Source organism: Papio anubis, chromosome 20, assembly GCF_008728515.1.
Source record: "Papio anubis isolate 15944 chromosome 20, Panubis1.0, whole genome shotgun sequence".
NCBI lineage: Eukaryota > Metazoa > Chordata > Mammalia > Primates > Cercopithecidae > Papio > Papio anubis.
In genome coordinates, this window is record NC_044995.1 from 20,525,664 (window position 1) to 20,592,026 (window position 66,363).

At 52.8% G+C, this 66,363-nt stretch overlaps 5 protein-coding genes across 12 annotated transcripts; 2 read left to right on the plus strand and 3 right to left on the minus strand.

Annotated features, from left to right (window-relative positions):
- The first annotated feature begins 11,924 nt into the window (after positions 1-11,924).
- Positions 11,925-15,842, plus strand: TYROBP (transmembrane immune signaling adaptor TYROBP). 2 transcript variants are annotated; one of them, XM_009194206.4, is made up of 5 exons: positions 11,925-12,079; positions 12,476-12,508; positions 12,657-12,791; positions 12,977-13,020; positions 15,611-15,842. In XM_009194206.4, exons 1-5 carry the CDS (start codon positions 12,019-12,021, stop codon positions 15,674-15,676), a joined length of 339 nt encoding a protein of 112 aa, XP_009192470.1. In that variant the 5' UTR covers positions 11,925-12,018; the 3' UTR covers positions 15,677-15,842. The 2 variants fall into 2 exon arrangements, with proteins under 2 accessions (XP_009192470.1, XP_003915422.1); XM_003915373.5 differs by having other exon boundaries at positions 11,930-12,079; positions 12,974-13,020.
- Positions 15,843-15,974: 132 nt separating this feature from the next.
- HCST (hematopoietic cell signal transducer) lies at positions 15,975-18,548 on the minus strand. 2 transcript variants are annotated; one of them, XM_009194205.3, is made up of 5 exons: positions 18,514-18,548; positions 17,606-17,709; positions 16,867-16,890; positions 16,343-16,474; positions 15,975-16,124 (listed from the first exon to the last, which is right to left on the minus strand). In XM_009194205.3, exons 1-5 carry the CDS (start codon positions 18,519-18,521, stop codon positions 16,087-16,089), a joined length of 306 nt encoding a protein of 101 aa, XP_009192469.2. In that variant the 5' UTR covers positions 18,522-18,548; the 3' UTR covers positions 15,975-16,086. The 2 variants fall into 2 exon arrangements, with proteins under 2 accessions (XP_009192469.2, XP_009192468.2); XM_009194204.3 differs by having other exon boundaries at positions 15,975-16,127; positions 18,514-18,534.
- On the plus strand, positions 17,708-32,244 carry NFKBID (NFKB inhibitor delta). Of its 5 annotated transcripts, none has more exons than XM_017952397.3 (12): positions 17,708-18,047; positions 21,308-21,411; positions 21,596-21,656; positions 22,278-22,495; positions 23,096-23,241; positions 23,323-23,428; positions 23,616-23,762; positions 23,885-23,936; positions 24,029-24,177; positions 29,708-29,824; positions 30,143-30,307; positions 31,589-32,244. In XM_017952397.3, exons 1-12 carry the CDS (start codon positions 17,948-17,950, stop codon positions 31,640-31,642), a joined length of 1,419 nt encoding a protein of 472 aa, XP_017807886.1. In that variant the 5' UTR covers positions 17,708-17,947; the 3' UTR covers positions 31,643-32,244. The 5 variants fall into 5 exon arrangements, with proteins under 5 accessions (XP_017807886.1, XP_009192465.1, XP_003915420.1 ...); XM_009194201.4 differs by lacking the exon at positions 17,708-18,047 and adding an exon at positions 19,471-19,686 and having other exon boundaries at positions 23,051-23,241; XM_003915371.5 differs by lacking the exon at positions 17,708-18,047 and adding an exon at positions 19,471-19,686.
- Positions 32,245-40,813: 8,569 nt separating this feature from the next.
- Positions 40,814-52,478, minus strand: APLP1 (amyloid beta precursor like protein 1). Of its 2 annotated transcripts, none has more exons than XM_009194199.2 (17): positions 52,140-52,478; positions 51,111-51,254; positions 49,961-50,093; positions 49,641-49,753; positions 49,248-49,381; positions 48,951-49,135; positions 48,369-48,499; positions 47,263-47,337; positions 46,316-46,474; positions 46,102-46,230; positions 43,982-44,081; positions 42,770-42,877; positions 42,486-42,509; positions 41,941-42,011; positions 41,643-41,705; positions 41,378-41,521; positions 40,814-41,255 (listed from the first exon to the last, which is right to left on the minus strand). In XM_009194199.2, the coding sequence occupies exons 1-17, from the start codon at positions 52,284-52,286 to the stop codon at positions 41,157-41,159; spliced, it is 1,959 nt and encodes a 652-aa protein (XP_009192463.1). In that variant the 5' UTR covers positions 52,287-52,478; the 3' UTR covers positions 40,814-41,156. The 2 variants fall into 2 exon arrangements, with proteins under 2 accessions (XP_009192463.1, XP_003915417.1); XM_003915368.3 differs by having other exon boundaries at positions 42,486-42,512.
- A 1,302-nt stretch (positions 52,479-53,780) lies between these two features.
- On the minus strand, positions 53,781-65,768 carry KIRREL2 (kirre like nephrin family adhesion molecule 2). Its single transcript, XM_021931046.2, has 16 exons — positions 65,657-65,768; positions 64,661-65,092; positions 64,346-64,495; positions 63,315-63,464; positions 63,008-63,168; positions 62,244-62,394; positions 61,517-61,622; positions 61,254-61,402; positions 60,896-61,023; positions 60,678-60,810; positions 60,292-60,392; positions 59,909-60,128; positions 59,343-59,447; positions 58,904-59,013; positions 57,238-57,303; positions 53,781-54,776 (listed from the first exon to the last, which is right to left on the minus strand). Exons 1-16 carry the CDS (start codon positions 65,766-65,768, stop codon positions 54,441-54,443), a joined length of 2,610 nt encoding a protein of 869 aa, XP_021786738.2. The 3' UTR covers positions 53,781-54,440.
- Between the last annotated feature and the right edge of the window lie 595 nt (positions 65,769-66,363).

Sequence of the window (66,363 nt, forward strand, 5' to 3'; positions counted from 1 at the left end):
AGGGTATGTATTCACGGGTTGCGGTGGTCGCGTACGCCTTTGGTATGTATCGCTTTCTCCTGCGATGGGCATTTGGGTTTGTTTCGCTGAAGGCGCACCGTGGGGTGACGATCGCGCACGAACCACGGCATCTGTTGCACCCATCTCTCTCCAGATACAGATGGAAGTTCTGGGTCCCTGGGAAAGAAAAGTGCCAAACTGTTTTTCAAAGTGGTTCAGCTCTTCTGCCTCCTTCAGAGGTGTATGAGATTTTCTGTTGCTCACATTTCACCATCTGATAGTGTGGGATTTTGAAAGTTTTGACATTTCTAGGGGTAGGGGAAAGGTGTGGAGTGATTTAGCTACCAGTTTTGTTTGTTTTTGAGATGGAGTCTCACTCTTGTCACCCACGCTGGAGTGCAGTGGTGCAATCTTGGCTCACAGCACCCTTAGCCTACCAGGTTCAGGGGATTCTCTTGCCTCCCAGCCTGCGTGGCTTTGGGATTACAGGCATGTGCCACCATGCCCGGCTATTTTTGTATTTTTAGTAGAGGCGGGGTTTTGCCATGTTGGTCAGGATGGTCTTGAACTGCAGGCCTCAGGTGATCCTTCCACCTCAGCCTCCCAAAAGTGCTGGGATTACAGGTGTGGAGCCGGCCGCACTGGGCCCTGCATTGTTCTAATGTTCGTTCTCCTTCTGAGGATGAGCACCTTTCACAGCTTTTGTGCCATTTAGAGTTCTCTTTTCTAAAATGCTTGCTGGAAGTGGCTCATGCAAATCCCCAGAATTTGGGAGGCCAAGGCCAGAGGGGCATCTTGAGCCCAGGAATTTGAGACCAGCCTGGGCAGACCCACTGTTCTAGGCCGGTGCAGGGCTCCCGTCTAATCCCAGCACTGAGGAGCCAAGGCTGAGTGGACCCACGGGTCAGGAATTGAGACCATCAGGCTAACATGGTGAAACCCGTCTCTGTTGAAAAATACAAAAAATTAGCACAGGCGTGGTGGCGAAGTCCCAGCTACTCAGGGCTGAGGCAGGAGAATGGTGTGAACCCGGGAGGCAGAGGTGAGCGGTTAGCATGCACACTCCAGCCTGAGGCAGTCTGTCTCAAAAAAAAAAAAAAAAAAGACCCTGTTTCTACAAAAATTAAAAATTAGCAGGGCACAGTAGCCCATACTTAATGGTCTTAGTTACTCAGGAGGCTGAGGTGGGAGGATGGCTTAGGCCAGGGAGGTCGAGGCTGCAGTGAGCTAGCATTATGTCACTCTACTCCAGCTTAGGTGACAGAGTGAGACCCTGTTTCAAATAAATAAATTAATTGGCCAGACGCAGTGGCTCATGCTTGTAATCCTAGCACTTCAGTAGGCCAAGACAGGCCAATTGCCTTAGCTCAGGAGTTTGAGAACAGCCTGGTCAACATGGCGAAACCCTGTCTCTACTAAAAATACAAAGATTAACCAGGTGTGGTGGCGCGTGCCTGTAATCCCAGCTACTCAGGACACTGAGGCAGCAGAATCGCTTGAACCTGGGAGGCGGAGGTTGCAATGAGCCAAGATTGCGCCACTTCATTCCAGCTTGGGTGACAGAGTGAGACTGTCTCCAAAAAATAAAATTAATTAATTAATTAATTAAGTGTCTACTTGAGAGTTTGACAATTTTTCTTCTGGGGGTTGCTGTTTGTTTTTAAGGAGTTACTTATGTTTGCAGGATATGTTCAGATTCATTGTATTGTGTGTTACAAATTTCTTCTCCTACTCTGTAACCATTTTCTAATGGTTATCTTTTTTTTTTAATACAAAATCTTAAACATACACAGAAATAGAGAGAACCATATAACGAATTCCCATAGACTTATTGCCAGCTTTGATAATTGTCAATTCATGGCTAATCTTATTCCCTCTCTACCTGAACCTATTTCTTTATTGGATTGCTTTTAACACATTCCAGACGTCTTATTATTTTACCTCCCAAATTTGTAGGAAGTACATATCTCTAAGTAATAATGACCTTTTAAAGTATGGATCTAAATATACAGCCACATTATCATTCTAAGATATCTTTTGGTGAATGTTACTTCTTTTTTTTTGGGAGACAGGGTCTCGCTCCGTCACCCAGGCTGGAGTGTAGTGGTGTGATCTGGGCTCACTGTAGCCTCGACCTCCAGGGCTCAAGTGGCCTTCCCACCTCAGCCCCCTGAGTAGCTCAGACCACAGGTGTGTGCCATTACACTTGGCTAATTTTAAATTTTTTTGTAGAGAGAGTGTCTCTCTGTGTTGCCCAGGCCGGTCTACAACTCCTGACCTCAAGCAATCCTCCTGCCTCGGCCCCCCAAAGTGCTGGGATTACAGGCATAAGCCACTGTGGCAAGTTCTTTTTTTTTTTTCCTTGAGACAAGAGTCTTGCTCTGTCCTTGTTGCCCAGGCTGGAGTGCAATGGCCCAATCAAATCATGACTCACTGTAGCCTCAACCCGCTGGGCTCAAGTGATCCTCCCATCTCAGCCTCCCACGTAGCTGGAACTACCAGCATGCAGCACCACACTCGGCTAATGTGTTTGTTTGTTTGTTTGTTTGTTTCGTAGACAGGGTCTTGCTATGTTGCCCAGACTGATCTTGATCTCCTGGCCACAATTGGGGTTCCCGATTCAGCCCCGCAAAGTGCTAGGATTATAGGCATGAGCCACCACGCCTGGCCATGACTGCATTTATGTTATGGATGAACCACAATTGATGAAACCATCAAGCATTTCTTGGATTCTACTTAAAAAGCCTTTAAAATGTTAGCTGTTGTGGTGAAAGTGGGTGCCCACAGCCAGAATAAGGGCCACATTCCAGCCAACAGGAAGAGCAGAAAAGGAGAGAGCATACTCTTTGACTTTAGGGACACAATCTAGAAGTTGCCCGCATCATTTCTTCCCACGTTCCATTGGCCAGAAAACAGATACATGGCCCCACCAGGCTCCAAAGAGGATGAGAGACAGTCTTGGCTAGGGAATCTGATGCCCAATTACAAATTCTGCTTCAATAGAGGAAGGGGTGGCCAGGCAAGGGGGCTCACACCTGTAATCCCAGTGGATTGCCTGAGCTCAGGAGTTTGAGACCAGCCTGGGCAAGGTGGCAAAACACTATCTCTACAAAAAAATTTTAAAAATTAGCCGGCATGGTGGTGCCTGCCGGTAGTCTCTGCTACTTGCAGGGCTGAGGTGGGAGAATTGTTTAAGCCTGGGAAGTCGAGGCTGCAGTGAACTATGTTCCTGCTACTACACTACAGCCTCGGTGGCAGAGGGAGACCACATCTCTAAAAAAATAAAAATAAAAATTAGAATGCTGGGCACGGTGGCTCATGCCTGTAATCCCAGCACTTTGGGAGGCTGAGGCCGGCAAATCACCTGAGGTCAGGAATTAGAGACCAGCCTGACCAATATGATGAAACCCTGTCTCTACTAAAAATGCAAAAATTAGCTGGGCGTGGTGGCGCATGCCTGTAATCCCAGCTACCCAGGAAGCTGAAGAAGGAGAATCGCTTGAACCCAGGAGGCAGAGGTTACAGTGAACCAAGATTGCACCATTTCACTCCAGCCTGGGTGACGAGAGCAAAACTCCATCAAAAAAAAAAAAAAAAAAAAAAAAAATTCCAGACGTGGTGGCTCACACCTATAGAAGAAGAAAGGAAGAAAAAAATATTGGTGGGGCCAGGTGCAGTGACTCACATCTGTAATTCCAGGGCTTTGGGAGAATGAGGCAGGAGGATCGCTTGAGGCCAAGAATTCAAGACCAGCCTGGGCAACAGCGAAACATCATCGCTCCGAAAAATATAAAAATTAGCTGGGCGTGGTGGTGCGCACCTATAGTCCCAGCTACTTGGGAAGCTGAAGTGGGAGGATCACTTGAGCCCAATAAGTTGATGCTGTAGTGAGCCATGATGTACCACCGCACTCCAGCCTGGGTAACAGAGCAAGACCCTGTCTCCAATAAGAAAATAAGTAAAAATAGTTCATTCCTTTTTATTGCTGAGTAGTAGCCCACCATGTCGATTACCGCAGCTTGTTTATCCATTCATCCACTGAAGAACATTCGGTTGTTTCCAGTTTGGGGCAATTATGAACAAAGCCACTATTCATATATTGTACTAGTTCTTGTACACACTCACGTTTTCACTTCTCTTTGGTAAATGCCTAGGAGTGGGAGTGTTGGGTTGCATGGTGTGTATATGTTTAAATTTCTTAGAAACTGTCGAACTTCCCCCAGTGTGTGATGCAAATGAGGTCTTCACAGAAGGTCCCAGGTCGCTTTAGCAGTGGAGCTGAGGCGTTTGCTCCCCATGGCAGGAGTAGGATCTGATCTGTGTAGCTCTGGGACTGATTTCTTGGCCGTCCTAGAGATTCAGTGGGTTCCCTAATATCGTTGAACACATCACACATCTCCTTCTTTTTTTTTTTTTTTTTTTTGAGACAGAATCTCAGTCTGCCATCCAGGCTGGAGTGCAGTGGCGCAATCTTGGCTCACTGCAAGCTCCGCCTCCCGGGTTCACGCCATTCTCCTGCCTCAGCCTCCCAAGTAGCTGGGACTACAGGTGCCCACCACCACGCCCGGCTAATTGTTTTGTATTTTTAGTAGAGACAGGGTTTCACTGTGTTAGCCAGGATGATCTCGATCTCCTGACCTCGTGATTCACCCCCCTCAGCCTCCCAAAGTGCTGGGATTACAGGCGTGAGCCACCGTGCCGAGCCTCTTTTCTTTTCTTTTTCTGTTTTTTTTCTTTTCTTTCTTTTTGTCTCTCTTTCTTTCTTTTTTCTTTTCTTTCCTTCTGTCTTTCTCTCTCTCTCTCCCTTCTTTCCTCCTTCCCTTTTTCTTTCTCTTGAGACAGGGTCTCCTTCTGTCACCCAAGCTGGAGGACAGTGGTGCCATGATAGCTCACTGCAACCTCCAATCCCTGGGTTCAGGCAATCTTCTTGCTTCAGCCTCCTGAGGAGCTGGGACCACAAGTGCGCTCCACCATGCCTAGCTAATTTAAAACAATTTTGGGGGCCAGGCATGGTGGCTCATGCCTGTAATCTCAGAAATTTAGGAGGCCAAGGTGGGAGGATCGTTTGAGGCCAGGAGCGTGAGACCAGCCTGGCCAACATGGCGAAACCCTGTCCCTACTAAAAAAAATACAAAAATTAGCTTTTTTGTATTTGTATAAAATACAAAAATACAAAAAAATACAAAAATGATGGCTTATGCCTGTAATCCCAGCTACTCCAGAGGCTGAGGCAGGAGAATCACTTGAATCTGGGACGTGGAGGCTACAGTGAACTGAGATCGAGCCACTGCACTCCAGCCTGGGTGACAGAGCGAGACTCCATCTCAAAAAAAAAAAAAAAATTGGGCCGGGCATGGTGGCTCACGCCTATAATCTCAACATTTTGTGAGGCTGAGGTGGGTGGATCATTTGAGGTCAGGAGTTCGAAACCAGCCTGACTAACATGGTGAAAGCCCATCTGTATGAAAAATAGAAAAATTAGGACAGCGAATGGCTCACGCCTGTAATCCCAGCACTTTGGGGAGGCCGAGGGTAGTTCACCAGAGATCAGGAATTTGAGACCAGCCTGACCAACATGGTGAAAGCCTGCCTCTACTAAAAATACAAAAAAATTAGCTGGGTGTGGTGGTGGGCACCTGTAATTCCAGCTACTCAGGAGGCTGAGGCATGAAAATTGCTTGAACCCAGGAGGCGGAGGTTGCAGTGAGCTGAGATAGTGCCACTACTCTCCAGCCTGGGTGACAGAATGAGACTTTGTCTCAAAAAAAAAAAGAACAATTTTTGTAATATGGTATCTTGCTATGTTGCTCAGGCTGATCTTGAACTTCTGGCCTCAGGTGATCCTCTCACCTTAGTCCCCTGGGGCACTGGGATGACAGGTGTGAGCTACTGCAGAATGTTTAAAGGAAACAACCAACTATTTTCCAAAGCAGTTGCTCTATTTTGCATTTCCACCGGCAGTGTCTGAGATTTCCAACTGCTCCACATTTCTGCTGACACTCGATAGGGTCAGTCTTTTTAATTTTAGTCATTTGAGTGGGTGTGCAGTGACATTTCATTGAGGTTTCGTTTGTATTTCCCTAATGACTAATAGTGTTGAGCACTTTTTCACAGGCTTCCTGGCCATTCACATTTCTTCTTCTTCTTCTTCTTTTTTTTTTTCTTTTTTTGAGATGGAGTCTCACTTTTGTCATCCAAGCTGGAGTGCAATGGCGCAATCTCGGTTCACTACAACCTCTCCCTCCCGGGTTCAAGCGATTCTCCTGCCTCAGCCTCCCAGGTAGCTGGGATTACAGATGCCTGCCACCGTGCCTGGCTAATTTCTGTATTTTTAGTAGAGATGGGGTTCCACCATGTTGGCCATACTGGTCTTGAACTGATCTCAGGTGATCTGCCCGCCTTGGCCTCCCAAAGTGCTGGGATTACAGGCGTGAGCCACTGCGCTGGCCTCTTCTTCTTCTTTTTTTTTTTAAATGGAGTCTCGCTCTGTCGCCCAGGCTGGAGTGCAGCGGTGCAATCTTGGCTCACTGTAACCTCTGTCTCCTGGATTCAAGGGATTCTCCTGCTTCAGCTTCCAGAGTAGACAGAATTGCAGGAACCTGCCACCGCACCCAGATAATTTTTGTGTTTTTAATACAGATATGCTTTCACCATATTTGCCAGGCTGGTCTCGGACTCCTTACCTCAGGTGATCTGCCCACCTTGGCCTCCCAAAGTGCTGGGATTATAGGAGTGAACCATCATGCCCGGCCTTCACGTCTCGTCTTGAGTGAAGTGTCTGTTCAAATCTTTTGGCCATTTAAAAACGTTAGGCTATTTGTCTGCTTTTTAAATTTAATTAATTAATTAATTAATTTTTTTCTCTTTTGAGACAGGGTCTCACTCTGTGGCCCAGGTTGGACTGCCGTGGCGCAATCAAAGCTCACTGTAGCTTCTGCCTCCCCAGGCTCAGGTGATCCTTCCACCTCAGCCTCCCGAGTAGCTAGGACTACAGGTGGGTGCCACCATGCTGGGCTAATTTTTGTATTTTTTGAAGAGATGGGATTTTGCCCTGTTGCTCAGGCTGATCTCGAACTTCTGGGCTCAAGCAATTCACCTGCCTTGGCTTCCCAAAGTGCTGGGATTTACAGGCTTGAGCTGTCACGCCTGGCCCCCAGGCTGGTCTTGAAATCCCGAGGTCAAGTAATATGCCTGCCTTGGTGTCCCAAAGTGTTGGCATGACAGGCATGAGCCACCATGCCTGGCCTATTTTTAAAAATAGAGTTAGAGCTGTGAACGGTGGCTCACGCCTGTAATCACAGTACTTTGGGAGGCCGAGGCAGGCGGATCATCTGAGGTTGCAAGTTCGAGACCAGCCTGACCAACATGGAGAAACCCTGTCTCTACTAAAAATACAAAATTAGCCAAGCATGGAGGTGCATGCCTGTAACCCCAGCTACTTGGGAGGCTGAGGCAGGAGAATTGCTTGAACCTGGGAGGTAGAGGTTGCAGTGAGCAGAGATCACGCCACTGCACTCCAGCCTGGGCAACAAGAGTGAAACTCCGTCTCAAAAAAAAAAAAAAAAAAAAGAATTAGAGACAGGGTCTTGTTATGTTGCCAGGCTGGTTTTGAACTCCTAGCCTCAAGTGATCCTTCTGCCTTGGTCTCTATTAATCTGATGTTTTATAAAGCGTCCAGCTGCTTTGAGGAGGACAGGTTGTGGAGGGGCCAGTGTGGAAGCTGGAGAGTGGGGAGGGACTGTAGCTTCCACAGAAGTGAGCTGGTCACAGGCCGACACACTGCCTGGTTTCTGGGAGAGTCAGCGTCGGCTTCCCCAGCTCTTGGCCTGCTGCCCGGAGAGGCTGAGACACTCATCTCTTGCTCGTGTGTGGAGGCCCTCAGCTCAGCTTCCAGGAGTCTGGCACTGTCTCGGGGCAGCGCCTCGTCGCTTGGTGCCCTGAATCTCAGCTTCTTTCTTCATCCAGAGAGGGAGGGATTTTTATTTCGTTTGGTTTTATTTTGAGACGGAGTCTTGTTCTGTTGCCCAGGCTTCAGCGCAGTGATGCGATCTCAGCTCACTGCAACCTCTGCCTCCCAGGTTCAAGCGATTCTCCTGCCTCAGCCTCCTGAGTAGCTGGAATTACAGACGTGTACCACCATGGCTGGCTAATTTTTGTATTTTTTAGTAAGGACGGAGTTTCACCATGTTGGCCAGGCTGCTCTCAACCTCTTGACCTCAAGTGATCCACTCTCCTCAGTCTCCCAAAGTGCTGGGATTACAGGTGTGAACTACTATGTCCAGTCAAAGAGAGAGTTTTATCCGTCCTGTAGCCCAGAGGCCAGCCCAGACCTGCCACCTGTGGTCTGCATCAGCACAGTTGTATTGGTTGCTAAAATGTCGAAATACTGCACTTCTGGTTAGTAAAGAGCCCACATAGCCCACAGATGTCTGCTACCACCGAGTCCACTCCTTGGGGACCCCTTGGACTTTCCCACATCTCAGCAACTAAAGGTGGGGCTCTAGGACCCTGACTCCAGCCCCTATGGCCACATCTGTGTGACTGGATGGTGCTTGGGGAATATCTTCTGGGGACAGCCCAGGCCTGGCTGAAGTGGGGAAGATGAGACTAGGAAGCTGATGCTCAAGGATTGAGGGAGGATTTTTTTTTTTTTTTTTTGAGACAAAATCTCACTCTTGTCATCCAGGCTGTAGTGCAATGGCGCGATCTCGGCTCACTGCAACCTCTGCCTCCCGGATTCAAGCAATTCTCCTGCCTCAGCCTCCCGAGTAGCTGGGATTACAGGCGCCTGCCACCATGTCCAGCTAATTTTTGTATTTTTAGTAGAGACAGGGTTTCACCATTGTTGGCCAGGCTGGTCTTGAACTCCTGACCTCAGGTGATCCGCCTGCCTTGGCCTCCCAAAGTGCTAGGATTACAGGCGTGAGCCACTGCACCTGGCCGAGGGAGGATTTTTATCAAAGTGAGCCCAGGACTCGAGACTTTTAGCAGTGGAACATATCCAAGTCGCACAGTACTGAAGTATGTTCGCAGCAGTGAATCCATAGGGGTCTGTAGCAACCTCAATCTTTGCCTCCTCAAAAATGAATTTTTTTTTTTTTTGAGACGGAGTCTGACTCTGTCGTCCAGGCTGGAGTGTGCAGTGGCGTGATCTCGGTTCATGCAAGCTCTGCCTCCTGGGTTCATGCCATTTTCCTGCCTCAGCCTCCCAGGTAGCTGGGATTACAGGTGCCTACCACCACGCCCGGCTAATTTTTTGTAGTTTTAGTAGAGATGAGGTTTCACCGTATTAGCCAGGATGGTCTCCATCTCCTGACCTCGTGATCTGCCCACCTCGGCCTCCCAGAGTGCTGGAATTACAGGCGTGAGCCACTGTGCCGGCCTTCAAAAATGAATTTGACCAAGGGGCATAAGGCAGAGTGAGAAACCAAGGTAAGTTTTAGAGCAGGAGTGAAAGTTTATTATTGTTTATTTATTTATTTATTTTGAGACTGAGTTTCGCTCTTGTTGCCCAGGCTGGAGTGCAATGGCACGATCTCTGCTCACTGCAACCTCCGCCTCCCAGGTTCAAGCTATTGTTCAAGCGATTCTCCTGCCTCAGCCTCCTGAGTAGCTGGAATTACAGGCATGTGCCACCACGCCAGGCTAATTTTGTATTTTTTAGTAGAGACGGGGTTTCTCGATATTGGTCAGGCTGGTCTTGAACTGCTGACCTCAGGTGATCCGCCCACCTCGGTCTCCCAAAGTATTGGATTACAGTTGTGATCCACCGCTCCTGGCCCTTTATTATTAATGTTATTATTATCGTCATTATTATTATTTTGAGACAGCGTCTTGCTCTGTCGCTCAGGCTGGAGTGCAGTGGCGCAATCTCAGCTCACTGTAACCTCCGCCTCCCGGGTGTAAGCTATTGTTTTGACTCAGCCTCCTGAGTAGCTGGGACTACAGGCACCCGCCACCACACCCAGCTAATTTTTTGTATTTTCAGTAGAGATGGGGTTTCACCGTGTTAGCCAGGATGGTCTCGATCTCCTGACCTCGTGATCCGCCTGCCTCAGCCTCCCAAAGTGCTGTGATTACAAGCATGAGCCACCGTGACCAGCCTAATTTTTGTATTTTTAGTAGAGACAGGGTTTCACCATGTTGGCCAGGCTGGTCTTGAACTCAACCAGGCGTTATGCTAATAGACCTCACAATATCCTCACAAATATCCCAGCAGCCTGGCCTCCCTGCTCCAGTCCCTGCCTCCACAGTCTGCTCCGCACCTGCAGCCGGAGGGAACCGTGAACCCCTGAGTCAGGTCAGGGCCCTCTTGGCTCAGAGCCCTGCTCTGGTCTCCGACTGCCCCCTCGCCCACTCTGCTCCATCACCTTGGGTGGTCTGGTGTGCCCAGGAGGACGTACAGGGTCTCTTCCCTCCATGCTCGCTCTGGACACAATGGGAGAGGCTTGGGTTTTTCAGGGACGGGACTCAGACAGACCTGAACAGTGGTGACTGTGGCCTGAGCTGGGACCTGACCCTCCTCCAGGCTCCAAATATCCTCCCCTCCCCTCCCCCATGGGCCACTGGGCATCTGCCCTGTGACCAGAATCCAGTTTCCCCTTTTTTCTCCTGGGCCCAGGCCCAAGGAGCGGTGGATGTGACGTGTAGATGGGGGAGGGAGGCTTCCTGCAGCTGTCTCATCTCCCAGCACCCTAACCTCAGGTTCCTCCTGCCCCAGCCCCAGGCTCCAGCTGGGGGCTAGAAGTCCCCGTCTCCTTGGGGTGGCCTCCCTCGGGCCTTGCTCCGAGCCACTTCCTCATTCAGCAGGAGAGCCAGCCACCTGCCTCTCCCCAAGCCGCCAGCCACGCCTCTGTGTCTGTGCCACTGCCTTCCTCTCACCTTCTTTCTCAGCTTTGCCGCTGTTTTCTCCTTTCCCATCTTTCATCTTTCCCCCCTACCCCGACTCTCCCCTAGTCAAAAACCCGCTTTTGGGTCTTGGGTTCCATTTCCACCTTGATTTGCTGTGCAGCTTTAGGCAAGTGTCTCTACCTCTCTGAACAATGGGGATGATAAGAGCATGTGCCCCAGAAGGGCATTGTGGGGACTGAATGATTTAATGCTTGGGACAGAGTGCCTGCCATGTCATTAGTGCCCACATGCTGATGGCTCTTTTAATATCCTTTAAACAGCACAAGGTTCTGATGATTAAATGATAATCATCATAGCTGATGCTTTAAAAAAAACTGATGAGTGTCAGACCCTGTTCTAGGAAGTTTAATTCATTTAATCCCCACAAGTGTAAAAAGTAGGTCCCATTTTACTCCCAATTTTACAGATGAAGAAACTGAGGCTCAGGAAGGTTGGGGCTGGGTGCTGTGGCTCACACTTGCAATCCTAGCACTTTGGGATGCCGAGGTGGGTGGATCACCTGAGGTCAGGAGTTTGAGACCAGCTGGCCAACATGGTGAAACCCTGTCTCTACTAAAAAAAAAAAAATATATATATATAAATTAGCTGGGCGTGGTGGCAGACACCTATAATCACAGCTACTTGGGAGGCTGAGGCAGGAGAATCACTTGAACCCGGGAGGCAGAGCTTGCAGTGAGCCGAGACCGTGCCATTGCACTCCAGCCTAGGCAAAGAGAGGAAAACTGCATCTCAAAAAAAAAAAAAAAAAAGATGGAGTGACTTGCTCGAGGTTGCCCAGCCAGGTAGAGGCAGAGCTGGTTTCAATCAGCCAGAGGAAGGTCATGACACTGACCCTCCTGTTAAGACGATGTCTGACCCCTGATGGGGATGGAAATGAAGTTTGTACCTCGTGTACCCCTTGCCCTTCACGTCCAGTTGTTGGGGGGCTGTGGCATGGCCCCTGGGTGTCTGGGCCTGATTCTTTCTTGGGTGTTGTTTCTGTCTCTCCTCCCCTGTCCCCTCCTCCCTCTTGCCACCACCCGCCTCAGACTTCCTCCTTCACTTGCTTGGACGCTGCGCCACATCCCACCGGCCCTTACACTGTGGTGTCCAGCAGCATCCGGCTTCATGGGGGGCCTTGAACCCTGCAGCAGGCTCCTGCTCCTGCCTCTCCTGCTGGCTGTAGGTGGTGAGTTGGGGGCTTCCGCACCTGCCTCCCGGGTCCCTGGGCTCAGCTTGGGGCAGGGCAGGGAGCGGGGTGAAACGAGAGAACGAAAAGTGGGTGTTGGGATGAGAGCAGGTCCCCAGCCTTGGGGGTTTCTCCCAGAGCCGGAGCTCCCAAGTTTCGTCATCCGCTACAAGTAGTGGGGAAGAGACATCTAAGAGTGTTGCCACAGAACACATTGTGCAGAAGTAACACACATAGTCCAGTGGCCCAGACGCCAGCCCCCTGAGTCCCGCCAGACACACTCTCCCCCTTGCATACCTCCTGGCTGTCAGGATCCACCCTCCCCAGCTTCTAAACTTGCCTCCTCGACCCCCATCATAACTCTGTGCCTCAGTTTACCTTCTTTTTCCTCCTTAGGTCTCCGTCCTGTCCAGGCCCAGGCCCAGAGCGGTAGGCCTAGACCCAGCAGTCCCTCTCCCTTCCTCCCAAAGACCTCCCTGTCTCTGTCCCTCCCTCACCCTTTCCAAACCTCCCCGCCTCTGACCCCCTCCCCACAGTTCCCAGCGCACACTGACTTCCCCTGACCCCTGTGCTGCAGATTGTAGTTGCTCTACGGTGAGCCCGGGCGTGCTGGCAGGGATCGTGCTAGGGGACCTGGTGCTGACAGTGCTCATCGCCCTGGCTGTGTACTTCCTGGGCCGGCTGGTCCCTCGGGGGCGAGGGGCTGCGGAGGGTGAGTGGGGCTAGCAGGGGACAACCTGAGGACTTGCCTAGATGGGGGTGGGCAGCTGGGTAAGCTCCCAGATCTCAAACACCCAAAGGGATGGTAATGGAGGTGCTGATTTGGAAATGACAAAACACCCTCAACTCACCACTCTGCCTGTGTCTACACCTCACAACACCCCTCACCTCCAGCAGCGACCCGGAAACAGCGTATCACTGAGACGGAGTCGCCTTATCAGGTGAGAAAACCAGACTGTCCTCCTCACATTTCACTCCTGTCTGGGGATATCTGCCCAATACTCCTTCATGCCATCAGAGGGACTTCAAAGCCACTCTCCCTGAAGCACCCCCAAACCTTGAGGGCACATGGGACATCTGTCCAAAACTGACAAGCTTATGGTCAACTTAAAATGTGTGAAGAGGGGCTGGGCACAGTGACTCAAGCCTGTAATCCCAGCACTTTGGGAGGCTGAGGCGGGTGGATCACTTGAGGTCAGGAGTTCGAGACCAACATAGTGAGACCCTGTCTCTACTAAAAATACAAAATTAGCTGGGTGTGGTAACGCATGCCTGTAATCCCAGATACTTGGGAGGCTGAGGCAGGAGAATCCTTTGACCCGGGAGGCGGAGGTTGCAGTGAGCCAAGATCACGCAATTGCACTCCAGCCTGGGCAACAAGGGGGAAACGCTGTCTGGAAAAAAAAAAAAAAAAAAAAAAGGGTGTCTTTACCTTTGTACGTGCAAGCACAGACCTTGCCAGAAATCAGGCCAGGAATTTTCTGGAAGAAACCCAGCCCTAGGACGACTGATTTCTGGGAGATGCTCTCAGTAGGGCAGAGAATATCATTCAGCCCTACCTTGGTAACTCTAAAGGGAGGAGTCCTGCAATTTCTTTTTGGGGTTTGAGGACCCTGCATCCCTTTGAGAAACTAAGAAAATCTAGAATCCTCAGAAAAATCCACACAAAAAATACAGAATTGTGTATATAATCTGAGAGCAGTGTAAGTGTTTTTTATAATTAAAAAAAAGTTTTTTTGGCCAGGCATGGTGACACACACCTGTAATCCCAACACTTTGGGAGGCTGAGGCAGGTGGATCATGAGGTCAGGAGTTCAAGACCAGCCTGGCCAAGATGGTGAAACCCCATCTCTACTAAAAATACAAAAATTAGCTAGGCATGGTGTCAGGCACCTGTAATTCTAGCTTCTCGGGAGGCTGAGGCAAGAGAATCGCTTGAACCCGGGGGTTGGAGGTTGCAGTGGGCCGAGATTATGCCACTGCACTCTAGCCTGGGAGACAGTGAGACTCCATCTCAAAACGAAAAAAAAAAAGAAAAAGAAAAGACAGGGGTCTCACTATGTTGCCCAGGCTGGTCTCAAACTCCTGGTCTCAAGTGATCCTCCCACCTCAGCCTCCAAAAATCTTGGGATTACAGGCACAAGCAAGCGTGCTGGTTGAGTATTCTTGAAGCTCTTCGTTCTTTCTTTTCTTTAATTTTTTTTTTTTCTTGAGATGGAGTCTCACTCTGTAACCCAGGCTGGAGTGCAATGGCGTTGTCTCAGCTCACTGCAACCTCCACCTCCCAGGTTCAGTCGATTCTCCTGCCTCAGCCTCTCGAGTAGCTGGAACTACAGGCACATGCCACCACACCCAGCTAATTTTTGTATTTTTAGTAGAGATGGGGTTTCACTATGTTGGCCAGGCTGGTCTCAATCTCCTGACCTCGTCGCCCACCTTGGCCTCCCAAAGTGCTGGTATTACAGGCGTGAGCCCCCGCACCCAACCTTATTTTATTTTATTTTTTTTTAAAGTAGAGGTAGGTTCTCACTATGTTGCCCAGGCTGGTCTCAAACTCCTGGGCTCAAGAGATCCTGTTACCTTGGTCTCCCAAAGTGCTGGGATTATAGGCATGAGTCACCATGCCTGGCTGAAGCTCTTTTTAAAAACTATGGTGTATACAAGAGAATCTAGTCATCTATCCTCCTCTCTGTCAGTGTTCCTTTTTAACCCTTTAGGGGGTCACGAGATCCTCTAAGACCCCTCCCCTGAAAATGCATGCCCAGACTAGTCATTATATATAATTTTAGGGTTTCTGTGTGAGGCTTGCCCCTGGGGGCCACATAGATCCTCTCCCCACCCCAAGTGTGAACCCCGCTGTGTGGAGTCTGATGTATTGTGTGCAACCAGCTTTGCCTATTCACCTCACTTGTGGATAAAGTTTCTTTGTGAAGTCTAAGAATCTCAGGTTTGGCTCTGTGATATCCAGAAGACCGAGGGGCCTTTCCAGTTACTGGTGGCAGTGAAATTTTAGGGCAAAGCGTTACGCTTTGTATTCATGTATTCATTCCCTCTGTGGATGTGTCCAGCACCTATAAGTGCTCGATGCTGGGGACACAGTGACAGAGTTTATGTCATAGTTAAGACAAACTTGAAGCAAATGAACTAATACAATAATTTTGGGAGGCGCAGTAAAGGAAATAAACAGGCTTTTGTGACAGTGACTGGAGTGTGGGGGGAAGAAACTACAGAGGGGAAATTGAGAAATGCCTCTCCGAGGAGGTGACGTGAACTGAGACTTGAAGGGAGAGGAGATCTAGGGGAACAGAGTTTCAGGTGGAGGGAACAGCACATGCAGGGGCCCTGAGGCCAGGGCGCACTGATGAGGCAGAGGAGAAGGGGGGAACACTGAACGCGCTTGAATAAAACCCAGATCCCTTCCATGGCTATAAAGCTGAAGAAGCTGCCGGGGCCTTGTAGGCCACTGGGAGAAGGCTGAAGGCTGGATTTTATTTGGTGGGTCCCTTTCACTGATGGCCCCCATCCTTTTAGGAGCTCCAGGGTCAGAGGTCGGATGTCTACAGCGACCTCAACACACAGAGGCCATATTACAAATGAGCCCGAATCATGACAGTCCGCAAGCTGATACCTGGATCCAGCCATTCCTGAAGCCCACCCCGCACCTCATTCCAACTCCTACCATAATACAGACCCACAGAGTACCGTCCCTGAGAGACCAGACCTCTCCCCAATACTGCCCTCAAATAAACATGAAGCACAAAAACATTATGCCAGATCCTTGGGCTGATGGGATGGGGGACATGTGGGGGTTCCGAGGGGGCCTTGGATCCAGAAACAGTTCATGGGAGGGAGGCTTTGGGAACGCTGGGGTTCTTTGAGGAAGAATACGACTACAGGTGTTTCAATTGTTTTATTACAATCCAAAAGTTTGGGCAGGGGGTTCCTGCGGCACCACACATCATCCAGGATGAGAGGGTCGGAAGTCAAAGGTCCAAGATGCAGGAGGGTCAGCCCCTGCCCGGCATGTTGATGTAGACTTTGCCATCTTCTGGGGGTAGGGAAAGAAAGCATGAAGCCTGACCACCCACATCTCCACTTCCCTGGGGACCCCCTGCTTCAGGGGTTTCCTCAGGGGTTCCCCGGGGCACCTCCCCCAGGGTTTCCCCAGCACCTCCTCCAGGGCTTCCCCAAGGGCCCCCTCCCTGGGACCCCCTCCCTAGGGACACCATGCACCCTCCAGGCCCCGCCCATCCCTGCCCTTACCTTGGGCGGGGCTGCGGCGTGGGCGTGCGCACAGGAACACCGCCCCCACGATGAGCAGCGACGCCACCGCATCCGCTGCCACGAGGCCTGCCAGGAGCGGCAGAGAGAGGGACCCACATCCGGAACAGGAGCCTGGAGAGCGGGGGCGGAACAGGGAGACAGTCAGGCTCTGCGTCCTGGGGCTATGCTTTGGTCACAGGGAGACAGGAAGTCCCCTGTGAGGGGTGGGTCCCAGGTTCCCTAGGGTTGCGCTTGGGGAATGAAACAGGAGATAGAGATGCGGAGAGGCTGGGTGTCCCAGGACCCTCGGGGCTGTGCGGCGGGCACACGGGGGACTCCTGAACAGAGGCTGGGGGTCGCTGATTCTGGGACTTGGAGAAGGACACGGATTGTCTGATTTGGGGACGGGAGGTGGGATGGTGACCTGGAGAGCCACTGGGGTGTTCTGGGAGCCTCTGGCCAAGCTTCTGGGATGGAAGTGACACCTGAAGTGCCAGGGTAAAAAGCAAGGAGTGATCTCTCACCTGGGGTCGTCTGAGCTGCAGCCACTGTGGAAAGAGAAAGAAGGTAGATGAGGATGGAGAGAAGGTCCACAGAACAGAATGCTCAGTCCGTCGCGGTGGCTTATGCCTGTCATCCTAGCACTTTGGGAGGCGGAGGCAGAAAGATCACTTGAGCCCAGGAGTTCGAGACCAGCCTGGACAACATAGTGAGACCCCCATCTCTGCAAGAAATACAAAAATTAGCTGAAGGTGTTGGTTTGCACCTGTAATCCCAGTTACTCGGGAGGCTGAGGTGGGAGGATCACCTGAGCCCAGGAAGTCAAGACTGAAGTAAGCCATGATTGCGCCACTGCACTCCAGCTTGGACAACAGAGCAAGACCCCATCTCAAAACAAACAAACCAAAAAATATGGTGTACGGAAGGAAAGGTAGTGTCCTGAGAAGTAATCTCCATGTTGGAGAGATGGAACAGGGCCACATGGGAAGGGGACTCCCAGAGACATGGAGAGTGACAAGAAATTGGAATTGGCAGCAGAGACCCAGCCACGAGAAGGGGATGCTAACAGGCAGCCCCTCCAGAACTCCCTGCCTCACCTCCTCCCGCCCCCAAGGACCCAGGCTCTGAAGCCAAATGGATCTCCCAGAAGGGAAGGGGTGCAGGGAAAAGAACCCCACTTTCAGCACCCGTCCCTACAGACGTCACCCAAGCACCCATGTCACAAACACTCTGCCTACCATCCCCTGTAACCACTGGCTTCACCTGGGAGCAAAAGCAGGAAGAGGATGTGACCCGGATGGATCATGGTGGGCTGGGGTCTGGCAGGGGTCTGGTAGAGGACTGTGGTCCAGAGAAGTCCCGAGGAACTGTGGGGGAGCAGAGAAGTAGCAATAGCGGATGTCACCCTGCTGGTGTCAAGGCCATCTGCTTCCTGTGTCTGTTGAGGGGGTGTCTCCGTTATTGCCTTTGGTGAACTGACTCAGGGGGAGGGTCAGAGAGACCAGGGAGGCTGCTGGCCTGGCCAAGTGGGAATGACAGGTGGCCAGCGGTGCAGGCTAGGGAGATCTGGAAATATTTTGGAGGTACGGCCAACAAAATTTGCTGATGAAATGGATGTGGGTGTGTTTGAGAGGGATCCTAGACAGCCAAGCCTTCTGGCGTGAAAAGCTGAGAAGATGGGAGTGTCTGCTGGCAGAGATGAAAGGTGGGGAAGTGGGTTTGCGGGGAAAGTGACGAGGTTTGGGCACACGGAGTTGGAAATGCCTGATAATCTCCCTGTGGAGATGCTGAATGACCTCACTGCATTTAGGAGTTCAGGGGATAAGGCTGGTCTGGAGATGTAAATTTGGGGGTTGATGGCTTATGGATGCTACTTAAAGCCACAAGACTGGGTGAGATCACCAAGGAAGTGAGTGCAGACAGGATTCTGCCCCCATCCCAACACACACTGAATGGGGGAAGAGGAGGAACTCTGCCAGGGAAATGGAGAAAGAGGGAGTAAGGGAGGGGACACCGGAGAGCTTGGCATCTTGAAAGCAGGGGAGAGACCACCGTGGTGGCTCATGCCTGTAATCCCAGCACTTTGGCAGGCCAAGGCAGGAGGATCACCTGAGGTCAGGAGTTCAAGCCAACATGGTGAAACCCCATCTCTACAAAAATACAAAAATTACCCAGGCATGGTGTCAGGCTCCTGTAATCCCAGCTACTTGGGAGACTGAAGCAGGTGGAGGTTGCACTGAGCTGAGATCTCGCCACTTTGCCACTGCACTCCAGCCTAGGTGACAGAGTGAGGCCCTGTCTCCAAAAAAAGAAAGAAAAAGAAAAAGAATAAGAAAAGAAAAGCAAGCAAGCAAACAAGCAGGGGAGAAATAGGGCCAACGTGGTCAGTGCTGTGAAAGGTCACCAAGTGAAACTGACAGTGGCCTCCCACTGGAATGTCAGCTCCAGGGCTGGGAATTCCTGTCTACTTAGTTCACAGTACCCAGCAAAATGCCTCCTCTGCTGCAATGAATTATTTTAAATGATGCATGAGTAAATGAAACCAGACCTCTGAAAAGGGTGATATAGGGGAGAGGAAGAAATTGAGCCACACCCTATACCCTTACCCACAGGCCCTTTCTCTGGGAGTCTAGACCCCCAGTCCTCCCCTCCCTCTGGACCCAGTAATATTCTCCCTGCCCCCACCCCTATCTCCATTCCCACTCCTACCCCTACCTCCATGGGCAGGACCCAGGAGACAAAGCCTCCAGCACCCCCTTGGACAGACTCAGAAATCCAGGCCCCAGCCAGGCACCACGGCTCAAGCCTGTAATCCCAGCACTTTGGGAGGTCAAGGCAGGTGGGTCACCTGAGGTCAGGAGTTCGAGACCAGCCTGGCCAAATGGTGAAACCCCGTCTGTCCTAAAAATACAAAAATTAGTCAGGCGTGGTGTCCGGCGCCTGTAGTGTCAGCTACTCGGGAGGCTGAGGCGAGAGAATCACTAGAAAAGAAATCCAGGCCCCCCAGTATCCCCCTCCTCTTGGAGCCCAGTACCCTAGGCTCCTTCAGACCAAAGATCTGGACCCCAGCTCCCTCCTTCCCCAGGGACCTAGTAGTCCGCCTCCCAAGTCCACCCTGCCCATTCAGGGACTGCGTTCGCCGGAGCGCGACCCGGGGACTCCCAGGCTTGTGGGCGGGCCCTGCCCAGGACTGGGCGGTGCCAGAACCCCTAGTTTAAAAACTCGCGGGTACCGGACCTAAGATCGGGGACCCGGCGGCGGCTCCGCGGGGGAAACAGCGAGGCTGGCGCAGCGCCGAGGCCGCGGCCCTGGGGGCCCGCAATCCACGCCAAGGAATCCCCGAGGTAACGGGTGCGGGTAGGGCACGCTCGGCCCGCTAAGAGAGTGAGGGACTGAGGATCGAAAGACTCCCGAGGCCCTGAGGGACGGAGCTGGAGCGTCAGTCCTGTGTCCCAAGAGTGAGGGTCCTAGGTGTTTGGAGAAGGAGGGGATCGTGGATCGTGACGGAGGGGCGGCTGGGATCTCGGACTTCTGGGTCCTGGGGGTGCAGGGGTCTGGGGATCTAGGATCGCGGTGCCCCGAGGGTGAAAGGGCTGGGAGGTTGGACCCCTGGGTCCTTGGAGGTGCTAGGGGTTGCTGGCAGCCGAGACTCCTAACCCTAGAAGGAGGGACTGGGCTGAGCGCTGGGGGGCGTGGTTGCTTAAAATCGGCGCGGGTCTCGGTGGGGAAGGGTCCGGAGCCTGGCCTCAGGGCTCTACGCTGGGGGTGACCCTGCCTCTGCCCCGCCCTGGGATTTCCGGATCGCCACCCGTGCGGGGCTGAGCAGGAATTCCCCTTGCGCGGGGATTCCACGAGCGCCACGCTCGGCCGCGCACCCCGCCTCGGAGCAGGACACCTGGGGCACAGGCCTAGGGGGAAGGGGAGGATGGAAGATTCCCTTGCGTGAGCGCCGTGGCGTCATTGCGCCGCGTCCGGGCGGTTTCCGAGCCGCCTCCTCCCGCCCCCGCCCCCAGCAATCCCCGCTTAACCCTTCCTCCGCCGGAATTCAGGCTCAAGGGTGAGGGTTGTCTTTCTGGGTGGTGATAAGGAGTTTGGCAACCGGGGCTCCCAGGTCCTCGAGAGGAACGAACTGAGGGTACAGACTCCTGGGGCCTGAAAGCGAGACTGTATGGATGGGACTTTTTTTTTTTTTTTAATGGAGTCTCTCTCTGTCGCCCAGGCTGGAGTGCAGTGGTGTGATCTCTGCTCACTGCAACCTCAACCTCCGCCTCCTGGGTTCAAGTGATTCCCCTGCCTCAGCCTCCCAAGTAGCTGCAATTACAGGCGCCCGCCACCACGTCCGGCCAGTTTTTATATTTTTAGTAGAGACGGGGTTTCGCCATGTTGGTCAGGATGGTCTCGAACTCCTGACCTCAGGTGATCCAACCGCCTTGGCCTCCTAAAGTGTTGGGATTACAGGCGTGAGCCACCGCTCCCGGCCCAGGGCGATGCCTTTGACTTCTCGAGGAGGGGCGCTGGGGACTCCTGATTTCCGAGTCAGGTTCTAGGGCAAAAAAATGTTGGGAACCTGGATGTGCGTCTAGGGAGTGATGCCTGGGGCCCGACCCCCACCAACCCGCTGACTTCAAAACTGGGATATCTGGGGGTGGAATTTTTTTACGGAAGTTGGGTGGTTGCTGCAGAGGGGTGCCCTCCTCCCCCTTCCTCACTTTCCGCGACGCTGGTGGAAAGTTGGGTCAGAGGGAAAGTGCGGAGCAAAAGGAAGGAAACGGCGGAGGCGGATGCCCCACCCCAAATCTTCTAATGGCTTTGGAGGAGTCAGGCAGCATCTATGTGCCAGTTTTTCCGCGCGGGAGGGCGAGGAGGGTGCTCAAACCCACTCCCCCCGCGCCACCCCGGCCACATTTAGGTGACTTGAGGACCCTTGATGACTTCTCCCCCCCCTCCCCGTCCTCTCCCGCACAGTGAGCAGGGGTGAGCGCAGTCACTGCCCGACGCAAACCGTGAAGAAGCTTCTGGAAGAGCAGAGGCGCCGCCAGCAGCAGCAGCCGGACGCTGGCGGGGTGCAGGTGAGGCCAGGGGCCACAGCTCTCAGGAGGCCCCGTGCTGTCCGGTAGGGACTCAGTGGCTTGCCGGAGGCACTCGGGGCTGATGAGAGGGGTGGTCCTGACCGAAATGTCCTATAGATCCGAGACAGAACAGAGGAATCTGCCAGATAGTCACCTGGGTTCCTTTTTGCTTTTGTCTCTGCAGGGACAATTTCTCCCTCCCCCAGAGCAGCCCCTGACCCCATCTGTGAATGAGGCTGTGACTGGTAAGTTCTCTGGGCTCCCAGCCTTCCCATCCCCCTTCCCTAAGGGACTCAGACATCCCAGCTCTCAGAACTTTGGGACACCTAGGAGTCAGGCCCTCATTCTTCCCTTTTTTTTTTTTTTTTTGGAGACAGGATCTCACTCTGTTGCCCTGGCACTGGATGGAGTGCAGTGGCACTACCTGGCTCACTGCAGCCTCAACCTTCTGGGCTTGAGTGATCCTCCCGCCTCAGCCTCCCAAGTAGCTGGGACCACAGGCAATGCCACCTTGCTCGGCTAATTTTTTAAATTTTTGTAGAAACGGGGTCTGACTATGTTGCCCAGGCTGGTAGGCCCTCATTCTTGCTGGAACTCAGTAGCAGTCTGATTTCCTAGGTTCTCTGAGTCCAGTAGTCTATGCACATAGTCCTACAGAACCCCAGGGCCCAGGCTCCAGCCTTTTTAGTGCCCCAGGAGTCCAGGCCCTCAATTCCTCAGTGTCCTAGGAATCCAGATCCCAGGCACTTGGTGTCCCAGAAGTACTAATTCTCAGTACCTTGGGAGACACCAGGCCCTCTACCCCTGGATGTGAAGTCCCCAACTCTGGTAACCAGACCTGCCCCTGCCCCTCCTCTTACACGCAGGCCACCCTCCCTTCCCAGCACACTCGGAGACTGTGGGTTCTGGACTTAGCAGCCTGGGTCTCCCCATGGGCTTTCCAGACTGGGACCCCAACACGCATGCTGCCTACACAGACAGCCCCTACTCTTGCCCTGCTTCTGCTGCCGAAAGTTTCCTGCCTCCTGACTTCTACCCACCCTCGGACCCAGGGCAGCCGTGCCCATTTCCCCAGGGCATGGAGGTGAGATACAGAGTGGGTACAGGATGCTGAAGGGCCCCTAAAAATTTGCATTTGCACTCCTGCAGTATTCTGAGATGTCTGGAGCTCAGTTACGATCCACTTTTCCAGGCCGGGTGTGGTGGCTCACGCCTGTAATCCCAGCACTTTGGGAGGCTAAGGCAGACGGATCACTTGAGGTCAGGTGTTTGAGACCAGCCTGGCCAACATGGTGAAACCAAAAATACAAAAATTAGCTGGGTGTGGTGGCGCGCGCCTGTAATCCTAGCTACTCGGGAGGCTGAGGCAGGGGAATTGCTTGAACCCAGGAGGTAGAGGTTGCAGTGAGTGGAGATTGCACCGATGCACTCCAGCCTGGGTGACAAAGCAAGACTCTGTGCCGGAAAAAAAAAAAAAAAAAAATCCCCTTTTCCAGATGGGCAAAACTGAGGCCTAAAGGTCAAAAGTCACTTGGCATAGATGGGATACCCAGGGGCTCTGCAGGCAGGTGTGTGTGTGGTGGCTTGGGATGGGAAAGTTCTCAGCTGACTGGCTCTCCCCACCACCTGCACCCTTCAGGACCCCCCGGACACCCGGTTCTATGCAGAATCTTCCCTACCACAGGCAGGACCCTGGAGAGTTTCTACACTCCCTTCGGGAACCCCACAGTTCCCCGCTGTGGTCCCTGGACCATCGCTGGAGGCGGCCCGAGCTCACATACTGGCTTTGGGGCCACAGCAGCTGCTGGCCCAGGATGAGGAGGGGGACACGTGAGTATAGGGGATGGGGTTGTCTGCAGACTCTTGGCTTGGCGGGGGCTGTTCTCACGCCTGTCCCCCGTCTGTCCTCAGGCTCCTTCACCTGTTTGCGGCTCGAGGGCTGCGCTGGGCGGCGTATGCTGCGGCTGAGGTGCTCCAGGTGTACCGGCGTCTTGACATTCGTGAGCATAAGGGCAAGGTGAGGCCTGGGGCCTGAACTCTCCTGGGTTCAGGGGAGGAGGGAGCCTGGGGCCTGGACCCCTGGATCCTAGAGAAGAGGGGAATCAGGGGTTAGCTCCTGGGGCTGAGGGGAGACGGGGCTGGGAGCCTGGTTTTCCGACAGGAGGGAACCAGGAGCCCAGCCTGACCTGTCCTGTGACTTGCAGACCCCTCTCCTGGTGGCGGCTGCTGCCAACCAGCCCCTGATTGTGGAGGATCTGCTGAACCTGGGAGCAGAGCCCAACGCCACTGACCATCAGGGACGTTCGGTCTTGCACGTGGCCGCTACCTACGGGCTCCCAGGAGTTCTCTTGGTACGGCCAACTGGCAGGCAGGGGTTCGTCTGGGGGGTAGACTGGTTGCCCGGATTTTGGCTTCCAGGGTCAGGAGGCCAGGGGATAACTTTACCCAGCACTCTGTCTTCTCTTCCTCCCAGGCTGTGCTTAACTCCGGGGTCCAGGTTGACCTGGAAGCCAGAGACTTCGAGGGTAAGTTGGGTGTAGGGAGGGCTGGTGTGGTTGGTATGACTGGGCGAGCTGGGTGCAACAGATGCAAGTCCCTCACTGTCTCCATTCTGCAGGCCTCACCCCGCTCCACACGGCCATCCTGGCCCTTAACGTTGCTATGCGCCCTTCTGACCTCTGCCCCCGGGTGCTGAGCACGCAGGCCCGAGACAGACTGGATTGTGTCCACATGTTGCTGCAAATGGGTGCTAATCACACCAGCCAGGTGAGCTGGGATGTGGGCGGTCGGTCCCTGGGAGACTGTGTGGAATGGGGCCACTTTGATGTCCGGGAGCTCCAGACAAATGCTGACTTTGCCTCTTCTTTGCTGCATGCCCTTGAACATGTTACTTCACTTCTCTGTGCCTTGGGGCTTTTTGGTTGTTTGTTTGTTTTGAGAGGGAGTTTTGCTGTTGTTGCCCTGGCTGGAGTGCAATGATGTGATCTCGGCTCACTGCAACCTCCGTTTCCCGGGTTCAAGTGATTCTCCTGCCTCAGCCTCCCGAGTAGCTGGGATTACAGGCATGAGCCACCATGTCTGGCTAAGTTTTTGTGTTTTTAGTAGAGACGGGGTTTCTCCATGTTGGTCCTGCTGGTCTTGAACTCCTGACCTCAGGTGATCCACCTGCCTTGGCCTCCCAAAGTGCTGGGATTACAGGCGGGAGCCACCACGCCCTGCAGGGTTTTGTCGTTGTTGTTGTTATTGTTATTTGTTTGTTTTGTTTGTTTGTTGAGACAGGGTCTCACTCTGTCGTCCAGGCTAGAGTGCAGTGGTGCAATCTCGTCTCACAGCCACCTCTATCTCCCAGGTTCAAGCGATTCTCCTGCCTTAGCCTCCTGAGTAGCTGGGACTGTAGGCGCATGCCACCATGCCTGGCAATTTTTTTTTTTTTTTTGTATTTTAGTAGAGGTGGGCTTTCATCGTGTTGGCCAGGCTGGTCTCAAACTCCTGACCTCAAATGATCCCCCCACCTTGGCCTCCCAAAGTGCTGGGATTACAGGCATGAGCCACCATACCCGGCCCCTAGTTGTTAACTGGGAATAATATTACTGACCTTAGGGTATGTTATCAAGCACTTAGTTTTCATTCATCAAGCACTGAGTTTCAGATTAGCTTATTGAAACCTCACAAACACCCTTTGACATGTGTACTCTTTCTATTTTCTCTATTTTACTGATAAGGAAACTGAGGCACGGGAAATCAAAAATCTTTTTTTTTTCTTTTTGAGACAGAGTTTTGCTCTTGTCGCCCAGGCTGGAGTGCAATGGTGCAATCTCGGCTCACTGCAACCTCCGCCTCCTGGGTTCAAGCGATTCTCCTGTGTCAGCCTCCCGAGTAGCTGGGATTACAGGTTCCCACCACCACACCCAGCTAATTTTGTATTTTTAGTAGAGACAGGGTTTCTCCATGTTGGCCAGGCTGGTCTCGAACTCCTGACCTCAGGTGATCGTCCTGCCTTGGCCTCCCAAAGTGCTGGGATTACAAGCGTGAGCCACTGCACCTGGCCTCAAAAATCTTTTTGAGACAGGGTCTCACTCTGTCACTCAGGCTGGAGTGCAGTGGCATGATCACAGCTTATTGCAGCCTTGACCTTGTGCACTTAAGTGATCCTCCCACCTCAGCCTCCCAAGTAACTGTGATCACAAGCATGCACCACCACCCCTGGCTACTTTTTTGTAGAGGTAAGGTCTAACTATGTTGGCCAGGCAGGTCTCAAACTCCTGAGCTCAAGCAATCCTTCCACCTCTGCCTCTGAAAGTGCTGGGATTACAGTTGTGATCCACTGCACCCAGCCTAAAAAATCTTACAGCTTGTGAATGTCAGAGATGGAATTAGAACCCAGGTAGTCTGACTTTAGGACCTAGCTTTTAATTATGTTCTATTCCTTTCTTGTGACAGTAGCTCCTTCATAGGCTGGCTGAGATAATTAAACATCCACAAAAAATGTTTATTTATTTATTGAGATGGAATCTCACTCTGTCACCCAAGCTGGAGTGCAGTGGTGTGATCTCAGCTCACTGCAACCTCTGTCTCCCGGGTTCAAGCGATGCTTCTGCCTCAGCCTCCTGAGTAGGTGGGACTACAGTCATGCACCACCACGCCCGGCGATTTTTTTGTATTTTTAGTGGAGACAGGGTTTCACTATGTTGGCCAGGCTGGTCTCAAACTCCTGACCTCAGGTGATCCGCCCACCTTGGCCTCCCAAAGTGCTAGGATTACAGGCATGAGCCACCACGCCCAGCCAAAACATATTTTTTTAGTTAAAGAATATTGAACACCAATAAAATATAGAAAATTGTAGAATGAACTCCTTGTGTCCAACATCAGTAACCAGCGACTCATGGCCAGCCTTGCCCCCATCCACTCTCTCACTGTCATGTGATTTTTTTTTTTTTTTTGACGGATCTCGCTCTGTCACCCAGGCTGGAGTGCAGTGGCATGATCTCAGCTCACTGCAAGCTCCACCTCCAGGGTTCACACCATTCTCCTGCCTCAGCCCCCCGAGTAGCTGGGACTACAGGCACCCGCCACCATGCCCAGCTAATTTTTTGCATTTTTAGTACAGATGGGGTTTCACCGTGTTAGCCAGGATGGTCTCGATCTCCTGACCTCGTGATCCGCCCGACTTGGCTTCCCAAAGTGCTGGGATTACAGGCATGAGCCACCACGCCCGGCCTCTCACTTTCGTGTGATTTTTAAGCAAATTCAAACACATTTTTTTTTCAATAAATATTTGTATATCTTTAAAGAATAGCGGTGTTTAGCAGAGTTAGCTAGATGGTGGGGATGGACTGTAGGAAGAACAGGCATGGCTGAGTAGAGACAAGATAAGGCATTATTAGCGGGGTCTGGAAATGAATGATGGCAATCTAGGCTCTTAATGGTTGCAAAGTAGAGCTAAGTGATCATTTGGGCAATACAGAGAAGGTGGAATTGATACTTTGGTAATTCATTCCTTTCTTCACTCAGAATTTTGGACACGTATGATGTGGCTACCAGTGTGCTGTGATGGGGCATAAAGTTGCTTTTTGTTTGTTTGTTTTTTAGAGACAGGGTCTGGCTTTGTCACCCAGGCTAGAGTGCCATGGTGCTATCACGAATCACTGAAGCCTCGACCTCCCGGCCTCAAGCATTCCTCCCACCTCAGCCTCCCAAGTAGCTGGGACTACAGGCATGAGCCACCTCACCCGGCTAATTGTTTTCTATTTTTTGTAGAGATGGGGTCTTGCTATGTTGCCCAGGCTGGTCTCGAACTCTTGGGCCCAAGTGACCCCCCAGCCTTGGCCTCCCAAGTGCTGGGATTACAGGTGTGAGCTGCTGTGCCCAGCTACCTATCATGTTTTAATAAGAAAAGACCACTCTCTTGTACTTTTAGACATTACAATTTAATCGAAAAGAGAGGAGATGATAAGTAAACAAAGAACTGAACATAATTACAAATCGGGATGAGAGCTGCCTCGGAAATATAGGAGCTCCTAGACAATGAAAAGACTGGCTTTATGTTGGATGCGGGGCTCACGATGAAGGTCATTCTGAGGAAATTACATTTAAGTTGAGTGAGAGATGATGAAGAGGAAGAATTAACTGTGTGGTAGGGTTCTGGGAGAACTCAGAAATCAGGGAGTATTTCTCTGAAAACAGGACAAATAAATTTTTCTTTCTTTTTTTTTTTTTTTGAGATGGAGTCTCGCTGTCACCCAGGCTGGAGTGCAGTGGTGCAGTCTCGGCTCACTGTAACCTTCCGGGTTCAGGTGATTCTCCTGCCTCAGCCTCCCGAGTAGCTGGGACTACAGGCGTGTGCTATCACACCCCTCTAAGTTTTGTATTTTTAGTAATAATAACAAATAAATTTAAAAAAAAATAAAGATGGCTGGGTGCGGTGGCTCATGCCTGTAATCCAAGCACTTTGGGAGGCCCAGGTGAGTGGATTGCTCGAGCTCAGGAGTTCGAGACCAGCCTCGGCAACATAGGGAGACCGCATCTCTACAAAAAAATACAAAAATTAGCTGGGCTTGTTGGCACGTGCCTGTGGTCCCAGGTACTCAGGAGGCTGAGGTGGGAGGATCACCTGAACCTGGGGAGGTCAAGGCTGCAGTGAGCCATGGTGTTGCCACTGCACTCCAGCCTGGGCGACAGAGCAAGACCCTGTCTCTCAACAACAACAACAATAGTAATAATAATAATAAAAGATAAGAACTCTTCCCCTGTAATCCCAGTGCTTGGGGAGCCTAAGGTGGGAGGATCACTCGAGCCCAGTAAGTTGAGGCTGCAGTGAGTCATGGTCACACCACTGCACTCCAGCCTGGGCAACAGAGCGAGACCCCGTCTCAGAAAACAAACAAAAAAAATAACTTTTATATTTTGAGACGGAGTCTTGCTCTGTTGCCCAGACTGGAGTGCAATGGTGTGATATTGGCTCACTGCAACCTCTGCCTCCCACGTTCAAGCTATTCCTGTGCCTCAGCCTCCCAAGTAGGTGGGATTATAGGCACGTGCCACCACGCCTGGCTAATTTTTGTATTTTTAGTAGAGACGGTTTCACCATGTTGGCCAGGCTGGTCTCAAACTCTTGACCTCAAGTGATCCGCCTGCCTTGGCCTCCCAAAGTGCTGGGATTACAGACACGAGCCCCTGTGCCCTTCAAAAAAAAAAAAAGAACTTTTTAAACCTCAGTATCATTACTCTGTCTTTAAAAAATTAAAGATTTTCTTGCAATACCAAATACCCTGGCTGTAGTCAGATTTGCTTTTGGCTATAAAATGATAATTTTTTTCATTAAAAAATAAATCAAGATCCAAGTAAGCACACATATTATGATGTTACATCTTTTCAAATCACTCTTAATCTAGAGCTTTGGTTTTGTCTTCATTTTTTGGATGAGCAAACTAGGTGGTTTTGCCCTGTTATCAGCACATAAAATGTTTAACATTCATTATCATTTGCAAACTCCTTAAAGACACATAAAAAGGTTTCATTTTAGAAAAGGTCTTTTATTTTCCCCCAAATATGATGGGAACAGCTCAATATTGTGGTGCAGTATTGCAATATTAGCTAGTCCACTGATGAATGCTGCCAACTCCTGTGCTTGTAGATAAAGTACAGTCTGTGTGGGTCGGGATGCAGTTTAATGTGTTGAATGGAGGGCAGGTAGCCAAGGCAGTTGCTTTGAAGAACTGGAAAAAGAATCTCTTTCCCAGACACTGGTGTGAAAATTGTCATAAGAAATGTACAGTTCTGGGAGGTGTATGGTGTGAATGGTACACCCTGAGACGGGTGTTGTGCAGTGCACAAGACATACAACTGAATAAGGCACTCTTGGTGGGGCTTGCAGAGGAGGGCCAGCATCCTATTTACTTATTTATTTATTTATTTATTTATTTTGAGATAGAGTGTCACTCTGTCACCCATGCTGGAGTGTAGTGGCATGGTCATGGCCCACTGCAGCCTTGAACTCCTAGGCTCGAATGATCCTCCTGCCTCAGCCTCCCAAGCAGCTGGGGCTACAGGTGCGCACCAGCACACCTGGCTAATTTTTCTATTTTTTGTAGAGATGAGGTCTTGCTGTGTTGTCCAGGCTGGTCTCCAGTTCCTGGCCTCAAGTGGTCCTCCTTCTTCAGCCTCTCAAAGTGCTAGGATTACAGGTGTGAACCACTGCACTCCGCCAAGGATCAGGGTGTCTAAAGGCTCCTGGATTCAGTGGGAAGGTGCGTGGGTGTGAGGCTGGCCCTGACCTCTGCCATTCCCCTCCCCCTAGGAGATCAAGAGCAACAAGACAGTTCTGCACTTGGCCGTGCAGGCTGCCAACCCCACTCTGGTTCAGCTGCTGCTGGAGCTGCCCCGGGGAGACCTGCGGACCTTTGTCAACATGAAGGTGGGAGCTGGGGCTGGGAAGTGCAGTTTGTGTGGGTTACAGTAGAGGGGCAATGGGATGTTAGGGGTCCTGGGAGCTGTGGACATGGAGGGGACGATGTGTGGGATTTGCAGGGGAATGTGTAGGAAGCAGACATAGATTGCCCCGGAATGTGTAGGCCATGGACACAGGGATGCGTGCAGCGTGGCTGTGGCTGGGGGAGGTCTGGGATGTGAAAGCACAAGTACAGGACGTGGACAAGGCAGAAATTGAAGTGCAGTTTAGAGGTCTGGGCCAGCCGAGCCCAGATCCCCATCAGCCCTCCCCTTACTTTTCCAGGCCCACGGGAACACAGCCCTCCACATGGCGGCTGCCCTGCCCCCTGGGCCGGCCCAGGAGGCCATCGTGCGGCACCTGTTGGCAGCTGGGGCTGACCCCACACTGCGCAACCTGGAGAATGAGCAGCCTGTTCACCTGCTGCGGCCCGGGCCGGGCCCTGAGGGGGTGAGTAAGCACTGAGCCTGCCTGTAGAGTGGCCTCTGAGCTCTCGGGCGCGGGATGACCTCCCTGCCCACCCAGTGCTCACTTTCAGAGAATGACTTCTAATCTCGGAAGGTGACTTCAGCCCTCAGGCAACTCTGACTCTATAATGTGCCTCTGACCTCAATGTTTCATCCCTTACCCAAGAATGGTGACTTCTCTGATCTCTACCCCAACCCTGACCTCACAGTGTGACCTGTACTCCCAATCCTGAATCTTGCTTGACCTCAAGGTGTGACCTTTGATCCCCAAGTGTGACCTCCTGTCCCCTTCCCCTTAACCTTGGCTCCTGACCTCAGATGTGACTTTTGACCTCTTACCTGTTCCCTTCAATTCCCTCTCATTGCTCACCCCCAGGTGGGAACCCCCAGCCAGTAGCCCCTTTCCCTTCACTGAAGTTCTGCTTCCTGACCCTTTCTCAGTGTATGAACCCAGGTCTTGACCTTCTTCCCACATCTTTATTTTTATTTTTATTTATTTATTTATTTTGAGGCAGTGTCTTGCTCTGTTGCCTAGGCTGGAGTGCAGTGGCATGATCACAGCTCACTGCAGCCTCGAGTTCCTGGGCTCAGGGATCCTCCCACCTCAGCCTCTCTAGTTGCTGGAACTACAGGCAGGCAACACCACACCCAGCTAATTTTGTTTTTTTTTTTTTTGAGATGGGATCTCACATGTTGTCCAGGCTGGTCTCAAACTCCTGGCCTCAATTGATCCTCCCACCTTGGCCTCCCAAAGTGTTGGGATCACAGGCATGAACTATCACTCTCCCAGCCTCCTTCCCTAATCTTTTTTTTTTTTTTTTTTTTTTTTTTGGCGACAGAGTCTTGCTTTGTCACCCAGGCTGGAGTGCAGTGGTGCAATTTTAGCTCACTGCAAGCTCTGCCTCCCAGGTTCACGTGATTCTCCTGCCTCAGCCTCCCAAGTTGGGACTAAAGGCACACGCGCCACCATGCCTGGCTAATTTTTGTGTCTTTGGTAGAGGCGGGGTTTCGCCATGGTGGCTGGGCTGGTCTTGAACTCCTGACCTCAGGTGATTTGCCCACCTTAGCCCCACAAAGTGCTGGGATTACAGACGTGAGCCACTGCACCTGGCTCTTCCAAAGTCTTGACTCTGGACCTCTGACCTGCAAATCCAATGGGCCCCGCTCAACCTCTCTTCTCTAACCCCTCCCTCTGCATGGCGTGCCTTCCCCACCTCTGCTTCCAACCTGACAGACTTCTCTCCCTCTTTTGCCTTGTCTACAGCTCCGGCAGCTGTTGAAGAGGAGCCGTGTGGCGCCGCCAGGCCTGTCCTCTTAGGACTCAAACCCAGACCCTGGACTGATTTTCCAGTCCCCACCGTCCTGCGGGACAGCCAGCGTATGCTAATGTTGCAAAACCATGATAATGTATGTGGAATATCCTGCCATTGGGGTCTTACATTAAAACCCCAGAATGGCTGCAGAGGGGTGAACAGGCCCCAATATTTGGGGTGCTGTGATACCCCTCTTCTACCCACAAGGAGCCCTGTTGATGATTTCTGTGAAATCGAGGCCCCTTGTTTGTTTCTGTGAAACACCCTGCACCCTTAGTCCTTTCCCCGCTGAGATCCTTCGGGTTCTCTCCCGTAACTCAGCTCTTCGTTCCCAGAAACCCAAATGTAATCCCCCTACGCGGTGCTTGGGGCATCAATACCGTCTCAATAAAGCTCTTACGATGGCCTCCTCGCCCTCCCCAGGACCCACACCCTTTGGGTCCTCACCCTGAGACAGGAGGGACCCTCTGAGATCAGGGACCCTTAGGTCCCACTGCTCTCTGATTCAGAACTCAGCTGGGCCCCGTTCCAGACCCCAGCATTCCTGGTCACTTTCTCCCTAATCTGAGCATCTCTCAAGCTCTTTATTAAACTCAATTTGGGTCAGGTGTGGTGGTTCATGCCTATAATCCTAACACTCTGGGAGGCCGAGGCGGGTGGATCAGTTGAGGTCAGGAGTTTGAGACCAGCCTGGCCAACATGGTGAAACCCTGTCTCCACTAAAAATACAAAAAAAATTAGCTGGACATGGTGGTATGCACCTGTAGTCCCAGCTACTTGGGAGGCTGAGGCAGGAGAATTGCTTGAACCCAGGAGGTGGAGGTTGCAGTGAGCCAAGATTGTACCACTGCACTCCAGCCTGGGTGACAAAGCAAAATTCTGTCTCAAAAAAAAATTAAAATGAAATAAAAATAAACTCAATTTGGACTAGAACCATTGTTGTCTGATCTCTGGGGGCACTGGCACAGGAGAGTGGCTGTGATGCCCGCTGAGGGGTCATATTGGGATGAATGTGCCTGAGGAGGGAGGACGTAGCAGCCACCATGGGTGCCAAGTCCATATCCCATCACCCTCACCCTGGTGACACAAGTAGGACTGGCCTTTGGGAGGCCAAGGTATGAGGATCACTTGAGGCCAGGAGTTTGAGACCAGCCTAGGTGTCAGCCCCAAAATATTTGCCTTTGGGCAGTTTCAGACCACTGGTGTGGCTCTGCCCTGGTATGGGCGTGGCAAGTGTTGGAAGCCAGGGGGTTCGTGCCCACTTCCCACTCCAGCAGCCCTCGGCCAGTTACCGATAGGAGATGGTCCCCCACCTGTCTGTTGGGCTAACTTGGAAATGCATGGCCTCTGCGGGCTCCAGAGTTCCCCAGTGGATGAATCCCCAGTTCCCCACAGTGGTTTGGGCTTGATAAAATACCCTTTATCGTCTGCTCTCTCTTCTCTGTGTCTCTTCCTGCCTCCCCTACCAATGTTCTCCATCCCTTCCAACTTTCCCTCCAATCCTTCCCTCCACAGCTGCTTTTGGAGAAACCCAAATTAAGACCTCTACAAAACCCCATTCTTAGCCAGGTGCAGTGGCTCACACTTAAAATCACAGCACTTTGGGAGGCCAAGGTGGGCAGATCACCTGAGGTCAGGAGTTTGAGACCATCCTGGCCAACATGGCAAAAACCCATCTCTACTAAAAATACAAAAATTAGCCAGGCGTGTTGGCATGTGCCTGTAATCCCAGCTACTCGGGAGACTGAGGCATGAGAATCGCTTGAACCTGGCAGGCAGAGGTTGCAGTGAGCTGAGATTACGCCACTGCACTCCAATCTGGGCAACGGAGCAAGACTCCGTCTCAAAAAAAAGAAACAAACAAAAAAACCCAAGACTGGGCGCGGTGGCTCACGCCTGTAATCCCTGCACTTTGGGAGGCCAACGTAGGTGGACCACCTGAGGTCAGGAGTTTGAGACCAGCCTGGCCAACATGATGAAACCCTGTCTCTACTAAAAGTACAAAAGATTAGCCAGGTGTGGTGGTGGGCGCCTGTAACCCCAACTACTCAGGAGGCTGAGGCAGGAGAATCTCTTGAACCCAGGAAGCAGAGGTTTCAGTGAGCCAAGATCGTGCCACTGCACTCCAACCTGGGCAACAAGAGCAAAACTCCGTCTCAAAAACAAAACAAAACAAAACAAACAAACAAACCCCAAAGCCCCAAACCCCATTCTCACAGCCTCTGCTCTGGCCTCTGCAATATAATCGCCCAAAGAGTCCCCATCCCAGAAAGTCCTCGAACCCATCATAGTCCCCGCAGCTAGGAACCTTTCATGAACCACAAACCGAATGTACATATTAGCACACTCCAGAGCTCTGGCCAGTGTCTCCACCCTAAAACTTAAGGCTTAAACCAACACCCTTTTAATTGTTTCTTTTCTTTTTTCTTCTTTTTTGAGATCGGAGACAGAGTCTCTCTCTTGCCAGGCTGGAATGCAGTGGCGCGATCTCCTCTCGCTGCAACCTCCGCCTCCTGGGTTCAAGTGATTCTCCTGCCTCTGCCTGCCGAGTAGCTGGGATTACAGGCACCCGCCACCACATCTGGCTAATTTTTGAATTTGTTTAGTAGAGATGGGGTTCCAGCATGTTGGCCAGGCTGGTCTCTAACTCCTGACCTCAAGTGATCCGCCCACCTCAGCCTCCCGAAGTGCTGGGATTACAGGTGTGAACCATCGCACCCAGCCCCTCTTAATTGTTTCTGACTGAAATCTAGGCCGGGTTCAGCTGGCTGTTTTGCTGTCTCCCTTTTGTTCCTTATGTGGATGCAGTCAACCTGAGGCCCAACTGGCCTGGAAATCCACGACGCCTTCACTCACATGCCTGATAGCTCAGCGGAGATACTGGAGCTTCCAGGAGTGGCCAAGAGTTTCTCCATGCAGTCCGGGAGGGCAGGTAGATCTCTTCACTTCAGATAATGGCTCAGTTCTCCAAGAGGGAGAGGTTCAAGGAGACAAGCTCCTGCTTGTATCATGCTCGTTGACATGTCATTGATCCCAGATCAGTGTGGGAGGCATTACACAAGGGTCTGAATATTGGGAGACAGAGTTATCTGGGGGCTGGGCAAGGTGCCTCACTCCTGTAATCCCAGCACTCTGGGAGGCCGAGGTGGGGGGATCACCTGAGGTCAGGGGTTGGAGACCAGCCTGGTCAACATGGTGAAACCCTGTCTCTACTAAAAATACAAATTAGCTGGGCATGGTGGCCGGTGCCTGTAGTCCCAGCTACTTGGGAGGCTGAGGCAGGAGGTTTGCTTGAACTTGGAGATGGTTGTTGCAGTAAGGTGAGATCACACCACTGAACTCCAGCCGGGGCAACAGAGCAAGACTCCGTCTGAAAGAAAGAAACAAGGAAGGGAGGAAGCGAGGAAAGGAGGGAGGGAGGGAGGGAGAGAAGGAGTCATCAGGAGCTCCTGATGTTAGGTTTCCCATATCAGCTGTCTTATACCAGCAGGTATGTGCCCTCATATGTATTCACACATCGGCAGCGGGTCTAGGAAAATTTCCTACAAATATGCAGTATTTCATTGATTCTAAGAAGAACTTGATTGAGATGGATGTGGTGGCTCATGCCTGTAATTCCAGCACTTTTGGAGGCAGAGGTGGGAGGATCACTTGAGCCTAGGAATTTGAGACCAGCAACCTAGGGAGACACACTCTACCAAAATAAACAAACAAAAACAAATCAGCTGTGTGTGGTGGTGCACACCTGTAGTCCCAGCTACTTTGGAGGCTGAGGCAGGAGGCTCACTTGAGCCCAGGAGTTTTATGCTGCAGTGAACCATGATTGCAGCACTGCACTCCAGCGTGGGAGACAGCACGACACTGTCTCTAAAGTAAGTAAATAAATAATAATAATAAAATAAAAAATTCAGAAGGACTTAATTGGGATAATCTTATAGTCAATTGTGTGACATAGTTTATACTTTGCCTTTTTTTCCCTTTTGTGGTACCTAAAATAATGCTATTTTTTATCACTGATGGCATCTGAGGTTTTGTTGACATATAAGATGTATATCTCAATTTGTATTGTGATGGAGTGTATGGTTGTGTCCCTCTAAAATTCATTTGTTGAAACCATAAGCCCCAATGGGGTAGTATTTGGAGATGGGCCTTTGGGAGGTAGTTAGGTCATGAGGGTGGAACCCTCATGAATGGAACTAATGCCTTGTTAGAAGAGACGGGAGAGTCCGGGCGTGATGGCTCATGCCTGTAATCCCAGCACTTTGGGAGGCCGAGGCAGATGGATCACCTGAGGTCCAGAGTTGGAGATCAGCCTGACCAACATGGAGAAACCCTGTCTCTACTAAAAATACATATTAGCTGGGCATGGTGGCGCATGCCTGTAATCCCAGCTACTCGGGAGGCTGAGGCAGGAAAATCGCTTGAACCTGGGAGATGGAGGTTGCGGTGACCCGAGATCGCACTATTGCACTGCAGCCTGGGCAACAAGAATGAAACTCCATCTCAAAAAACAAAAACAACAACAAAAACAAAAACGAAAACAAAAAAACAAAAAAGAAGAAGAGACAGGAGACAGCTTGCTTCTCTGCTGTCTACTCTGCCATATGAAGATGCAGTAAGAGGACGGCCATCGTGGGTAGGGCACGCTGGCTCATGCCTGTAATCCCAGCGTTTTGGGATGCCGGGATGGGAGAATAGCTTGAGCTCAGGAGTTTGAGACCAGCGTGTGCAGCATGGTGAAACCCTGTCTTTATTTAAAAAAAAAAAAAAAAAAAGCCAAGTGTAATAGTGCACACCTGTGGTCCCAGCTACTTGAGAAAGTAAGGTGGGAGAATTGCCTGAGCCTGGGAGATCAAGGCTGCAGTGAGCTATGATTGCACCACTGCACTCCAGCCAGGTGACAGAACAAGACCTTGTCAAAAAAAAAAAAAAAAAAAGAAGAAGAAGAAAGAAAACCATCTGCAAACCAGGAAGAAGAGAGCCCTCATCAGACTTTGGAGCTGCTGGCACCTTGATCTTGGACTTCTCAGCCTCTAGCACTTGTGAGAAATGAATGTGTATTGTTTAAGCCACCCAGCCAACGATATTCTATAACCCAAACTAAGATGCATATCAACACACACATGTGCACACACCCACCCCACTAACATGATAAAATGTCCCTCAGAAACTTTGTGTATATATATACATTTTTAAAAAATAACAGGGTCTCACTCTGTTGCTCAGGCTGGAGTACAGTGGTGCAATGTCAGCTCACTGCAGCCTCCACCTCCTGCCTGGATTCAAGTGATCCTCCTGCCTCAGCCTCCTGAGAAGCTGGGACCATAGGTGTGTGCCACCACACCCGGCTAATTTTTTTCATTTTTATTTTTGTAGATACAGGGTCTCACTATGTTGCCCAGGCTGGTCTCAAACTCCTGGGCTCAAGGAATCCTCCCACCTCGGCCTCCCAAAGTGCTGGGATTACAGGCATGAGCAACTGCATCTGGCCATATATACTTATTATTATTATTTTGAGACCGGGTCTTAATCTGTCACCCTTGGCTTTCTGCAGCCTCTACCTCTTAGGCTCAAGCAATTCTCCCACTTCAGCCTCCTGAGAAGCTGGAACTACAGGCACTCACCTCCATGCTTGGCTAATTTTTTTTTCTTTTTTTTTCTTTTCTTTTTTCTTTTCTTTTTTTTTTTAGAGACTGTGTCTCACTATGTTGCCCAGGCTGGTCTTGAGCTCCTGGACTCAAGTGATCCTTCCACCTCAGTCTCCCAAATTGCTGAGATTACAGGCATGAGCCACTGCACATGGTAGAAACTGAATTATTATAAGAAAAATTGGCCGGGCCCGGTGGTTCACGCCTGTAATCTCAACACCTTGAGAGGCCAAGGCAGGTGGATCATCTGAGGTCAAGAGTTCAAGATCAGCATGGCCAACATGGTGAAACCTCGTCTCTACTAAAAATACCAAAATTAGCCAGGCATGGTGGCAGGTGCTTGTAATCCCAGTTACTTGGGAGGCTGAGGCAGGAGAACCATTTGAACCTGGGAGGTGGAGGCTGCTGTGAGCCAAGATCACACCACTGCATTCCAGCCTGACAAGACTCTGTCGAAAAAAAAAAAATTAAAAATTAAAAAAAGAAGAATTACCAAGATCATCTTCAGTGGGAAAAGAATGGTTCAGATAAGTAACAGCAAAATTATTTTTCCTGCTGTAATTTGAATAACAGTATTTTAAAATTAAGTACTCTAAGTATTACCATTAAACTTTACACACTGACCATATTGAGCAAAACTGCCTTACTTTTCCTGTTTCACCTGCTTGGAGCTCCTTACTTATTGTTAGCCTGTTGATCACTCTTGGTTGTGAAAATACAAAGGCAGCTTTCAACCCCTGTGGTTCCTGTGGTGTTAGTGATAGATTTCCACTGGGCTCATCCAAATATAACCAAAGATATAACCAGTATCAGAATGATTGTGCAAACTGACTTCTCTACAGAAACTGGCATTGCGTCCAACTTGCACCATGAAGCGTCTTCTCTTAACATCTACCAGGTGTATATTTAATATACACGAGCTATATTTACAGTTATATATTATGAAGAACCACAGCTAACTCACAGGCCCTTTGGGAGAATTAGAAATAGATGCTCCCTCCCCAAACCATCTGTCAGAAAATCATGCGAGATACTGACATTAGAACATGACACTTTACTGCCATCTGCTGGGAAGCTGTGGTAAAAAAGCAAATCTACAATGGGAGGTGAATGGTATCACTTGGATTTTTATTTATTTATTTATTTATTTATTTATGGACAGGGTCTCTCTATGTTGCCCAGGATGAAGTGCAGTGGCTATTCACAGGTGCTATCCCACCACTGATCAGCATGAGAGTCTTGACCTATGTTTCCTGGGCCGGTTCCCATTCCCAGGAAGTCATCATATTGATGCTGAACTTAGTGTGGACAGCCAATTGGCATAGTGCACTACAATCCAGAAGCCCTGGGCTCAAGCAATCCTCTTGCCTCAGCCTCCCAGGTAGCTGGGACTACAGCAGTGTGCCACTGTGCCCAGCCACGTGGAATTTTGAAGCGCACAATCAGAACACCATATGGGACAATCTTGGAGTATTAAACAGAAGGTTAGCAAACTGGCCAGGAGAGTGGATACTGGAACCAGGCTTCTTGGGTTGAATTGTTAGCTCTGACTCTTCCTAGATGATGACATAGAGCATGTGATGTAATGACTCTCAGTCTCATTTCCCAATCTGTAGATAAGAATAGTCATAATACCGATTCCATTGGATGGAAATGTGAACTCCGAATATCTGAGACAGGTCTCAATGAATTCATAAAGTTTATTTTGCCAAGGTTGAGGATGTGCACCTGTGACACAGCCTTGGGAGGTCCTGACAACACGTGCCCAAGTTGTTCGGGGTACAACTTGGTTTTATATATTTCAGGGAGACATGAGACATCGATCAACATATGTTAAAATGTACTTTGGTTCTGTCTGGAAAGGCAGGACAATACAAAGCAGGGAGGAGGCTTACAAGTCACAGGTAGGTGAAAGACAAACGGTTGCCTCCTTTTGAGTTTCTGGTTAGCTTTTCCAAAGAAGACGATCAGAGTATGCCTCTGTCAGTGAGCACAGGGATGACTTTGAATAGAAAGGGAGGCAAGTTTGCCCTAAGCAGTTCCCAGCTTGACTTTTCCCTTTAACTTAGTGATTTGGGGCCCCCAAGATTTATTTTCCATTCACAGAAGTAATGATTAAGTGTGCCAGTGCATGTAAAGCCCTCAAAGTAGTGTCTGGCACAGGGTGAACACCATATGAGTGTTTGCTACCTTAATACTTTAAAATTTATTTAACAAATACTTGCTAAGTGGCAGGTGCAGTTGTAACATCTCCACAAATATTAACCCTTTTAATCCTCCTAACAACTCTCTTGGGACAGATAACAGCATATGTGGAGGGCTAACCCCAGCCAGCATAATGGGACATGTGAGGGTATAAATTCCAATACTGGGCACGGTGCTGCACGCCTGTAATTCCAGCTACTCAGGAGGCTAAGGTGGGAGGATCGCTTGAGGCCAGGACTTGCAGAGCAGCCTGGGCAACATAGCAAGATCCCATCTCTATTTTTTTTTATTTTTTATTTTTTTGAGATGGTGTTTCCCTCTTCTTGCTCAGGCTGGAGTGCAGTGGCATGATCTTGGCTCACCGCAACCTCCACCTCCTGAGTTCAAGCAGTTCTCCTGCCTCAGCCCCCCAAGTAGCTGGGATTACAGGCATGCACCACCAAGCCCGGCTAATTTTGTATTTTTAGTAGAGACGGGGTTTCACCATGTTGGTCAGGCTGGTCTCGAACTCCTGACCTTAGGTGATCCGCCCGCCTCAGCCTCCCAAAGTGCTGAGATTACAGGCGTGAGCCACCGTGCCCGGCCTAAATTTTTTTTAAAAAAATTATCCAGGGGTGGTGGTGCGTGCTTATAGTTCCAGCTACTCGGGAGGCTGAGGCAGGCGGGTCACTTGAGCCCAAGAGTTGGAAGCTGCAGTGAGCTATGGTTGCACCACTGCACTCCACCCTAAGTGACAGTGTGAGACCCTGACTCTTAAAAAAAGGGAGGTGGGGAAAGGAAAGAAAAAGAAATTCTTCTGCATTTATATGGGCAGTAGGGGGAGAAAATAAAACGAAGTTCAGTAGGCACGTGCAGATATAGATCCCTTTCTGGGACACGTGACTGGAATCTCCACACTCCAGAGGGTTTCTATAGATTGCCCAAGAAGGAATGAAGACTTTGGGGAATGGGAAGGTGGTTCACGATTCATAATATCTTACAGGACTCTCGAAGATTGGGGTGGGCGCTGCGTGTGATTGTGTGTGAGGCTAAGCAGATGGCAGGGGAAACTCGCTGGAGCCCAGCCTCCTTGGGGTCCACGCTGGTACCCAGCAGAATGAGAGTTAGAAGGTGCGGCCAGTTCAGCACCGCGGAGAGCTCCGGGACAGGAGCTGATCCCGGGCCTCTGAGCCCAGCCCCCGGCGCTCCCAGCCCTTCCCGCAGGTCCCGCCCAGATGTAAAGCTTCGTCATCCCGTTTAAAGAGGCCAAGGCGGCCTGGGCGGGGATGACACCGCGACCAGCTGTGGTTACAGACTAATTCTCCCACAGAGACTCAGGCTGGCTTGGTAGGGAAGAGGACTTTATTGGGATGTTAGTAAGGAAACATGAAAGGGTGAATTCCAGGGAAATAGACACTAGGACCAAGGATCCTAAGGATCCATAAATTAACTTAAAAATAAATTAAGGTGAGGAGGTGCCACATGGGGAGGCTGCTGGGACTATCTGGGAATTCTTAGGGATGGAATTTGGAATTGGAAAGGGGAAATAAGAATTTCCAGCCCTCTCACAAAAGGGTGTGAAATGATCACTTCAAGACTCCCGGCTGCCCTAGGCTGGGAGTTGGGGTTCTGGGGCTCCAGGAAGAGGGGAGGTCTGGGTTCGGCTGAAGGGGTGAAGGGGGACGGGTCAGGGTCGTTCCTCCAGGAAGCGGTAGGTGGGGTTCTCATAGCCGTGCCGCTGCAGTTCGCGGAGCTGCTGCTCCTCCAGGGTCAGCATGGGGTCCACCTGCAACCGGCAGGGGAACGACAGGACAGTGGGGTGCGGGGGCGGGACTGCCCGCAGGCCTCTCAGCCTGCCCACACCCGGGCTCAGGAACTCTTCCCACACGCCGCCCTGGTGGGTCTCACCTCCACTACGCCATGGCTGATAGCCCCGTAGGGCTTCTTCCTGCGCAGGAGCAGCATGGAGAGGACGATGAGGGAGCCTCCGCCCGCTCCCATGATCAGCAGACCCGACACAGCCTCACGGGACACCCCTGTCCCAGCTGGTGCCTGCAGGGAGAGGAGATGGGGCAGAGGGCGTCTTTGAGGGACCTGTGTGGCTTTGGGAATCACAGCCTGGCCGCTGACCTCTGGCCTCTTCCCCTAGGTACCCGGCTGTTCCTCCTCTTACCAGCTCATCCCTCTGAATCTCCGATGAGTGGAAAGGGAAACCCCTTGGAACAGACGCATTCACCTGGTGGAGCAGGAGGTGTCAGGGACCCAGAAGCCTGGCGCCCGCCTCCTCCTCCCCAGCGGCCCAAGAGAGCGTCCCCCAACCCTCTCATTTTCTAGGATCTCAATTCCATGTCCTCAGCTCCCTCTTCCCTCAGGACAAGGAATCTAAGCCCCCAGCATCTCCTCCCTCATACCCAGCAGTATAGGCCCCGCTCTTGTTCCCCTTTGGGAGCCCACAGGTCTGACCAACTTACCTTTTGCTCATACTGTTCCAGCGGGGACATCTTCTCTTTCTCAGGGGATGCAGCGTCTTGTTCTGTGGACCCTACCCCCAAGTCTGATCTCATTCTTTTTTTTTTTTTTTAGACAGAATCTCACTCTGTCACCCAGGCTGGAGTGCAGGGGCATGATCTCAGCTCACTGCAGCCTCAACTTCCTGGGCTCCAGTGATCCTTCTATGTCAGCCTCCTGAGCAGCTGGGACTACTGACACGCCCCACCACACTCAGGTAATTTTTAAATTATTTGTATGTACAGGGTCTCATTATGTTGCCCAGCCTGGTCTCAAACTCCTGGCCTCAAGGGATCCTCCTGCCTCAGCCTCTCAAAGTGCTAGGATTACGGGTGTGAGCCACCAGCGCCTGGCACTATTTCATTCTTTAAGGTTCAGAGGAGGGCCTTGGAAAGTATATCGGACTCTACCCCAGGGAGTCTGAGGTTCCCAATGGATGGACCCTGTTTCCTTCTGGGTTCAGGGATTAGTGGGATTTGGAGGCTGGGGTTAACTACGAGACACTCACCTTTTGGAAGGGTCATGGGGGTGTCTGCTGGAAGCCAGAGGAAGCAAGGCAGTGGAAGAGTGAAGAGAGGAGGGTTATCAGCAAAGAAAGGTGGAGAAACATCCTCCCAGGGACCAAGAATGAGGATGGGGGATCCTACAGAGGCCTCCGCAACCTCAGACGTTCCTCCCCATCCTCTCCCAGTCACTGTGGTGGTGAAGACACCCTCAGACTCTAGGGGATTACAAATTAAGCTGGGGCATGTTCCCCAATGTCTGGGGTCATCTATATGTGGGCTCACTCACCATCCTTGGAATCTGGAGGCTGCAGCCCACCCTTGTCCTCACTGCTGCCCCCAGGGGCAGGGGCTTCCAATTCACTGGGACCCAGGTATTCAGAGTGGAGGAGTTCCTCTGAGGGGGAGATGCAGAAAGGTGGCTGAGGTAGTGAGCATTGGGGTGAGTGAAGGGCACCCTAACAGTAGAGCAACTGGGGGATCGTGCAGACAGCAGAGTCAGCCCCAAGTGTGGGATAGCCAGAAGTGTGGTCTGAGAAAGTGGGAAGCTGGAGGGAGGCACTGCTGGCAGGAAGGATGGAGGCTGAAGTTTCAAGATTATGGCTTTTTTCTTTTTTTTTTTTTGAGACAGAGTCTCACTCTTGTTGCTTAGGTTGGAGTGCAATAACGTGATCTCAGATCACTGCAACCTCCACCTCCCGGGTTCAAGTGATTCTCCTGCCTCAGCCTCCTGAGTAGCTGGGACTAGAGGCAAGTGCCACCACACCTGGCTAATTTTTTAATTTTTAGTAAAGATGGGGTTTCACCATGTTGGCCAGGCTGGTCTCGAACTCCTGACCTCAAGTGATCTGCCTGCCTCAGCCTCCTAACATGCTGGGATTATAAGCGTGAACCACTGCGCCCAGCTCAAGATGATAGCTTTCTTAAATACCAGGAGAATCAGGGTTATGTGTGAGATATCCAGGAGGAAGCCACAATAGATCTGGGGGCTGTGGTAGGTCACACTTTCTGGTATGCATATAGGTTCCTTCCCTTGAATCTGGACTGGATTTGTAACTTGTTTTAACAAATAGAATGTGCACCCAAGCCTTAAGACCTAGCAACTTCCACTTTGATGTCTTGGAGAGCATGAACGGCCAAGTAGGGAATCCAGCTACCCTGCTGGTGAGACCACACGGAGAGGCTCCATGGAGAAGAGAGGCCCTGAGCCTCCTTGGAGAGGGAGAAAGGTCCGTTTGTACTAGACTCCCAGCCCCCAGATGATCTGCTAGCTAAATACAACTGCATGCTTGACCACTGGCAAGACCACTAGAAGAACCACTCTGCTGAGCCCAGACTGGATGGCAGAATCATGAACAAAGAAAAATGGCTGTTGATTTTCACTGCTAAGTTCTGGGCTGGTTTGTTACAGAGAAATAAATGAAATTGGGGGGATCAATATTTAGGAGTCAAGATCTGCCCTCAGAGTTCTGGAATGGGGGCCGGGGTAATAGGCACTCACGGATTTGGGGCCGCAGCTCCTGAGCCAGGTGAGGGTTCTGGTCAAGCAGGCCCAGGCTCTGATTCACCCTCTCCTCAATCACCTGAAGGTGGGTCTGCACCTGTGGGGAGTGGACATGAAGGATGAGCTGGGCAATGCAGGCTGAACACGAGGAAACTGAGGCAGTATGAAGGAGGAATTCAATAGCGGCCAAGGAAAAGCGGCACATGCAATGGACAGGACGTGTGGCACAAGGGTCAGGAACTGGGCCATAGGAGAAGGAAATTGAAGAATGAGGTCCAAGGAACAGAAAGCGGGGTTTGAGGGGATTCCAGAGACAGGGATTGAGGACTGGAGGGTCATACAGATGACATAGTTCAAGGCAAGATTTGGAGTTCAAGAGCACAGAACGGATTCCATAGACAGAAAGAAAACATCCAGGAAAGGGGAATTCAAATTTGAGCACACAGAACAGGGGTTCCAGGGAAAACAAGGGGAGTTATGGAGAAAGGAGGTCGAGGGACAGGAAGAGGGTTCAAGGAACAAGGGGATTCTCGACTGGGCACAGTGGCTCATGCCTGTAATCCCAGCACTTTGGGAGGCCGAGGTGGGCTGATCACCTGAGGTCAGGAGTTCGAGACCAGCCTGGGCAACACGGCAAAACCCTGCCTCTACTAAAAATACTAGATTGGTGCAAGTTATTGGGGTTTCTGGCCAGGCACGGTGGCTCGTGCCTGTAATCCCAGCATTTTGGGAGGCCAAGGTGTGCAGATCACCTGAGCTCAGGAGTTCGAGATCAGCCTGGCCAAATGCTGAAACCCAGTGTGTACTAAAAATACAAAAATTAGCTGGGGTCAGGTGTGGTGGCTCACACCTGTAATCCTAATACTTTAGGAGGCCAAGGGTGGATCACCTGAGGTCGAGTTTGAGACCAGCCTGACCAATATGCTGAAACCCCGTCTCTACTAAAAATACAAAAATCAGCCAGATGTGGTGACATCTGCCTGTAGTCTCAGCTACTCGGGAGGCTGAGGCAGGAGAATAGCTTGAACCCGGTAGGTGGAGGTTGCAGTGAGTCCAGATCACGTCACTGCACTCCAGCCTGGGCAACAGAGTGAGACTCTTGTCAAAAAAAAAAAAAAAAAAAAGCCTGGCATGGTGGCAGGCTCCTGTAATCCCAGCTACTCAAGAGGCTGAGGCAGAATTGCTTGAACCCAGGAGGCGGAGGCTGCAGTGAGCAGAGATCATGCCATTGCACTCCAGCCTGGGTGACAGAGCAAGACTGTCTCAAAAAAAAAAAGAAGTTACTGCGGTTTTTGCCATTACTTTCAATAGCAAAAACCGTAATAACTTTTGCACCAACGCAATACAAAAATTAGCCAGGCATGGTGGCACGCGCTGGTAATCCCAGCTACTCGGGAGGCTGAGGCAGGAGAATTGCTTGAACCCAGGAGGCAGAGGTTGCAATGAGCCAAGATTGCACTGCACCACTCTAGCCTGGGTGACAGAGTGAGACCCTGTCTCAAAAAAAAAAAAAAAAAAAAAGAGGATTCTGGGAAAGGCAGTGAAAATCCAAGGGACAGAACATAGGATCTGCCGGGCGCGGTGGCTCAAGCCTGTAATCCCAGCACTTTGGGAGGCCGAGACGGGCGGATCACGAGGTCAGGAGATCGAGACCATCCTGGCTAACACGGTGAAACCCCGTCTCTACTAAAAAATACAAAAAACCAGCCGGGCGAGGTGGTGGGCACCTGTAGTTCCAGCTACTTGGGAGGCTGAGGCAGGAGAATGGCGTAAACCCGGGAGGCGGAGCTTGCAGTGAGCTGAGATCCGGCCACTGCACTCCAGCTTGGGCGACAGAGCAAGACTCCATCTCAAAAAAAAAAAGAACATAGGATCAAGGGCAGGGGGAGTAGGAATCCAAGGGACAAGAAACAGGCGTCAAAGGCACAGTGTGTGAGGGTCCATGTTTCAGGGTCAGGAAGCAGAGTTGAGAGACTGGGAAGGGGCAGAGAAGCAGTGTTCAAGGGATAGGAAGGGCTTCAAAAGACAGAAAAAGGGTCTAAGGGACAAGAGAAGAGCCTGAGGTGCTGGCGTCTGAGGAATAGTGGTGCATTTGGGAGCTGGGAGGATGTGAGCACCTGGAAACGCATCTGCTGTGCTTTCTCGGGATCCACGGCAGCCACGTGCTGGTAGTGGCGTAGCGTGTGCCTCTGCTCCTTCTGCTCCGCACGCAGGTAGTGCCGCAGGGCCGTCAGGACACGCTCCGCCTGTGGAAGGGACACAGGCTGCCCAAGCCCACCCTGATCCTTGTCACCCTCTGCTCTCTGCTCTCTGCCCCCATGGTCTCCGCACCTGAGGCGGATCCCCCTGCAGGGCCGCAAGGAAGCCCTCCAAGGCGGCCCGGCGCTGGTCGTTGATAAGGGCGATGACACGGGTGGCATGGGTCTCCACCAGGCGCTGTCGCTCACCAGACACCTGCTCCTCCAGGGTCTGCAGAATGGACTGGAAGTGCTGGGGAGCGGGTAGGCACAGGGTCAGGAGAGGAGAAGATGGGTCAAAGCCTGGTCAAAGAGAGCCTGGAAAGGCAGGGCTACATGGGGTTAGGGGGTGTTCCAGGGGTCCAGGCCTGGGCAGAACCAAAGGTTACGGACTGGAAGGGGTGGGCTACAGGGCCAGGCAGAGTGGAGGTGGGACTAGGCCCACGGGGAGCCAATGTGAGGATGTAAACTGTAAGACTGAGTGGAAACAATCTGGGAGCAGAACTGACCAATGTTAAGGTGAAAGGGACAAAGCCTTGCAGGGCTCCTGGCCTGGGCAGGGTCAAACTAGAGACAGGCTGTGCATAAATGACACGATAGGGGTGGGACCAAGAGCTGGAATGGGGGCTAACATGAGTGGGGTCTCCATGGGGTAGGTCAGGTTGAAAGAGGTGAGATTGGCCGGGCAGAGCCAGAATCAGGGGGCAGGGCCTGATAGAGACATGAATGCATCAAAGAGAGACCAAGAAGGCCCTGGCTGCATCTGCAGGGGCCCCGGCTTGGGACAGGACTCCAGAGCCGGCCCTGACAGGCAAGTGAAGTGTAGATGGGGCCAAATATGGCCAATCTGAGGAGCAGAGCAGTGTCAGGTCAGATGGCGGCTAAGAGAGGCAGAGCTGCATGTAGGCATGGGGACAGGAAAGGCTAAAATAGGTGGAAAGGGGTGGAACTGGATGGGCATGACACAGCCAGAGCCAGGTGAAACTGAGTATGCTCCAGGTGGCGGACAGGCATGAGTAGGACCCACTGGGGCTGTCCTACCTCATTCAGGGCCTGTCTGTCGGCTTTAGGCAGGTTCTTGGACTGGTTGTCGGCCATGGCCCATTCACGCATCACCTGTGTTCGGAGGGGAGCTTCAGGATCCCAGAATCCACCCTGATCCACCTGGCAAGTCCCCCAACCCCTCTTTAAGATTTTAGAGGTCCCATGGCCGGGCGCGGTGGCTCATGCCTGTAATCCCAGCACATTACAGGGCCAAGGTGGGTGGATCACGAGGTCAAGAGATCGAGACCATCCTGGCTAACATGGTGAAACCCCATTTCCACTAAAAATACAAAAAATTAGCTGGGCACGGTGTGAGTACCAGTAGTCCCAGCTGGGGACTCGGGAGTACTTGGGAGTAGAGGCTAAGGCAGGAGAATGGCGTGAACCCAGGAGGCAGAGCTTGCAGTGAGTGGAGATCGCGCCACTGCACTCTAGCCTAGGCGACAGAGCGAAACTCCGTCTCAAAAAAAAGAAAAAAAAAAAGATTTTAGAGGCCCTAGATCCCTTAAGTCTCACTGGCTCTTGGGTTCCCAAGAGGGAAGATCCAGAAGGAGTTTAAAGTGAAAGAAAGGCCAGGCGTGGTGGCTCATGCCTGTAATCCCAGCACTTTGGGAGGTCCAGGCGGGTGGATCTCCTCCCGCCAGGAGTTCAAGACCAGCCTGGCCAACATGGTGAAACCCTGTCTTTACTAAAAATACAAAAATTAGCTGGGCATGGTGGCAGGTGCCTGTAATTCCAGCTACTCAGGAGACTGAGGCAGGGGAATCACTGGAGCCCAGGAGGCAGAGGTTGCAGTGGGCCGAGATCCCACCATTGCACTCCAGCCTGGGTATTAAGAGCGAAACTCCATCACAACAACAACAACAAAAACCAGTAAAGTGAAAGAGTACCATAGACCAGAGTTTCCATAGAATCTGGTGGCGTCTCAGTAGGATTCTAGATGGGCCATGGATCTCTGGTCATCTTAGGGGATGGTGTTGAGAGCTCAAGGTCAAAGGGGCTTAGGGAGCCTTTGGAGGTAGTATCAATGTGTCCTGGAGGAGTTTCCTGGTATTTAGGGAGCTCCGTACTGTAGAGGGTCCTGGGGCCCCCGGTATCATCACCTCATTAATCTGGCGCATCCTACGCTCCTCCAGGTCCATCTTGGCCCTCAGGAACCCCTCGTGCTCACTGATTTCCCCAGGCATGCCAAAGTAGATATCCACACCATCTGTGGGCCTCGGGGTGGGAGTGACTGCAAGACCAGGGATCAGGAGGTCAGTCTGCAGCCCACCTCCAGGTCGCCTTTTCTACTTAGAGAACCACATTTCCTAGAGTGCACCGGAGACCATCATGCACCCAGTTTAGCCACCTCTGCTGCCTGGCATTATGGGAGATGTAGTTCTGGACTGGGCCTAGCCTTTTCTTGCAAAGCTTAGGAATCCATTACACCATCTTCCAAGCTTTCCTGAAATGATCCTCAGGACCTACCCAATGGCCCTTCTACTCCCAAGTACCCTCAAACCACCCCCTCCCTTGGCAGGTTAGCTCTTCTACCTCTGTTTTATCTAAAGATACTCTCATCTTTTCTCCTCAGTTGGGCCTTTCCCCCATAGGTCCCTCCCAAAAACAGCCCCCGGCAACACTCCCCCAGATGTTTCTCCCTCTATGGTGGAGAGGCCCCAGAGGTTCAGAGACTGCCTCACCTTTGCTGACCACTGCAAGTGTATGGGAGCTCGGGGGTGGGACCCTTTCCTCCTCTTCTTCCTCTTCAGCCTGTGGAGGCTCCACGAAGTAATCGTCTACTGGCTGTGGGAAGGATTCCTCCTCTTCCTCATCCTCAGCCCCCTCTACTCTGCTCCCCAGGGGCCAGGACCGGGTGGAGGGGTCACTGAGGGAGCAGGAGAGGACCCAGGCAATAAGAACCCAGGCCCAGGCTCCCAGGCTTCCATCCCCTGCCTCAGGAACCTTGGGATGGGCATGGAGGGTTCCCTCTCACTCACCCAACTGCTGTCCCAGATGGGTCGGGGGTCCCTGGAGGGGGACAGCACACGTACTCCACACCACGGAACCGATCCGAGCCACAGGGTAAAAGCATGCCTGAGCCGTGCAGGATGAAGCCCTGGGAGCTGCAGGCCTGTAGGAAGAGTGGACCCAGATGCCAGGATTGTGGGGTAGGAGGGGTAGATGGGGAGCTGGGCTGCCTGGGTTGGGGGTTGATGAGGCTGGGAGCCTGGATTCCTGGTTCTGGAGGAACGGGTTGGGGGATGAAATTCTTAGATCCCAAGTGGGAAGAGGATGCTGGTGGCCCAGACCCTCGGTTCTGGTGGAGGAGGGTGTTGGGGTCCTGGTTCCTGGGTTCTGGGGGCTGGGGACGGGTGGGCCAAGGTCCTGACCTCTTGTGCCTCCTGATGCCTCCGGGTTGAACTCTCGCATTGGTCCATGCGCTCCTGGTGCAAGAACCGGCAGCCTTCAGGCACCAGCAGGGCCTCGCTCACAAATTCACCAGCTGGGGAAGCGCGGGACACCAGGGTGAGACCCTCCTACAGCACCAACCCCACCCTCCTCAGAATCCAGATATTTTATCCTCAGAGGCTTCTCTGCCCCACTTAGGACACAAGCACCCACCCCCTTAATGTGGGTCCGAGAGAGGAGCTCAGAATTTTGCCCCTCGGAAACTCCCACCTCAGTTCCCCTCTCCCCGCCTGGGACTCACGCAGGCAGCGGAAGGGCACAACCTGGTGGTGGGGGTGGGTGCAGCTGCCGCTCCGGGCACCCCCGCACCAGCGCTCCATGGGGATGGCCTGGGTAGCCTGCTCTACACGTGCGATCTGCAGCTCCGGGTACATCTGGGGGGATCAGATGGGGGCAATCAGCCCACAGCCCCGCCTCTGCCAGCCACCCCTCTCCAGTAGTCAGGTCCCCTTTCTTCCCTCCCTCCCTCCCTCCTTTCTCTCTGTCTCTCTCTCTCTCTCTCTGTCTTTCTCTCTTTCTCTCTTTCGGAGATTTGCTCTTGTCGCCCAGGCTGGAGTGCAATGGTACAATCTCGGCTCACTGCAACCTCCTCCTCCCAGGTTCAAGCTATTCTCCTGTCTCAGCCTCCCGAGTAGTTGGGATTACAGGCACGCACCACCATGCCCGGCTAATTTTTGTATTTTTAGTAAAGACAGGGTTTCGCCATGTTGGCCAGGCTGGTCTCGAACTTCTGACCTCAGGTGATCCGTCCGCCTCCGCCTCCCCAAGTGCTGCGATGACAGGCGTGAGCCACTGCGCCCGGCCAGGTCCGTTTTCAAGGCTATCTTTTTTCCTGTGCTGTTTCTTTCTGAAGGTCCCTCTAAGCCCACCTCTCTGGTCACCCCTCCCCGCAGTCAGATTCGTCTCCCCAAAGGTCTCACCCTCCTTTTAGCCCTGCCTTTTCCTCTATTTCGCCTCTCCAAAACTCTCCCTTCCCATTACAGACTTGTCTTTTCGTGGCCACGCCCCCCAGCTCTCCGCGCTTTCATTGGGCTCCACCCCTTTCCCCATCTCGCTAGTCCTTAAGGTCTCTTTCTGTCGTAGCCCCGCCTATCCTTTCGCCACTCCCCACTACACCTCTGCTCTTTACAAAGACCACCAGATTCCTAAATTCCACTTCTTCTCTGGCTATCTCGCGGTTCTCCCCCTTTCCTGACTTAGTATCTCAAAACAGGTCCCCTGCCCTAGCATAGTTGCGCCTCTTTATTGGCCACGTCCCCCAGCCTCCACGTCTTAGATCCCGCGGCACCTTGGACCACGCCTTTTTTAAGTGTAGCTTTCTACGGGCGGCCCCGCCTCGTTTGGCGCCCGCTTTCCCGCTGGCCCCGCCCCTCCCGCTCGGCCCCGCCCACCTGTCTGCAGTACTCCAGCACGCGCTGCGGGTCCCGGAGACAGCGTCGAGAGCGCTGTGGGTCTGGTTCCCAGCGGCCGGTGCGCAGGTCCCGGTGAAGGGTTAGGCGCCCGCATAGTCCAGCCACCTGGGCCGACCCCGGGGCCTGGATGGAAGTGGAGGGGATAATGAGGACCCGGGGGGCGTTGGCATGAGGGTCCCCTGGTTCTTTGCTCCCTAGGACCGAGACCCCCAGCACCAGCCCCCTCCCCCAAGCACCGTTGTGCACACCGCCTCCATGGAGGCACCGTTCCCTGGGAAACAGCTCCCGTAGGGCGGGGGCGCCCTAGCTCTCCCGTTGCTATGGCGACCCGGGTCCCCCGGGATTCTTTCTGCCTTGTTGCCGCGGAGACAGACTCCGCCCCGACCCCAGCTCAGCCGCTCTGGAGCCCGAAGGGGTTAAACCTGAATCGCGGAGGAGGCCTGAACCCAGGCGTTCTGGCCCCTCCTCCCTCCATCCCTTGCTCAGGCTCCGGTTGCAGGGTGCAAAGCTGATAAGGCCTGGCTTCAGGGGCCTACAGTCCTGGACACCAGGTCCTTGAGGACTGGAGAGCTACATCTGGTTGGGGTGGGTGGTGACTGAAGGACCGGACTCCTGGGTCCTGGGAGGCTGCAAGGGCCTCCATATGGGTCCAGAGAATACAAGGGGTCTGGATTATTGGATCTAAGTGCCTCGCTGCTTGGTGGGTCCTATGTCCAGGAGGGAGGGGGTTGGGACCTAGTCACCTGGGTCTGGAGAGGGGGCTGGACTTCTGGGACCAGGGGCTCTGAATAGACCAGTTCCTATGCTCGGGGTGGGAGGGGGCTGGGACGTCGGAGGATGGGGGAGCTGGGGCCTGGAACCCTGGGTTCATAAATGCGGTTGGGGGCGCCTGGGGGCTGACCACCTGGCTGGAAAGACCGCGCTTTCTGTCCTGTACATGTCCGCGCTGGCGTCCAAAGACCCGGTCCCGCCCCTTCCCCCATCCCCCAGGACCCGGCCCGGCCTCACCTCGGCCGCGCCGGGGCTCCCACCGGCCAGGCTCCCGATGGCGGGCTGCGCGCGCAGAAGCAGCAGCAATAGTGGCAGCAGCAGCGGCAGCGGCGGCTGGCCCGGGCGGCGACTTAGACCGCGAGCAGCGGGGCTGGCTGGCCCCATGTCCCGGCCCTTGCGCCCTCACGTCCCCTGCACTCCCGCCCGGCCCGGCCCCAGCGGTGACAGGAGCTCCCAGCGCCACCGCCGCCACCTCCTCCTCCCGCCGCCCCCGGGCTGCGCCGGCGCCGCCAGCCACGCCCCGCGCCGGCCCCGCCTTCCTGGCCAGGACAATAGCGTGGCGGCTCCGCGCAGAGTGGAGCAGCTCGGGAACCCCGGGCGGGAGCCTGCGCCAGGCCCCCGCCCCTGGAGATTCCAGGCGTCCCGCCCCATGAAGGGCCCAGCCAGGAGTCCTGCTATGGGCTCAGCCCGTTGTGGATTTTGAGTCCTCCCGCAGGACTCTCACCCTCTTTAGACCCAGACACTCACAGTTTTGTCCTTCTCCAAGGATGCAAGCATCAGAGACCCCCGTCCCCTAGTAAATTCCTCTGTTGAGGGCTCAGGAATACAGGCCTCCAAAATGTCCCGTCAAGATGGCAGCAGTTGAGACCCAGTCCCCTCCTCTTTCAGATGCAGAAGTCTGGGCACCTTCTCTCTCAGGACTAGAGACCAAGCCCCCAGCCCATTCTCCCTTAGAACCAGGAGTTCAGTCTTCCTGCTCTGCTTCCCAAGGGTCCCAGGGGCCTGGATCTTTAACTCCTAGCTCAAGGATCCATGAACCAAAGCCCCCAGGACCTTCCTTTAAGGATCACCCAAGCAGGCACCAGCACCATGCCCACTGTGGATGCAGCGCCCCAGGATTAGGGTCTGGATCTCCACCCTTGCTGTAAGGACCAGGGGATTGCCATTTTCATGCCCATAGTCTCCCCTTCTCTGTCCCACTTCAGGGCTCACTCGTTTGTCTCCTCTAATGAGAGTGTAGAATTCTGTCTTTCCCAGGACCCCTGGGGCAGCCCTGTCACATGTGTGCAACTGTGTGGACATCTATGCGTGTGTCTGTGCATACATGCCAATGTGTTTGTCTTTTCTGTTTGCAACTCGTGTGTGTGTGTGTGTGTGTGTGCGCGCGTGTGTGTATGAAGATGCATATTAAAAGAGTCCATGACTGGGCACAGTGGCTCACGCCTGTAATACCAGCACTAGGCCTAGGAGGCCTAGGTAGGCGTATCACTTGAGGTCAGGAGTTTGAGACCAGCCTGGCCAACAGGATGAAATCCTGTCTCTACAAACAAATACAAAAATTAGCTGGTGTGGTGGTGTGCACCTGTAGTCCCAGCTACTTGGGAGGCTGAGGTGGAAGGATGGCTTGAGCCCAGGATGCAGATGTAGCAGTGAGCTGAGATGGTGCCACTGCACACCAGCCTGGGCCATAGAGCCAGACCTTGTCTCAAGAAAAAAAATAATAAAGAGTCTAGAGTGCTTTGCAGGTAGCAAGAGGCTGAGAGGTGGCTCACAGTTTTGCTTCTACAGCCACCTTATAGGCTAGCGTAGAGGAGAGACCTTGGGACAGGTCTAATGGACTCCTTCCTTGATGGAGGGTAATAATGCCAGTAGACTCCCTAAGACACACTTGCCTCTTTGACTTTTTTTTAATTATTAAACATAAATATTTTTATCCCAGGATTCCCCTTTGCCCCAACAGTGCTAATTCTCACCATATCCCCACTCCTTGGGTCCAAGTCTTTCTGAGTCTTTAGGGAAAGTGAAATCAAGATGGTGGCCATCTTGGGTTCCTAGGGAGTACAAGGCCATCTTGGCTGCATTTCCATTGGCAGAGCAAAGTTCCCCTCAGGGAGAGCCACAGTGGGGCCTGGTATGCTCTTCATCTTCATCTATCCTATGCTACCTTTCTTCTCAATGCAGATGGTCATCTTGAAATATCTTCTTTCAGTGGCTAGAAACAACTTCCATCCCAGCCCCAAACTCCCAGCACCCACTGCCCTGTCCCCCTCTCTCCTCAAAGGGCCTACCTGCCATCTTGAATCTCTTTTACACTGGGACATAGGTGGGCCTATTGGGTGGCCATGTTGCTCCCACTTGGGGCATCCCCTTTGACTGAGCTGACTGTATACAAATACTCCTGACAAATATAATGATCTTTCCCTCCCCTAGTGTTCAATTTTGGAGGAGTAAGGTCGCCAACTTATCCTGGCTCCTCAGAAATCAGGACAATCCATTATGGAAAGTTGGAGATCCCAGGACTCTTCCACTGGAGAGATATCACACATGAGTCTGGAGACGCGGGTGGCTAGGTGTGGGGAAGACAGCATATGGGAAAGGGGGAGTCCCGGGGGCCAGATCTGGGGGCCCAAAGGATGCGGGTTTGATGTAGCTGGTGAAAGCTCGAGGGTGGGGTGTGGTGAGGTAGCCTGCCCGGGTTCTGTAAAGTCTGCAGGGGGGTACCATGCCCAGGTGTGGGTTGAAGTCATAGAAGGTAGGGGCCCCTGGGGGCCCAATGGGGGAGGGTGGTGGCAGGAAGAGGCCTCCTCCAGGGGCTTCGCCAAGGCTCAGGCTCACACTGACTCCTCGGACCTTGTAGTAACCGTTGGTTGGGTCCTGAGGGGACAAATGGGACTCAGTAAGGTCTGTGAGCATGCAGGGGGGATGAGGGTCACTGATGGGTGACACTGAGGGTCACACACTGAAATACACCAGACCTTGAGAGAAACAAAAAGTGACAGGAATGGGCAGAGACACAGAGACACACATGGACTGGGAGAGAGAGAAAGTGAGACAGAAGAACAGTGACAAGAGGCAAAGGGATAGGACATGGGCAGAGAAAGGTAGAGACAGAGGGATATAGGCCTGCTGAGGGGTGTCAGTGTGGAAGATGCAGAAGGAACAGGAGAGAGGCACTCACCTGCCCAACAGCCTCTAGGCTTTGATTCAGTGTCATGCCCTGTGTTGCTGCTACAAGCCATGTCACTAAGATAGAACTGAACCCTGTCCTCACACCAAGGGAAAAATGACAAATCATGAGACAGTACCCAGAGGGGTCAGGGCCGTGCCTGGGAAAGTCATAGGCAGTGACAGGGGCTGTGATGGCAGAGCCCTCAGCATAGCGAGCGGGATAAGGAAGCCCAGATCAGAGTGGTCATAGTTGTGATGGGTGGAACACAGGCAGAATGATCGGGCTGTCATGATGGAAGCATGTTGCGGGAAGTCAGGGACCCTGAACAGAGGGACCAGCTGGAGCCACGGCAGAGGAACATAAATTGTGATCACTTTAATATGGACATTTATCAGTTCCCAAATATACTTTTATAATTTTTTATGCCTGTCTTTAATCTCTTAATCCTGTTATCTTCATAAACTGAGGATGTATGTCACCTCAGGACCACTGTGATAATTGTGTTAACTATACAAATTGATTGTAAAACATGTGTGTTTGAACAATATGAAATCAGTGCACCTTGAAAAAGAACAGAGTAACAGCTATTTTTAGGGAACAAGGGAAGACAACCATAAGGTCTGACTGCCTGAGGGGTTGGGCAAAAAGAGCCTCATTTTTCTTTTTGCAGAGAGCCTATAAACGGATGTGCAAGTAGGAGAGATATCACTAAATTCTTTTCATAGCAGGGAATATTAATATTAATACCCTGGGAAAGGAATGTCTTCCTGGGGGGAGGTCTGTAAACGGCCAACTCTGGGAATGTCTGTCTTATGTGGTTGAGATAAGGACTGAAATATGCACTGGTCTCTTGTAGTACCCTCAGGCTTACTAGGGTGGGGAAAATCTCTGCCCTGGTAAATTTGTGGTCAGACCGGTTCTCTGCTCTCGAACAATGTTCTCTGTTATTTAAGATGTTTATCAAGACAATATGTGCACCACTGAACATAGACCCTTATCAGTGGTTCTACTTTTGCCCTTTGTCCTGTTCCCTCAGAGGCATGTAATCTTTGTTAGACCCTTCTAGTAGTTCTGCTTTTTGCCTTTTGAAGCAAGTGATCTTTGTACCTACTCCCTGTTCTTACACCCCTCCCCTTTTGAAACTCTTGATAAAAACTTGCTGGTCTGAGACTCAGGTGGACATCACAGTCCTACCAATATGTGATGTCACCCCTGGTGGCCCATCTGTAAAATTCCTCTCTTTATATGGTCTCTTTTTATTTCTCAGCCAGTTGACACTTACAGAAAATAGAAAGGACCTATGTTGAAATACTGGGGGGGATTCCCCCGATAGAGCATGGGCTTCCTGGAACAAGAAATGTCTGAGCTGAGACTGGAGGACTAAAGGAGGGAATTAGGTAGACATGGGAAGGAAGGTAGGAGTGTTTCAGGCCAAGAGAATGGCATGTCGGCTGGGTACGGTGGCTCATGCCTGTAATCCCAGCAATTTGGCCGAGGTGGGCAGATCATTTGAGGTCAGGAGTTCAAGACCAGCCTGGCCAACATGGTGAAACCCCATCTCTACTGAAAATACAAGAAAAATTAGCCAGCTATTTGGGAGCCTGAGGCAGGAGAATGGCTTGAACCCAGGAGGCAGAGGTTGCAGTGAGCCGAGATTACACCACTGCACTCCAGCCTGGGCAACAGAGTGAGACTCTGTCTCAAAAAAAAAAAAAAAAAAAAAAAAAAAGAGGAGAGAGAAAGAGAGAGAATGGCATCTGCTAGGTACAGAGGAGAGAGAGAAGTGCTCTGGCCTGGGGATGGCCTGGAGTCAATGTGGCTGTCCTGAGGTAGGACCCCAGAGGAAGGACAGGTTTGGGGAGATATGGGGCCAGTGTAAAGGGGCTGAAAGGGGGCTTGACCGTGATGAGGAGAGCACAGGCATAGTGAGCCCCATCTGGGGCTGGGACAGATGTGTGGGCAGAGTCTGCAGATAGGCAAACTGAGGCTGGGAGCTAGGTGAGTTGGTCCAGGGGGCAGGAGGAGTGGGGTGAGGAGCTGAGTCCCAGTTCTGAGGACAACAGAAGGAAAAAGGAGGGGACAGGCGTGGGAGAGAGATGGAAACACAGTGAAGGGAGCCCCGCCTCTCCCAACAGTGAAGGGAGCCCCACCCCTCCTGATACTCACCTTGGTCTCCAAAGTCCCTTCCTCCTCCAGAACCAGATCACTGTGGTCAGTGTGCACAATGGGGCCCTGGGGTAGGGAACTTAGTGAGAAGGAATAGTCAGAGGATCTCCGCGCCCCAATACCAGACCCCAAGGACCTTCAGCCAGTCAGTGGAGGCCAGGCAGGAGACAGTAAGAGCACCCGAGAGCTGGAGACTGCACTCAGGACAATAAAAGGGCTGTGAGAAGCCAGCACAGTGGCTCATGCCTATAATCCCAGCACTTTGGGAGGCCGCAGCGGGAGGATCACTTGAGGCCAGAAGTTTGAGACCAACTCGGCTAACATGTTGGAACCCTGTCTCTGCTGAAAATGCAAAAAATAGCCAGGCATGGTGGCAGGAGCCTGTAATTCCAGCTACTCAGGAGGCTAAGGAATGAAAATCGCTTGAACTGGGAGGTGGAGGGTGCAGTGATTCAGGATCATACCACTACATTCCAGTTTGGACAACAAAGCAAGACTTTGTCTCTAAATAAATAAATAAATAAATAAATAAATAAATAAATAAAAGGCCAGGTGTGGTGGCTTACACCTGTAATCCTAGCACTTTGGGAGGCCAAGGCAGGCGGATCACGAGGTCAGGAGATCGAGACCATCCTGGCTAACACGGCGAAATCCCATCTCTACTAAAATACAAAAAATTAGCCGGGCGCGGTGGCGGGCGCCTGTAGTCCCAGCTACTCGGGAGGCTGAGGCAGGAGAATGGCGTGAACCCGGGAGGCGGAGCTTGCAGTGAGCCGAGATCCCGCCACTGCACTCCAGCCTGGGCGAGGGAGTGAAGACTCCGCCTCAAAAAAAAAAAAAGGGCTGTGAGGATATAGTGGGCCTAGGGAATAATCGGGTCAGGGGCATGGACTTGGGTGACAGTTGGGTGCGGGGTCACTGTTAAGACTAGAGCCCTCAGCCTGGGCATGGAGGCTCATGTCTGTAATCCCAGCACTTTGGGAGGTCAAGGCGGGTGGATCACCTGAGGTCAGGAGTTCGAGACCAGCCTGGCCAACATGGTGAAACCCAATCTCTACTAAAAATACAAAATCAGTCAGGTGTGGTGGCAGACACCTGTAATCCCAGCTACTCAGGAGGCTGAGGCAGGAGAATCACTTGAATCAGGGAGGCAGAGGTTGCAGTGAGCCGAGATTGTGCCACTATACTCCAGTCTGGGTGACAGAGTGAGATTCTGTTAAAAAAAAAAAAAAAAAAAACTAGAACCCTCCTACTTAAAAAAAAAAAAAAAAAATGGAGACAGGGTCTTGCTCCGTTGCCCAGGCTGGAGTGTGTGGTGCAGTCATAGCTCACTGCAGCCTCTACCTCTTGTGCTCAAGGGATCCTCCCACCTCAGTGTCCTGAGTAGCTGGGACTATAGGTGTGTGCCACCATACCCGGTTCATTTTTTATTTTATTTTATTTTATTTTGTATTTTTGTAGAGATGGGGTCCCGCTATGCTGCCCAGGCTGGCTTCGAATTCCTGGCCTTAAGTGATCCTTGTGTCTCCACCTCCCAAAGTGGTATTACCAACGTCAGGCACCATGCCCGGCCTTAGAGTCCTGTTTGAATTTGGGGGCCCTCTTGGGACTGGGCTATTATTTGGGTCTGAAGGCACAGTCGGGTCTGGAGACCCTGGCATCCTACCCGGTCCTCGCGGCTGCCTGTCTCCTCTTCTTCAGGGCCTCGCGAACTGCAGCCGTCGCTGCTGCCGGGGATTCGCATCAGGTTCTTTTGCTCGGAGAAAGAGGCTGAGGCTGACGAACAGCGACGGATGGAGTTAAGCGATGGGCGGGGTCACAATGTGTGCAGACCAATAAGCGGGAAGAGAGAGGACTGGGAACCAATGAGGCGGATCGGGTGGGGATGTTGGAAACCGATAAGAATCCTTCCCACCTAGGAATGTGACCCTGGGAAGGTCTGGTTAGGGCTTAAGGAGGGAACCAGAACCTGAAGGCGAGCTAAGCCTTGAGCAGAGCTGGAAATGGGACTGGAGCCAAGGCCCAAGGCCAGGTCAGGTCACTGGGCAGGCAGGGTGTGTGTGGGGCTGGGGCCTGAGGAGCTGGGGCGGGGCTCAGGCACTAACCCTTGCCGTGGCGCCAGAAGCAGAGGGCCACCCCAGTGATGACCATAAGGAGAGTCGTGGTGGCAGCGGCCACTCCGGCCACTATCCGCACAGTGGGCAGCAGGTCTGCAGGGAGCAGAGGGGACATCCTGAGAAGGCTGAGGGGGAACCAGGAAGCGGGGGCTCAGGGATTGAGTTTGGGATCCCTGGGTTCAAAAGGTCGCACATTTGGAGATTCAAAGGCCCTTGAATTTGGGGTTCCCCAAGTTTGAGAGTGAGTTTAAACTCCCTGGCTTTAGGAAGTCTTGGAGTTTGGGGTCCTTTACTTTGCAATTTGCTTTGCAATCGTTGGAGTTTCTGTTTTTGGGGTCCCTAGGTGTGAGGAGTCTCTCGGTTTAGGATTCAGAATGTGAAGGCATTTGTGGTTGGGGGGGTCCTGGGAATCAATGAGCCACAGTTTTGAGACTCCCAAGGTTTGGAGGTCTCTGCATTTGAGGGTCTGAGGTTTTGCAACCATCGGCTGGGGGATCCCTGAGTTTGTGGGGTTTAGACTCTCCAGATTTGGGGTCTTAGGGCTGGGGTCTCACCTCTACGACCCAGGCTGGCCCGGGCACCTCCCTCGCCCAGCCGGTTCCGGGCACTGCAGTTAAAGTTCCTGCTAAAGTCAGATTCCTGAGTCCCCGAAATGTGTAGCACAGAGATCAGGCCCGGACCCTGTCCCCCGCGGCCCTCCGGGGCAGGGAATGTCTCCACCAGGAACCGGCCCCGCGACCCCGTTTCCAGAAAGCCCTCATCCCAAGACCAGACCTGGGGGCATAAAAGAGGGAGGACACCGAGGAGACTGAGGAGGGGAGGAAGAAGCAGGAGGGATGTCTGGGAAGTCAGAGATGGTCACAGTAGTTTCAGGGGGCCAGGTGGGAGGTCAGGGATCACAGCTGGATGGGTCACGGGAGGACTGACTTTTCCTTACCACGGCATCTGGGGCGGGAGAGGCGAAAACCAGACACTGGAGGCGAGCAGGGCCCCTCAGGAAGGCAGGCTCAGAGTGCAGGGCGGTCACTACTGGGGGAGCTGGGATGGAGACGGTGGATCACTCAGAGGAGAGGCCTTGCTCTCCCCAAAGGCTGTAACAAAGCCTGGTCTGGCCAGCGCACTCTCCGCTAACCTTAATCAATCAGGCCATGCTGCCTCCAAACTCCGATTCCCCTAAAAGCCTCGCCTTCAATAGGTCGGTCTCCAGGCCCCGCTGGGTGTAAAGCTCCTTCCAGGCCACTCCCACTGCATTAGCCCTTGCCCCCTCTGTCCACTCCCTATCCCAGGACGGGCTAGGTCCCCTAGGAAGCCCCGCCTTCTCACCGTTCACAGTCAGCCGAGCCTCCGCGGCGCCACCCCCCTGGCCCGAGAGCCCAGGCTCAGCCCTGCACACATAGTCGCCTGCGTCCTCCGGTCCCACCGACGGAAGGCGCAGTGCGGCTCCAGAGCCCAGCACCTGCGACAGGGAAGGGGCGTCAGAAGCCGGATTTGCAAGGAAGCCTGGTCCCCCGCCAGCCACCGCCTCAGATTTAGGGCTGCACCTGCGCGCCACCGCGGCGGGTCCAGGTTACCCGTGGAAGCGGGTTCCCGCGCCAGGCACAGCTGAAGGAGGCGTCTTCCCCCACGTCCACGGACACGGGCTCCGGCTTTGCCTGCAGAATCGGCCCAACTGGACGAAGGAGATGAGGGGTCACAAGGCCGGGGAGGAATGCAGTCCCTGACCCGGGATCAGCCCCATAGAAACACCACACCCTCTAGGGGGCAAGAATATGCCCCAAGTCCACTCTCTTCCTCCTAATACCCCACGCCCACTCTCCCGGCCCCGCCCCTCCAAGCCCCTCAGCCACCCTGAAAGCCTCGCCCACCTTTGACCACACCCACAGCCCCGCCCCAGCTCACACAGCACATCCAGCGCAGTGCTGCGGTTGGCGCTGCCCACGGCGTTGCTGACCTCGCAGGACACGGGCTCAGTCAGGAACGAGGCGTCTGCCACGACCTCCAACCTTGGCCCGCGGGCCCCGAGCACCGGGGAGCCCCCTTTTGCCCACCTGAGGAAATGGTGGCGCTGTTAGCGTTGTCCCTGCTCTCTGGCACACCTACTCAGGTCCCAGCCCTTCCCAAGCTCACTCTTGGGGCTAGGGAGAGGTGGTCTTCGTCCTCACCTGTAGCCTGTGACAGGAGGCTGGGCTGTGGCCTGGCACAGGAAAGTGACCTTCTCTCCCTCCTGCACAGTGTGTGGTGAAGCAGACAGAGTCACCTCTGGGGGGTCTGTGAGGGTGGGACAATGGTCAGGTGGGCAAGGACCAGGAACACCTCTGTCACTGGCCTAGGGGTCCAGTCCCTGGTTCCTCCACCCCAGGAGTCTGGGCCCCTAATCCCCTTCTCCCTTTGAGTCAGGAGTCTGGGCTTTCAGTTCCCAATTCCCCCAGTTAGAGAGTCAAGACCCAGCTTCCTCTTTCCCCAGGGACCCCCAGCCATCTGTCCTCTCCTGCTCCAAGTCTCACTCTGTTGCCAAGTGGCACGATCTCAGCTCACTGCAACCTCTGCCTCCCGGATACAAGTGATTCTCCTGCCTCAGCCTCCCAGGTGGCTGGGATTACAAACATGTGCTATCACGCCCGGCAAATTTTTGTATTTTTAGTAGAAACGGGTTTCGACATGTTAGCCAGACTGGTCTCGAACTCCTGAGCTCAGATGATCCGCCCGCCTCGGCTTCCCAAAGTTCTGGGAGTACAGGCATGAGCTACCATACCCGGCCCTCTCCTACTCTCTTAGATCCAGGAATCCAGGTCCCAGTTTCCTCATTCCCCAGGGGCCACAGTCCCCTCCTTCCTCATACCCAGGAGTCAGGGCCCCACACCCCTTTTTCCCAGGGCCAGCTGCACTCACACTGCAGGCTCAGTGTGATAGCTGTGTCCCTTCCCGCAGGCAGGGCCTGGCTCCGGGCCCTGCAGACCAAAGTGGCTCCATCGTCATGGCTGGAAGGGGTCAGGGTTAAGGTGCTCTCCACTGATCCAGGGGTCCCTTCCTTTGGCAGGGTCTGGAGGGATGGATAAGAATAATAATGCCATCTACCCCTTACATCAGGGATGTCCAATCTTTTGGCTTCCCTGGGTCATACTGGAAGAAGAATTGTCTTAGGCCACACATACTAACACTAATGATAGCTGATGAGCTAAACAGTTACAAAAAGGTCTCATCATGTTTTAAGAATGTATATGAATTTGTGGTGGGCCACATTCAAAGCCGTTCTGGGCTGCATGCAGCCCACAGGCAACAGGTTGGATAAGCTTGCCTTACTTATATAGGGTTCACTATGTGTTGGGCACTCTTCTGGGCATTTATAGGTATTTATTTATTTAATCCTCACCATACCCTATGACATGCATGCTATTATTATTCCAATTGTATAGATAAGGCAACTGAGGCACAGAGAGGTTAACTAAAGATCAATCAACTAGCAAGTGGCTGAGACATGATTTGAACCCAGGTAGTCTGGCCCTAGAATCTTTACCCTGCATCATATTTCAAGAGTCCAAACCCTTGAACCCCTGCCCTCCCATGTCTTCTTCTCCTCGGGATGAGCCTGTGGTCAGAGTGTACCCCAAGTTTTCCTGAATGGGCAAAGGCTAGCACAGGAATTTGGACCTGACCTGATGGAAGGTGGTTCCATCCAACCGGACCCCATCTCGGAACCACAGCAATTCAGGGGTAGGGCGGGCATCCCCACGGCTCCGACATGTCAGGTTCACAGGAACTCCAGCAATGAGAGACACAGAGGGGCCGCCCAGCACCTGGGGGACTTCTGGGGGGACTGCAAGGTGGATTTGGGGTCAGAGATGGATCCTGATCCTCTCAGCTCCAATTGACCACTCCCCTGGGCTCCCTGGACTCTGCTACTCACAGCTAGTACTGGCTGCCCCCTTGGGCTCCCAGGGGACAAGTGGGTGAGGTCCTTACCCAGCACGTGCAGTTGGGCTGGTCTCGAGCGGAGGCCTGCTTGTGTAGCCTGACATTCATATGATGCTTCATCCTCTAGCTCCACGGGCCTAATGTGGAGGTCATGCTGGCCATTGGCTACATTCCCTGATATCCAGTACCGGGACCACCCTGGAGTCAGGGAGGAGGCAGCACGCCATGGTTCTGACCGGTCCACACATTTGGTGGTAAGACACTATTAAAGAGTGTGTACTGGGCCCATAGAGACTCTAACTCCCTCCCAACCCAGAGTCACTGCAAACTTGGGGGTAATAAATTCAGAAAGGAAAGCAAGAAAATGATTGCCATGAAAGTTAGGTTAGATACTACTTCTGGAGTGAGGGGGGGGCTATGATAGGGGAAAGGAATACGGGGGCTTCTGGGGAGCTGGCAGTGGACTTGGGTATTGGCTGTGTGAGTGTCTATATTATTTGGTAAACCTTCCGTTTATGTTTACTGTATTTTTTGCATTTATGTTCTCTTTCTTTCTTTTCCTTTTTTTTTTTTTTTTTTTTTTTTTTGAGACAGGGTCTCACCATTACCTGGAGTGCAGTGGCTTGATCATGGCTCACTGCAGCCTTGAACTCCTGGGCTCAAGCAATCCTACCACTTCAGCCTACTGAGTAACTGGGACTACAGATGCACATCACCACGCCTGGCTAATTTGTTTAAAATATATATATTTTTTCTAGAGATAAGGTCTTGTTATGTTGCCCAGGCTGGTCTCAAACTCCTGGTTTCAAGCTATCCTCTGGCCTCAGCCTCCCAAAGCGTTGGGATTACAGGCGTGAGCCACCGCACCTGGCCTGTTTACTATTTCGCAATAACATAATAATTCCAAAACTCTATGGGTCACCCCCAAAGAAGCAGCTCAAAAATCAGGACTCCTAAATGTTTACCCAAGCCCATCAATTTCCCAAACTTAAAATGTCAAAATAGAAACTACAGGTACAGCCGAGCCCAGCAACTCTACCCCTAGCCAGCCCGTCCCAGCGTGGAGAGAACCGTCTTACCTGGCAGGTCCCTTTGGCCCCCTAGGGCCAGCCCACTCTTAGTCCACTGAACTAGCCCCCAGTAGGCGCCCAGAGCACACCGCAGCCGGGCTTCCTCCCCCAGCAGCACCACCAGGTCCTCTGGCTGTTGCAGGAAATGGGGCGACGGGCCTAGGAAAGTTGGGGGCAGCAGGGCTGAGCTTAGCACCTTCAAGAGCCCCCTCATTCAGGACCCAGGGGTCCCAGCCCCCAACTCCCTTCTCCCTAGTGAAGGGGCAGCCCGCAAGCAATCCCCCCACACCCACCCCATATTCATCCGCTCCCTTCGTGCGGTACCTGCGCTCCCTCTGAAGCAGAAGAGCAGGACGAGGAGGGCGGGGACCCGCATCCTGAGCGTGTGTCCCCCAAGGTTCACGAGATTTGCAGTCGCACGGGCCTCCCTGTCAACTTCTTCCTCGGAAGCACTCCTCCTGTCACCCTGGCCCGGAGCCCCCTTCGCGCTCGACTCTTCGCCCCAGCCTAGAGCCCCAGCCTGTCTCTGGCCTGGAGTCCTCCAAGTGAGCTCATCCGCAGCCTCTGACGCTCTGAAACGCCTGCCAGTTCCGCGCCCTGGGTCTCTGGGAGACCCCAAGAGGGCCCGATCCAGCTCGCCCCGCCCGGGTCCGCCTCCTGGGAGCTCCGCCCTCTTCCCATTGAGAAACTCCCGCGGCTGGACCCGGATGAATGGGGGATGCAGGGCGGGGTCCCCCGGCGGGTGGGCGCCCCCAGCTCAATTGGGGTCTGGGAGCCGGAACACCTGGGTTCCAGGAGGGGGTCCCGGCTGGGTTGGACACCTGCGCCCTGCCGAGGTTGAGGGGCAGGCATGGGGGTGAGGAGGAGGGAAGGGAAAGAGTGGAAGAAACTTGCTCAGCCCAGGTCCTGGAGGGACTGCGCTCAGTGGAAACCGAGCTATAAATGGGGGCCCCTGGGGCCTCGCCAGTTTCCGCGCCCTGGGGGAGGCGGGGTCCGGGGCTCCTCTGGCCTGCGGGTCGGGAAGAGGGCACGCCGATACCTGGGGGACAGTTGGGACCCCTGCCTTGACTCCCCCAGCCTCAAAACCCCTCCTCAAAGTGGGGAACAGAGGGCTGTTCCCTTGTTATGGCTGCAAACGTCCTAAGACCGAGGAATCCAGGACCCCGGCCCCTCCTTTCCCAGGACCCCGCAGTCCCGGCCCAGCCCCTCTCCCCACTCGGCAGGCCGGGCCCCTCGGCCTGGTTGCCTGGCGACGGCTGGGAGGCGGCGGTGCCGGCCGGGGCAGGCAGGGAGGCTGGGAACCGCGCAGCTTGTCCTGACGCTCCATGCAGCCCAGCTGGGGCGTTCCCACGCTGCGCAGCTGGCCAAGCAGGTGGGAGGGACCCCGAGCAGCCTGAAGGAGGGCTGGGGAGCTGGGACCCTGATCTGACATTCCTGGACCTGTAAGAACTGGGGGGTCCACATTCAGATTCTACGCTGTTCTTAGGCTCAGACTCTGTGTCCCTAAATGGCGGGGTGGGGTTGGGAGTAGGGGTTGGACTTACAGGATTGTAAGGGACTGGTGGTTGAGGCCTTTGCTGGCTGAGACGCTGATGGCCTGATCTCCTGGTTCCTTGAGAGGCTGGAGACTCAACTCCTAGGTCTCCTGCTTGCAGCATGGTGCACTTGGAAGAGGGTGACAGGGGTCAGAATATCTGGTCTTAAGTCTTAGAGTCGGTGGATTTAACTGCCAATCTCTCCCCACCCCCACATGGGCCCAGGAGGATTTGGAAATCAGACGGTGAACATCTGTCCTAAGTCCTGTGTGTGTGTGTGTGTGTGTCTGTGTGTGTGTGTGTCTGTGTGTGTGTGTGTGTATGCGGCCGGTGCGGGGGGTGGGAGGGATGCAGGGACGGGTAGGGTGGCCAGGAGGATCAGAGGCCCAAATTCCTGAGTCCTTGGAGAGAAGGGACTGAGACCCCAGGGTCTGAGAGGGGAGGGATCTGGGGGCCTACACTCCTGGCTTCTATGTGGCATATCTAGTGCAT

Bases quoted from the DNA above. Each gene is read 5' to 3' on its own strand.
- HCST (XM_009194204.3), bottom strand. The intron at 16,891-17,605 runs GTGAAGCCAGTG...CTCTTTCCACAG, and splicing joins CTTCCTGCTTTTGCTCCCAG to TGGCTGCAGCTCAGACGACC. The intron at 16,475-16,866 runs GTGAGAGATCAC...CCCGCTCTCCAG, and splicing joins TGCAGCTCAGACGACCCCAG to GCTCCTGTTCCGGATGTGGG.
- NFKBID (XM_017952397.3), top strand. From the start codon at position 17,948: ATGAAATGGATGTGGGTGTGTTTGAGAGGGATCCTAGACAGCCAAGCC. The intron at 21,412-21,595 runs GTGAGGCCAGGG...TTGTCTCTGCAG, and splicing joins CGGACGCTGGCGGGGTGCAG to GGACAATTTCTCCCTCCCCC. The intron at 21,657-22,277 runs GTAAGTTCTCTG...TCTTACACGCAG, and splicing joins TGTGAATGAGGCTGTGACTG to GCCACCCTCCCTTCCCAGCA.
- TYROBP (XM_003915373.5), top strand. From the start codon at position 12,019: ATGGGGGGCCTTGAACCCTGCAGCAGGCTCCTGCTCCTGCCTCTCCTG. The intron at 12,509-12,656 runs GTAGGCCTAGAC...CCTGTGCTGCAG, and splicing joins CCAGGCCCAGGCCCAGAGCG to ATTGTAGTTGCTCTACGGTG. The intron at 13,021-15,610 runs GTGAGAAAACCA...CCATCCTTTTAG, and splicing joins AGACGGAGTCGCCTTATCAG to GAGCTCCAGGGTCAGAGGTC.
- KIRREL2 (XM_021931046.2), bottom strand. From the start codon at position 65,768: ATGTCAGATCAGGGTCCCAGCTCCCCAGCCCTCCTTCAGGCTGCTCGG. The intron at 61,403-61,516 runs GTGAGGACGAAG...CCATTTCCTCAG, and splicing joins CCTCCTGTCACAGGCTACAG to GTGGGCAAAAGGGGGCTCCC. The intron at 60,129-60,291 runs GTAAGGAAAAGT...TTATGCCCCCAG, and splicing joins CTCCCGCCCCAGATGCCGTG to GTCTGGTCTTGGGATGAGGG.
- APLP1 (XM_003915368.3), bottom strand. From the start codon at position 52,286: ATGGGGCCAGCCAGCCCCGCTGCTCGCGGTCTAAGTCGCCGCCCGGGC. The intron at 46,231-46,315 runs GTGCGGAGACCA...TCCCTTCCACAG, and splicing joins TGCAGGGGGATCCGCCTCAG to GCGGAGCGTGTCCTGACGGC. The intron at 42,878-43,981 runs GTGAGTGCCTAT...TCTCCCCCTCAG, and splicing joins GGAGCTGCGGCCCCAAATCC to AGGAACTCCTCCACTCTGAA.